At 39.6% G+C, this 72089-nt stretch overlaps 2 protein-coding genes across 2 annotated transcripts; one reads left to right on the forward strand and one right to left on the reverse strand.

Moving 5' to 3' along the window:
• Positions 1-12656: 12656 nt before the first annotated feature.
• On the reverse strand, positions 12657-39879 carry LOC104094909 (cullin-4). The gene is made up of 17 exons (XM_009600932.4): positions 39401-39879; positions 32023-32138; positions 31606-31952; positions 25723-25903; positions 25271-25393; positions 24889-25176; positions 22457-22582; positions 22210-22311; positions 22077-22130; positions 16945-17051; positions 16769-16829; positions 16544-16675; positions 16298-16435; positions 16113-16193; positions 15819-15899; positions 15337-15417; positions 12657-12929 (listed from the first exon to the last, which is right to left on the reverse strand). Exons 1-17 carry the CDS (start codon positions 39732-39734, stop codon positions 12816-12818), a joined length of 2466 nt encoding a protein of 821 aa, XP_009599227.1. The 5' UTR covers positions 39735-39879; the 3' UTR covers positions 12657-12815.
• Positions 39880-49961: 10082 nt separating this feature from the next.
• Positions 49962-50780, forward strand: LOC138905979 (uncharacterized). The gene has a single exon (XM_070194493.1). The coding sequence runs from the start codon at positions 49962-49964 to the stop codon at positions 50778-50780; it is 819 nt and encodes a 272-aa protein (XP_070050594.1).
• The last annotated feature ends 21309 nt before the right edge of the window (positions 50781-72089 follow it).

The raw sequence follows: 72089 nt of genomic DNA on the forward strand, positions 1-72089 counted from the left end.
CACAAGTTACATTCATAAGTTTTACTAAAACTTTGGGTCAAATGTAACTGCAATTTTCTCCCAATATACTTAGAGTTATGGTGTGTTCCACACATCAAATTAAAGATCTATGAGTCTATTTTCCAACGCATTAAACCATTTGTCAATACGACATCGGAGTAGAGAGATATGTGCATTTTTGCGATACTGCGCAAGCTGCTAGGTGACAAGTAGGTGTGTCACCTACTTGCTTAAATGAAAGCCCAAAAATGGGCCATTTCGGGTCGTCCAAAGAGGCCTTTTAAGGGCCTATTTTCTTCATATATTAGACTTAAAATAGAGCATAATAACCAGACATAAGCTCTGCAAAGAATCCTCCCAAAAATTTCCCACAAACCCTAATTGATTTTCTCTCCCTTTCAAGTTCTAATTGGAGGTAAAACCTAGAGTTTGAAGAACCAAGATAGGAGCTGAGTTATCCAAAAAATAAGGTGAGTTTACTGCTCTCTTTCATCCAGTTTTTCTTCTGTAAATTCATGGTAAGTCGTTCTATACTTGTAAGAACTCACGGGACGGTGATCGGAAGCCGTGAGTTCGAGTTATTCACTTGTAGCGCACTGTTTTGTGGACTGTTTTGTGTTGCTATTGGGCTGCGTGTTTTACTACTATTTTGTGGAGTTTTGGAGGAGGAAGGGGGTTTATAAACACCATATAAATGTAGGGTGGTTGGCTGGTCGTTCGTCATAACATTTTCGGGTCGTTTGACACTACTACGGTGGTCGTTTTGTGTACGAAGAGATTGGGGTGTGTTGGGCTGTTTTGTAGTATTTGATGGTGTATATAGGGCTGGAAAATGATGTATATATGTTGTTATTGTTCTGTCCTTGTATTGTTGGTGTTATCTTGAAGTTGGAGGAAGGGCATATTATAGGGGAGATGCTGCCCGTTTTAATACAAAATAGGTTTGTCGTTCGTTGTGCGATAGTTGTACCTTTCGTAACTTAACGATAGTATTATTATCATTCTTGTAGATTAAGGTGCGAAGAGGTGAGTTCAACTTGGTGATTGAAAAGATTGTGATAAGGTATGTTAAGGCTAAGCCTTCCTTCATTTTGGCATGATCTCGTAGCTACATGTGTTAGTAATGAGACAAAAAGAGAAGTTCATATTCATGAATTTATTCACACTATTCTAGTCTCATAAGTTACAATATTATTCCTTATCGAGACTCTATATTCAATTTTAGTATTGTCTTCTTTCAGTCAAGAGAGCAGCAAGCCTATATATACAGTATTACAGTATTTTCATTACCATCGAGCTATAATCGATGGGCAGGCCCCTATTGGGCAACCTCTGATCAGATGGAAAGTTATATACCGAGCCTACTGTGGCCGAGCGCCTATGAGCGAGCCCAGCATGGTCGAGATACATAGCCTAGTATGGCCGAGCGCCTATAAGCGAGCCTACTATGGCAGAGCAGTTATATATACCGAGCCTTATAAGGCCGTACAATTATTTTACTTACTATATTGAAGGAGTTGAGTCAGTATCAGCAGGTAAGTATATCTCCAGATCATCTTTGACTCCCAGTTAATTTCAGTTATCATATTATCAGTTCAGTTTCAGATTTCAGTTATTTTATTGCCTTACATACTCGGTACATTATTTCGTACTGACGTCCCTTTTTTGGGGGCGCTGCATTTTATGCGTGCAGGTTCAGACAGACAGACGGGTAGACCTCCTCAGTAGGTGTTTCCCGAGTTCCGCCTGATCGGTAAGCTCCACGTCTTTCGGAGTTGCCAGGACTAGAGTTTTGTGTACATCTTATGTATATCTGTATATATGTTATGGGTAGGTCGGGGCCCTGTTCCGATCACAGTACATCTATCAGTAGAGGCTTGTAGGCATATCCTGTTGGTTAGTGCAGTATGTTGGGTTTGTATAAATTGGTGGTTTGTCAGCTGTAGTAGCTATGACGGCCTTGTCGGCCTAGCTTTATATTGATATTTAGTTAGTGCTAGTTTCCATTCAGTTTTATATTTTGCTTCGCAAATTGTCTTGCAAGGTGGCCCCATGGCCAAAGTATGACATTATGTGTTCAGAGTCCCTTAGTCGCAATTTGGTACGCCAGGTTAGGTGAGGCACGGGGTGCTTGTCTCGCTCCTAGGTTCGGGGCGTGACAAATATGAAGATATGCTTACCTGTTGATGCTGACTCAACTCTCTCAATATAGTAAGTGAAATAGTTGTTCGGCCTTATAAGGCTCGGTATATATAACTGCTCTGCCATAGTAGGCTCGCTCATAGGCGCTCGGACATACTAGGCTTTGTATCTCGGCCAACTGGGCTCGCTCATAGGCGATCGGCCACAGTAAGTTCTGTATATAACTTACCATCCGATTAGAGGTTGCCCAATAGGGGCATGCCCATCGATTATAGCTCAATGGTAATGAAAATACTGTAATATTATATATATAGGCTCTCTGCTCTCTTGACTGGAAGAAGTCAATACTCAATTAAATATGAAGTCCTGATAAGGAGAATACTGTAATTTATGAGACTAGGATAATGTATATAAATTCGGGATTATGAACTTCTCTTTATGCCTCGTTATCAATCACATGTAATTACGAGATCATTCCAAAATGAAGGAAAGGCTTAGCCTTATCTTACTTGAACCGATTCTCTTGTCAATTCCTCTAACACACGTCTTTTACAAAAATACGTGACGACAGATCGAAATAGAAAAAAATCTGTATGATATTCTTGAGAAAGATTGTACCGTGCTCCCTTTGAATTTGCGAACCCACGCTGCCATTACATAATAACCTCTTCGTATGAATTATTGAAGTGACTCACGTTACTATTGCAACCTTATCCTTACTGAAGCTCTCTTTGAATTGTAGAGATTCAAAAATGAGATTAAGAGCTCTCTTTGGTCTTTTGGGTGTAGGGCCCACTTTAGGGAATGATTTGGCCACCAAACATCCTTTAATTTTTGCCACCTTATTAAGTGATTTAAGAGTCATTATTCAAGACCTCTTTGGCTGCCACATTCCCGTAATCTCACGTGACTTGCCCCCTAATACTTATCCAAGATCTTACATAAATAATTATCCTCAAACTTTTAATTAATTTGTTAACTTCCACTCAAATCAATAATTAACCAAATATCCACATAGTTAAGAATTATCTCAATTTACTTAAATACTACTCACTTTTAATACACTTTATATACCTTACTATCATGGCCATGTGGTACCTTGTATGGTACTAGTCCATAAATATCGGGTATTTTATCTCGGGTCGTATTTTATCCAAAATGCCAAACTTCGACGAAATTTATTTTCTTCGATTTGCTTACCCTCTAACCTTCACGAATTTACTTATCCCTTATTTGAAATAGCATAATACTTATAATCCCAAAATAATCTCAATCCCGAGCTTACGTTGATTAACTTACGATAAAACTTTAACGTACAAAAATACGGGATATAACATCTCATTTTTGAGCTTTCATCAATTTATTTATGGCATACTTTATCGTACAAAATATATGGGGCGTAACATTATTCCCCCATTTGGAATATTCGTCGTCGAATGTTGACTGATGCACTTACCATTCTCATAACCCATAGCTCTTGCAAATACTTTAATATTCTTCTTGCCATTTAGGCAACTGTTCTTTGAATAAATCCAAAGGCCAGGGCATTCCCCCCTTTACTCCTCTTTCTCATACCATGACTTTCCTCCAGCTCTTAGCCAATCTCTAGGCCTCACTTTGTGAACATATACAAAATTACGTCAAGTTGTCCCTTTGGGCGTCATTAGCTTTACTACATCTAAGTAGGCCATACTATACCATAACTCTTACTTCGATTTATTGTTACTGAGGTCTATGACCAAACTTCAGGTTACTCTCGTTGCTTATCCTATATGCATAAAGCTAAGTCTTTTAATGCTTCCTCATTACTGTTCATCTTAAGAATGACGACCTAATCTCCGCTCATACTTTGTGACTTTTATCCATCCATTATGATTCACCTCAATATTGATCTACCATATACCACTGATAACTTGAAACTTCTTACATAATATATTTCCACTAGGGCTTATGTTGCATCGAGGAATATTTGAAGTGATTTTTCTGATCCATTTAGGGGCGATATTGTACTTCAATAATCGTATTTTATAGCATCCCAATGTGATTCACCTTACATGGGTATTTTAATTCTGTACAATTTATGAAATTCTCTTCAAATCATTACTCAATCGAAGGCCTAAACGTCATCCTTCATCTAACACAATTACACCTTCATTCTACTACCAGGCCAGCATTCCATCTCTTCTAAATGCTACTAGTCTTAGATTTCTTTGAGTTCATTCAGGCTATACTAAGCTTTCTATGACTTAGAGAAGCCATCAGCTCTCTTGTTTTCATGGGCTTAATCCCGAGGACTCATCCGTTTCTCGTTACCTTCTCATTTGCCCTTTCTTGTCCTTACTCCTATCTTCCTAAAATCTTGTCGCTCTATCATACTTTAGCTTGTAATCTACATATATCCATTTATACTACTCGCAACATTCCTTCAACTTACTTGTACCATAGATTTCCTTATGTTATTCTGAAACATCAAGCGAGACATCACATCATCTCTAACTCTTATTTACTCTCTTGACTAGGTCTCTCGGTACCTAAAAACCATAGGTTGGAAGATATGCCATCAATGACACCGCTATCATTCCCGGATACTGAATTCTAGTGCCTCTATCCTTTTGTCCGAAGTACGGACTATTCACAACCTTCTGTATTTGAGTATCTCGTATGTTGTTCACCTTTACTTTACTTACCTTAAAATCTCGCCTCACATCTTCTATCTCTTTTATGACCTCCCTTCCACATAGGTATAATTCACATCCATGACTTGAAGCTCTATTATAATTATTGCACCTCTGGTGCATACACAATCCGGTGGGAGCTTCATACTGACTTCTTATGAGGCTGGTACTCTTCTAACTGGCTTTCTCGTAGAGCCATTATGGAATACGATTGTTGTACTATCTCTCTTGTACCTCTGATATTAAGGGTGATTCTGCAATGTTTTTAATCACGATTTCTATAATTTTCTGGGTCCAATAATCAGACTCTTGATTTACTTGGTTGATGTAACTCTTTAGTTTCCTCTTCCTTCTGATCAGCCCTTATGTAGGCTTAAGCTATCTTCCGATTTATGGATCCTGGTATTAGTTATTACTTTAGCCTTTCATGGGCGCTATGGAATATCCATGATACAATCTTCTGGCCATTCAATCCTTTATCTATGCCTTAAGCTCAATTCCTTCTTTTAACTTATACCAAAGTCTTCTACGACTGTATGAATGTCAACATATATGTTGCATGGATATCACTCTGAAGTCTTAAGTGCATAATCTCTTTTGTTCCTTTTGAGCTTCCTTTAAACGTAAACTATGACTTTTCCTAGTCTTTCTGCCCCTCTGTTGCGTGTATACTTAGCTTATCTTAGTTCCCACGCATGCCGGAATTTTTGTGCAACTCACATGGTCTCGAATATTACTTTTGGTTTCATTTCCAGCTCATTAGATCCGATAGGTGCCACTTTCTTATGGAGTGCATAAAATGTTATAGTGAGACTGCTATTACAAGACCATTTCTTCTTCAAGTTACTATGCTTAGGTTAAATCCTTCTTCCTTATTTCTTCAACTAGTCTTTCATTGTCGTACTTAGGGAGGACCCTCTGACTCTTGTAAAGCTGCGAGCTTATTACATCGTATACTTGACGAAATTTTGGATGCTCTTCCTCACCTATAATTATCCGTAGTTACTTATTTCAACGCACTTGTGCTTGTAGGGTTGTTATGAACTAAAGTTTTGGTTGTCTTCCCAGTGAGACTATCTTGTATTTCCATAACATTCATACGGTACCTTTAACTACCCCAACTCTTGTCTAAATATTTCCCAAGGGTCACGATGTCGTATCTATGAGACTGAATTCTCCATGTTAGGGTTCACTATGTTCGTCTTGTACAATCTGGTATCCTCTTGTTTAGCCATAACTAGGCTCTTCCTGAATCAACTACTAACTACTCGTTGGCCCATTCTCATATCAATATTTCGCGTAATCTTTCTTGGGTTATTTCCTTTGTCTTAACTTACGTTTCACACTGGTTCCTTATTTATCAATAACATCTCGGGTAGGAACCCTTACTTCCTCTCCTTGACATCGTGCTTGCATAATATTCTAGAATCATAGCATATATGTAGGATTTGAATGAGTGCAATCTCATCCTTTTCTCATTTTTTTATCGCATTCTTCCTTTACCATTCCATAGTTACTAGAACCACTTAATTCTGACTTAATGCCACATCACACCATATCCTCCCCCCCCCCCCCCCAAACCCTTAGGGGAGAACTAAGATTTAGTGCTACGATGATCTACGTATAGATGTTTTACCTTTTCATCTTTGGCATCTTTTCACATCATCGATGATCCTTACTCGCCTCGCGGTAATCCTTCTGTACCAAGGATAATGAAATTCCTCACTCGCGAGGGTGACACTTAGTGTAACCGGCACATACAGTCCCTTAAGCTAAACTTTGCTTACCTTGCTTGCTTTAGGGAAGCGTCTTCCTGAATGACCTTTAAAGGGTATTCTTCTTTCCTCCATTCTATTATCGCCGGGACGCAATCTCTGAAATTTTCATGATGCCGACTATTACTCAGTCCCTAGTTCATGTTTAGTTTACCTTGTTCATCAATCTATACTGATTTCTATTACTCTAGGGTCTAACTTTTCCTTCTGGTAGTCATATTGGAGTCACAAACTTATTTCTTGAAATGAGGATATGACTTTATGGCCTATACTCTTTTATTGTCTCAAGGCCTGTCACCTCTCGTCTTTTCTTTCACTTGACTATAGACTCTGTAATACTGTTATCTTTTGATCTACCGTTGTCATTCATGTATCATATCTTACTCGTAATGCTTCATTAACTCTTTTCTTATTTCCCGCTAATATTTATGTCTATCACTTTATTCTAAAAACTCGAACAAGACATTATTTTGTTCTTAGCTCCCCTTTGCTCCATCCAGTGGCTCTTCGAGTTGCTTAACGTTCTCGCTCTACTAGGGACGCGAGACACAATAAGGTAATATTTATCCCTTCCAGGCTTTCAGTGCCTATCTTTTGAGAAAAAAAAATTTAATCATGCTAGTATTCACATCTAATTGTAATATTTTATAGTGCACCATCTGGGTGCCTCACAGGGAGATCTATCAGCACCTTTGTAATATCTTTCAGAAATGTCAACTAACACAAACAATCTATTCACCATTTTGGGTTACTCTAACCCAGTCGGATCCTGATATCCTGTCCTTTTCTTAAACTACACCCGTTAGCCCTCAATAGGGTATAATTGATGGGTATGGCCAATTATACATACCTCTGTTATTGTTGAAGGTAACTCAAAAGGCTTATATTTCTCTTCATGAATGGTAAATAATGATAATCTTCACTAGCTGGGTACCTCGTACCCTCCTTCATCTTGATTCTTTTACTTGTTGAAACTTGTATTTATCTTCTGAATCTCTCATTGCCTTTCACCATAGAGGTAGATAGATATTCCTGCCTTAAGGCTCCTTATCAAAAGGCTTACACATCTTAGTACACCCATGATCTGCTGAAGACCTTACATTTATCCATCATAAGCATCATGCAAAATCGAGTTCCTCTTACTCAACTCTTTCACATCCACATGCAATCTCTTACCAACAGTCTTTCTAGATGTAGGCATCGTCGTATTATGAATAAGATGGAGTTTAGAAAATTGAGTTCCTACAACTGAGCTCTACCACACGATCTAGAGTAAGAAGAAAGAGTGACAGTCCTAAATGACCTGTAGCCTCCTGCTTATAAGTGTGGTGCACAACACACCCATAAATAAGACTCTACTAGACACGGCTTGTAGACTCCCTAGGACATAACTGCTCTAATATAACTTTTGTCACGACCCAAACCGATGGGCCGCGATGGGCACCCGGTACCTTACTCAACCGAGTACCAACATAACGTATCTTTTCGTATCATACTATCATAGATAACTGAGCCGGAGAGGCTGCCGTGAGATAGATAGAATACAACATGTAACACCAACTTATACATAAGACCTATGGGCTTATAAGACCAAAATAACCACTCGTACACTGAACATAGGCCGACAAGGCCATACAATCCTTTACGTACATGACATCTGTCTACAAGCCTCTAAGAATACATAATTGTCATAAAGGTAGAGATAGAGCCCCGCCATACCAAACAATACACATCTAAATCATACTGACCAAACAAGCAACTCCGGAGCAAATGGAGTGCATCAACATCTTCCGTTGAGCTGATCGCCTACTTGGAGGACTCTCGACCTATCTATCGAGACCTGCGAGAATGAAACGCAGCGTCCCCAGGCAAAAGGGACGTCAGTACAAATAATGTACCGAGTATGTAAGGCAATATACTGAAAGCTGAAACTGAACTGATAATATAATAACTGAAAGTAAGTGGGAGTCAAAGATAATATGAATATATGCTCACCTGCTGATACTGGCTCAACTCTCTCAATATAGTAAGTGAAATATTTTTTCGGCCTTATAAGGCTCGGTATATATAACTGCTCTACCATAGTAGGCTCGCTCATAGGCTCTCGGCCATACTAGGCTTTGTATCTCGGCCAACTGGGCTCGCTCATAGATGCTCGGTAGCAGTAGGCTCGGTATATAACTTACCATCTGATCAGAGGTTGCCCAATAAGGGCTTGCTCATCGATTATAGCTCGATGGTAATGAAAATACTGTAATACTGTATATATAGGCTCTCTGCTCTCTTGACTGGAAGAAGACAACACTCAATTAAATATGAAGTCCCGATAAGGAGAATACTGTAATTTATGAGACTAAGATAATGTATATAAATTCGGGAGTATGAACTTCTCTTTATGTCTCATTATCAAACACATGTAATTACGAGATTATGCCAAAATGAAGGAAGGGCTTAGCCTTAACATACCTGAATCAATTCTCTTGACAATTTCTCTAACACACGTCTTTTGCGAAAACACGTGACGGCGGATCAAAGTAGAAAAAATCTGTATGATATTTTTGAGAAATATTATACCGTGCTCCCTTGGAATTTGCAAACTCACATTGTCATTACATAATAACCTCTTCGTATGAATTATTGAAGTGACTCACGTTACTATCGCAACCTTATCCTTACTGAAGCTCTCTTTGAATTGTAGAGATTCAAAAATAAGATTAAGAGCTCTCTTTGGTCTTTTGGGTGTGGGCCCCACTTTAGGGAATGATTTGGCCACCAAACATCCTTCAATTTTTGCTACCTTATTAAGTGATTTAAGAGTCATTATTCAAGACCTCTTTGGCTGCCACATTCCCATAATCTCAAGTGATTGTGCCCTAATACTTATCAAAGATCTTACATAAATAATTATCCTCAAACTTTTTATTAATTTGTTAACTTCCCACTCAAATCAATAATTAACCAAATATCCACATAATTAAAAATTATCTCAATTTACTTAAATACTATTCACTTTTAATACACTTTATACACCTTACTATTATGGTCATGTGGTACCTTGTATGGTACTAGTCCATAAATACTGGGTATTTTAACTCGGGTCGTATTTTATCCAAAATGCCAAACTTCGACGAAATTTATTTTCTTCGATTTGCTTACCCTCTAACCTTCATGAATTTACTTATCCCTTGTTTGAAATAGTATAATACTTATAATCCCAAAATAATCTCATTCCCGAGCTTACGTCGATTAACTTACGACGAAATCTTAACGTACAAAAATGCAGGATGTAACATCTCATTTCCGAGCTTTCATCAATTTATTTATGGCGTACTTTCTCGTACAAAAACTATGGGCGTAACAGGTCTCTGGGTCTTCGAGCTCGATCTTGGCCAACCTCGATCTCGATCCTGGCCGATCTCGATCTTGGCCGATATCGACCTTGATCGATCTCTGGGTCTTCGAGTTCGATCTTGGTCGACCTCGATCTTGATCGGTTTTTGGGTCTCGATCTCAACAACATATACTTCGCACCATGGCTTGATATTATAAAGATGAACCTTGGACCATCGTGTTCCAATTTCGATTAATCATACGAAGTTGCAAAACTCGATTTTGACCGTATACAAGTAGGAACACCATGAGTTAGTTTTTCTATGCACATCATGTGTTCTCTATTTATGTAGGCACACATATGTTGATTTTCTTGGATCGTATTCTTTGTTGAAGAGATTTTTTCTTGTAATACTATGGATTTTGCTAAATTTGAATTAGTTTAATCTAATCATCTAGAGAAACTTTTTGTAGTTCATTTTTTTTTACCAGTTATATATTGTTATTGTTTTATATATGTCAACATTAACCCTACTTTTCTTATTTAGTATAAGAGATAGAAAAAATTATTTCAGCTAAATGAATATAATTATTATTAGTTAAAAAAATTCCAACATAATAATTTGGAAAACATTGTCACCATTGCAACATAACTTATTGGAGAAAATATTGTATGCATCAAGTATTACTTGTTGGGATCGAAATAACAAGACGTCATGCTGGAAGCTAACAAAGTAAACATTGGCGACGATAAATCAGATGACAAATTACACTAAAAGTGACATAATATACTTCAATATGGTTGGTCAAATGACCTACATCAATCTACTAATATGAAAAGAGTGAAAAAAAATCGATAGAATAAATTCTCCCCTGGACAACATTGTAGATGCTATTATATTGTGTATCAAGGAAGGATCTTCAATTTATAGAGGTCCACAACTTTTTCCTCCAACAAATGGATTTGTCAAATATGAAAGAGATCTATATTATTTTTTAGGAAAAGTAAAATCAATTATAGTAAATATTTTACTCCTCCTTTAAGTAACAGGCAAATCCAAATATTTAAAAACAAATCAGGATAAACCCTAACATTACTTAATCATTATTTGTAATTGAGTAATTAAACAAGTCACAAATCTAGGTAATTATAAAATGAATGAGAAGGAGAAGCAATGTAGATAATTGGATATTACGAAGATTATGCATTTCCTTTTAATTTATATATGTTACACAAGATTGACATTATATTTTTATTTTAAAAAAAAAACAATCAACAATGGTTGCTAATATGAATTACATCAGCATTTGTACGAGAATTTGGAGGCATATTAGGTAAAGAAGATAAAATGAAGAAAGCTAGTTCCTGTAATATGTAGTTCATTTATATCAATATGCATCGAACTACCTTTTATAGACACAGTCAAATTAATTGTTTAATTGCTTATTGTTTCTTTATGTATTAATATTTATATACTTATTTTATAAATTTTTCTAACACGTTAATCTGGAAGGAATATGAAGAGGTATAGTGTATCGTAATGAAGTTTCAAATATCATTGGTGGAAATCAAGATATAAAAAGAAAAATAAACAATTGAATAAACTTGAAACTTGATGTTCTAGTTATGCTTTTCATGACTTTATATATATATATATATATATATATATATATATATATATATATATATATATATATATATATATATATATAGTGGCCAATTATAAAAAAGAAAACTCTTCCTAAGGGAGTATTTATAATAATGTACTTACGTACATTCATACATACATGCATGCATACTCATATACATACATAAATACATATCTACACGCACGAACACACATACACGCACGCGTAGTTATTTTGCATATTATGAATCAAGATCAAAGTAGCGGTTTAATTGAATCTATTGAACACGCTCCAAATCTATCTTACGTGCCCCTCTCAACCCCAACCCCAATTAGGACCAATCCGAAGAGTCCGATTCCGCTTCTTCCGTTTGATTGTAATCTTTTGATCAGCGCTTTCAATTGCCATTTTCTTGTTGTCTTACCACTTCGAAACTTGCTTAATTACGCTAATAGGAACATTTATTGCTCTGATGGTAAGCGCCCTCCACTTCCAACCAAGAGGTTGTGAGTTCGAGTCACCCCAAGAGCAAGGTGGGAGTTCTTGGAGGGAAGGATGTCGAGGGTCTATTGGAAACAGCCTCTCTACCCTAGGGTAGGGGTAAGGTCTGCGTACACACTACCCAGAATTCTAAGCTTAATGTATGAGGAAAAGATGGTTTCTTCTGGTCTTTCTAGTGTGCTCCTGTTCCTAAATAAATTTTACCATTTTGTCCATCAGGAAAAAGTTTCTTTGTGTAATTAGATACATTTAAGATAGTTGTTTAGCTTATGAGATAACTTTCATCCGTAAATGCATGAGATATAGTACCTCAAGAAGAGTTGGTTCTCAATTTTGGGAGATGGTACTATCTTCATTTTGAACCCATCCTTCTAATCCAATCAGCGACAGTTTTAAGCATCTAGTCTCCGACATATTGTGTTGTAATTATACTATTAAATCGCTTTACTGCTATAATTAAATGAGGTTGTTTACCACCATTCTGCAAGTGCGAAAAACTAAACAAAATTTCTGTACTATTTGACAGGAGAACAAATCTGCGCAGACGATAAACTTTTTCCTCAAGATGACGTTAAAACAAAGATGCAGAGGGCACTTGTTCATATGCTCAAAAAAACAGTAAATTTACGAAATAAAATCAAATATAAGCTTTACACTGCGTACGACAACAAAATTAATGGTTACAAAGTCAACTGTACAGAACCTGACGAGGAAATCTCCCAAGTCATTTACAAGGGAAAAAAACGCAATCACTTGCAACATTTTAAGCAAGGTAGTTGTATATTTGAGGATTGTTTTTGTCCCGTTCCAGGTACTCCCTATCTATGAGGCTTTCAATCCTTTTCTTCAGATCAGCTGGTTTTATTGGGAATTTAAGCTGCTCCAACAAATATGAAACATGCAATTAGTTAAAAACAGATCAATCCCCCGACCCTTAGGCCCAGTACAAAAAGCTAAGTGCTTTCATGAATCGTTTCTACGATTCAGCCATGGTATAGTACAAATCACTCTGCAAATGACAATAGATGCTTTACTTGTACTCCAACTACTCGAAATGCTTAAAATCTTCTTTCAATTATCAGGAGTTGGTGTCTCTCGTATTGCACTACTTGCATCTGAGCAACTCATATCAAAAGCACCAGTATAGTAACAAAAATATACTTAGATTTCTTGCAATGATTAATACTTCAAAATATTTTACCCACAAACATTAATCAGTTAATAGAAACTTGACTATGGTAAATGGAGTACAAATGATTTGACAAGATTTACTTGAGTAGGAAAGATAAAAGTACAAACTTGAAGATATTAACTATTTAGAGTCAAAAGAATTCATAGTATTGCTGTTTTAAGTGTGCATGCCTAACTAGCAGTCGTTGAATCATATTGACAACAATAAAGTCTTGATAAGCAGAAAGGAAAGTCTTTATCTTCATCAACTTCAGAAAAGGTGCAGACTAACCAGCTAAAGATGAATTGGATCAAATGTAAACTCGCCATTCATAAAGGTGAAAACAGTTGAATCAAAATAGGAAATAAAATAAAGCTTTAATAGACAAAAGTTCTCTACATTATTTGGCAAATAATAAGGTACTACTGATATCGTCCTTTCTTTTTTTGACAATGTACTGATATCGTCCTTTCTTTCTACACCAACTTGGTACAATTGTCTCAAGTGATATTTTCTCACATACATTATCGTATTCCAACATGACAATAACCTTATAAGTCCCAAAGTGATGGCCTTTTAGTGGTTTAGAAGCGGCAGTTAGGTACATCACTAGCTTCATGCTTTCTATTGGTAGTAGATTTTCTCATCCTCAATGTTACCAATTATCTTTTCAGTAATAACTATTTGCCTCCAAGAAACCGTAATTATATTTGCTTTACTGAACAAGATATAGGTAACTGTTTGGACTTGAATAAAATAATTTTAGTTGTTACTTTAAACTTAAGGCTTCAATATTTAAGATCATCAGGAAAATCTTTTAGCTAACTTGTGCACGGATTTCTAATACCTGTCTGTCACCAGAGTACTAAATGGGGTGGTTCCCACCATAGATAAAGAAACCATAGAGATAATAAGTAGGTTTAAACTAGAAGATTCAGTGTTGTTTTCCTATTATGCTTTCATTAAAAAACCTTGTCTTCTCAAAAAAACAGAATGACATTTCCTTTGAGGTGAAAACGGTAGGTAGTTTCTTTTGGATAATAGTGATCCTCGGGCACGCTTACACACACCTCGATAGATTATCTATCGGTTACCTGCTACCTCTTACTGGACAGGTACGCATCACTCTACCACACAAAATTAGGCAAAGGGAAAAATTCCCCTATTGTCATCTCTGTTGCGATTCGATCCTCGGTTCCCAAGATTATTACTTCAATTCCTCGACCCCTAGGCCACACATATACTATATAATTGTACATTAAATTAGTGAAAGACTTAGTTAAAAGCTAAGTTGCTCGGACACGGGTGCAGGTGTCCGACATGGGTGCGGATCTAAAGGTCGGATCCTTCGAGATGTAAATTCTAAGATTCGGGGATACGGATCCTAGTACGGATACGGGTGCGAGGATCCGGCTAAAAATAATTCAAAAAATAAAAATATAAAAAATATCTCTAAATTATGAGAAATTTTGGGGAATACTTATGTATAGCTTGTAAAGCGTAGATTTCTTTTTTATTCTCAAGTTGTAGATAAAACAAGGATTGATTTCCTAGATAAGGTATGCTATTTTCTTCAAATTTACCCTAGTTTTGGTTTTGATTTCGGAAATTAAATTGTATATTGTCTCGAATTTTCCCGTCCGTCGTGGTCAAAGTACCCAAAATTATTTGACCAGATCCGATACGGATCCCATACCCACACCAATACTAGTGTCGTGTCGACACGGGTTCGGCACCTAAACTGCCATACCGGAGCAACTTAGGTTAAAAGATGTGCTCAGCTTTCCAATACCTATCAGTTATCCCCTATTGTGCTCAGCTTTCAAACTCCTATCAGTTATTCCTAAGTCCGAATTCAGACCACATTCAGTATGCTAGTGATAGTTCTCAACCTTGTGCAGAGCCAATATACTTAGAGTTATGGGGTGTTCCACCCATCAAATTAAAGATCTATGAGTCTATTTTCCAATGCATTAAACCGTTTGTCAATACGACATCGGAGTAGTGAGATATGGGCATTTTTGCGAGAGTGGGATTAGGCAGCAGATTCACTCTCCAGCAAAAGAATTAACAAGTACTCAGTTAACATAATCAGGGTCAAAAGTTTCATTACCTGCTGAAAAAGTTCAGTTATCAAAAGGGTATGACTCAGCACTTTTCTGGTCTTCATTATCCTAACTATTGCAGCATCAACCTGCATACAGGAGAAAAGATTGGATAAAATGGACAGCAAAGAAAATAAATCTCAAAATTTCCCTTCAATGTTTCAACAGTCCATGTTGACAATTTTATTTTACTGATTAATTTTGGCCAAGAGCCATGTCAGATAACTTTGTTTTCCTGACTATTTTAGCCTTAGAGATAAATAGCAACGTCGAAATACCAAGAGTATTTAGTGCAGGAAAATGACTAACATATGAAGAATACATTGTTCAACCAAGAAACATTTCAGTGAAAAGACAAATTTGTGAAGCAGTCTATTAAAGACAGCACCAAGCTTGTCAGTTAAAAATGCTACAGCAAGTTCTATTTGACTGACACTAGCTCTGATTGCAGAAATATCAAAGTAGAGAGGGGAGAAATAAACGAGCAAACCTGATATTGTCGGTCCTGAAATACTCTTTCAGTGGTGCTCGTGTTCTCCTCTACTGTTTCCTTCATCTGGATGGCATTTACCTGTATAAATATATTGATTGTTAGCTTTGATGTCTAGCAGGAATAGCAAATGACTTATACCAATCACATCTTTATCTCATATATTTGTCAAGAGCTGCAGAGCGCACTTTTTTTCTTCTCCTTCTGAAGAAAAGACGCACTTTAACACCTCAGGCTTTGAGGTGGGCATCATAATCAATTATCATTTATCTGAAAACACCAAAAAGAATATACCTTTATACGATAAAGCGGAGCAGTAAATTGATCATTGAACACAAAGGTATCGTCATCCTCGACATCTCTTCCTTTTGGAATCTATAAGATCAATTTTATTTTCAGAACCATACGGAAAAACATCTACATATAAGAAAAATAATACCAAAAATAAGAAAAATCTCCACCTAACACTGACCACACACCTTCTGGAGAACACGAACTTTACCACATGCAAGAGACTGTAGAGTCCTCCTCAGCTCTTTATCCTCAATTCCAGTTGCTTCCTTGATATCTTGAAAGCTAAGCTTTTCCGCATCATTAAAAAGCATTAGAGCAACAGTCTGCAGAAAGAACAGACAAAGTCATAAAACGACCAAATAAGATACCCGTAGTGATATGCAAAGGAAGTAAGGAACACTGTTATACTAACAACGCAAGAAAATACCAACCTGAAATAGAGAAACTGCGAGCTCCTTTTTACCTTTTGGAAATTCAGCTTTCAGAACACAGTGGCCCAATGAATTTTGCCACATCAAACGCCTACCACTATACTTGCTCAAGTAGAATTCCTTGAAAATATCCTGCAGCATAGAGCCCAGTATAACACAATGTGAAGTGATAGAAACACTAAATGGTGTCAAGAGGAACTAAATATAAGCAAAATAGTGGCAAACCTGATAGACATTGAGTTCATGGGGAAGCCGAACATCCATAGGCGGATAGGTTGGCCAGTACCTGTAGCACAACCAGCATAAATGAACTTCAAATTTTGTGAAGGCACAGACCACTGATAGCTCAAAATTCCTAGATATAAAAAGTGATGGAATGTTCAGCAGAGTTATCAGCTTACCCCATCGTTAAAACATGGACACTCATCTCGATCCCTGTTGGGAGTTTAGTTCTGGCTTGGGAAGATTGCCTGAAGGATTCATTTATCTCTTTTGACAATTCAATGTCCTGGATAAATGGTTTTGAAGCATTAGAAAAACAAAAATGATGATCTGAATACACGTGATTATGCATGTCTGCCAGCGAATTTCTCCATTGGAAGAGAATTCCGTACACTCATCTCTATTAGAACCTATTGATGCATTTATTCTCAAAACTATTTCAGATATCAGTCAAACTATTGTAGTTAAGCATTGTAAACAGAAAAATCGCAGGGGTATCAGACTAGGACTATGGGGATGAAGTGGAGAAAGGATAATGCTGAAATAGGTTTCCAAGGCCATCAAAAGATCTGTCAGTAACAAAAAAAGGAAAGACGAACAAGACGATCTGATGTTCAGTGAAACCACTTTATGGCAGGCATAAAGTTGGAAAATGTTGTTTGCTAGATAACAAAATTTGGGAAATGTTAAACCTGCTTGCACGTTATTTCTCAATTGATACAACAGTATTTCCCCACTCCAACCTCAAAACGCTGAACAAAAGGTTCATGTATTGGTCATTTTGGAATCAGAAAAGGGTCAAATATACCTTTGTACTATTCGAAATAGTTTAAATATACCCTTCATTTGAGTATCCGTTCAATTAAAACCCTACTGTTATACTATTGCACAAATTTACCCCTGATTTGAACGGCGGGACACGTGGCAAGCTCGGATGCAAATAACCCACCCCCAATTTTAATACCCGATTTTTACGGAACCCACCCCTTTTTGTAAACTCATTACCCAACCCATTCCCCTTCAAACTTCAATTTCGTTTTCATTTCCTCATTGAAGAAGAAACACACCAACCCCACCACCACCCTCAGTCATGTTGCTCTCCTTAGGATTTCCTTTGTAAATTTTCATTCATATAAGTGAATAAGTAGAGGAAAACGTCTCATAAGGTTGCAGTTCACATGTTTACCCCAGTAATCAGAACAAGAATTTCTCTTCTCTGTCTCTTTCTACTCTCACCCTTTTCCACTTTCAACTCATTTTCTGTTTCTGCACAGCTATAGAGGGAGAAAATTAAAAGTGAGGAATGTGAGAAAGCACGGGAGAAAAATATATTATTGATATTCTATTCAATTATAATACAATGAGCCCTATTTATACAATACATATCCTACTCCTATTATATGTGGGACTAGGACTAACTCACGTTATTTACATAACTATCTAACACTCCCCCTCAAGCCAGTGCATACAAATCATATGTACCGAGCTTGTTACATATGTAATTAATATGAGGACTAGTGAAGGACTTGGTGAAAATATCTGCAAGCTGATCATTCGACTTCACAAACTTTGTAGTAATATCTCCTCAGAGTATCTTTTCTCCAACAAAGTGACGGTCAATCTCAAAGTGTTTAGTTCTCTCATGGAATACCGGATTCGATGCAATATGAAAGGCAGCTTGATTATCACACACAAGTTCCATCTTGCTGATCTCACCAAATTTCAATTCCTTGAGCAACTGTTTGATCCAAACTAGCTCACATGTTGCCATAGTCATTGCTCGATACTCTGCTTCTGCACTAGATCGAGCAACCACATTTTGTTTCTTGCTCTTCCAAGATACCAAATTACCTCCTACTAAAACACAATATCCAGACATAGAACGTCCATTAGAAGGTGATCCTGCACAATCAGCATCTGAGTATCCAACGATCTGCTCATGGCCTCGATCTTCGAACAATAATCCTTTGCCCGGAACTGATTTTATATACCCAAGAATGCGGACAACTGCATCCCAATGACTATCACAGGGAGAATCCATAAACTGACTCACAACACTCACAGGAAAGGAAATGGCAGGTCTGGTCACTGTGAGGTAATTTAATTTACCAAACTGCCTATATCATGCAGGATCACTAAGCGGTTTCCCCTGTACTGGTAGAAGTTTAGAATTCGGATCCATAGGAGTGTCAACAGGTCTACAACCTATCATTCTTGTCTCCTCAAGAATGTTCAAGGCATACTTCCGTTGTGAGCACACAATACCTGAGCTAGACTGAGCGACCTCAATACCCAGAAAATACTTTAATCTGCCCAGATCCTTAGTCTGAAAGTGCGGAAAGAAATGGTTTTTCAACAATATCATCAACATAAACAACCAGATAAATACAGAGATTTGGAGCAGCATGCCGATAAAATACAGAGTGATCAGCTTCACTACAAGTCATGCCAAACTCCTGAATTACTGTGTTGAACTTACCAAACCAAGCTCGAGGAGATTGCTTTAGACCATAGAGGGACCGACGCAACCGATATAAGGTTTCAAAGAAGGTAACATCAGCGGACATAAGGTACCGTTGGAGGTCAGGTGAATAGCATCGATATCCCTTTTGCGTTCTCGAGTAACCCAGAAATATGTACTTAAGAGTTGAGGAGCTAACTTATCTTTTCCTGGAGTAAGGTTATGAACAAAACACATGCTCCCAAAGATACGGAGTGGAAGAGAGAACAAAGGTAAGTGGGGAAACAAGACAGGGAATGGAGCTTGATTCTGGATAGCTGAGGATGGCATACGATTAATAAGATAACAAGATGTGAGAACTGCATCCCCAAAAAACGTAACGGAAGATGAGATTGTATGAGTAGGGTACAAACAGTTTCAATGAGATGTCTATTCTTTCTTTCAGCTATACCCCATTTTGTTGAGATGCGTACGGACAAGATGTTTGATGAATGACTCTATGAGAGTTCATAAACCGCTGAAATGGGGAAGACAAATATTCTAAGGCATTATCACTACAAAATGTGCGGATAGAAACCCCGAAATGATTTTGAATTTCAGCGTAAAAGATCTGGAAAATAGAAAATAACTCAGATCGATTTTTCATAAAAAAATATCCAAGTGCATCGGGAATAATCATCACTGAAATTAACAAAATAGCGGAATCCTAAGGTAGAACTGACCCGACTAGGACCCCAAACATATAAATGGACTAAAATGAAAGGTGACTCTGTTCAATTATCAAGACGTCGAGAGAAATGGGAGCAAGTATGCTTACTGAGCTTACATGACTCACACTCTAGAGTGGACAAGTGAGATAATTCAGATTTTTTGAAGTTTTGACAAACTGGGATGTCCCAACCGTTTATGTAATAAATCTGGTGAATCAAACAAGACAAGTTGTTGAAGAAAGACAAGTTGTGAGTTCATGTGATATAGCAAGGATAAGGTAATAAAGTCTATTTGATTCACGTCCGGTACAAATGATCCATTCTGTACTGTGTTCCTGTATAAAAACAAGGTCATCAAGAAATAAAACAGAGCATTTAAGTGATTTGGCTAAGTGACTAACGGCTATGAGATTAAAAGGACTACTGGGAACATTGAACTGAATCTAAAGGCAGGGAAGGAAGTGGACTTGCTTGACATATTCTAGTTGCCATGGTTTGAAACCCGTTGGCCATTGTGACTGTGGGGAGAGATTGGGAACATGAAATAGTAGTGAAAAGAGATTTGCTACCAAAAATGTGATCAGATGCACCTGAATCAATGACCCAAGACTCGTAGGATAAAGATTGGGAGACACAAGTCATGCTATTACCTGTTTGAACAACGGAAGCTATCTCTGAAGATGTATGTTTATATGCTTTGTACTGAAGGAACTCAATATGATCCGGTGGAGAAACCATCCAACTATTCATAGTATTGGATCACATTTTCCTACAACTAATTTCTCAAATTCTTGACTAAAAGTTGTATGGCTAACCTTGGAATCCCAAATCAGAACACTTTTTTTTTTCTCTTAGTTAGATGGAGTTGAAAATCAAGGTCTTCACTTGAAATAGTTTGAATCAATAACTCCTGCGGGAAAACTGAAGAAATAGCTGGGAAAACACTGTTTACGACAGGAAATAAACATTGTTCACGCCGGAAAATTCCAAAGTTGTCGGATTAGAAAGAAAATTGCATGGACAAGCTCGGAATCACCTCCTGAGAAAGTTGTCCTGAAGTTGGGCCAAAAAGTGGCCGGAACAGTCTACACGCGCCGGCGAGTGGGTCGGAGATGTCGCCGGTCAGCGGCGCGTGAGGGCGCATGACAGGTATTTTGGCAGAGATTTTTTTCGAGGCTGGTCACCAGAGGGTGGTGATCTACCTCGATGTGGTGTTGGTTTTTGCACAACACCAACAAAAAAGAACTTTTAAACCGGACTGATTTCTTCTTCCCGGAGTCGCTGGTATTTTTGCACAGCGATGAATCTCTCACCTTAGCTCTGATACCATGTAAGAAAGCACGGGAGAAAAATATATAATTGATATTCTATTCAATTATAATAGAATGAGCCATATTTATACAATACATATCCTACTCCTATTCTATATGGGACTAGGACTAATTCACGTTATTTACATAAATATCTAACAAGGAAACTGAAAAAAAATGTAAGATTATTTGTTCTCTATATGCTCGTTTGAACTCAAGTATTTATAAAGAAAATTGGAAAAGTTGTCTCTTTTGAAAGAGCTTGGTATCATATGATGTCCGAGAATTAAATATTTTATGGGGAATAGACTGTTTTTGAAATTTCTGCTATTATTTTTGTTAACTGAAGCAAAGTTTTGGCTGGAGTTAGTGCTATGAAACTTTGAAGGTTAACTGTAAGAAATGGGTTGAAGAATTAAGGAAATAAATTAAAATAGAAAAAAGGAAAGAAAAGAGAAAAGATAAATAAAAAAATAAATGAAAGATTTTTTCCGATGACGATGCCAACGGGCGATGTGGGGTTCTGAACGAATTTAACCCATCCCTCATTCCCCTTAATCACTCATAACTCTTTAACAATTCTTCTGTCATTTGGGTCGGGAAATGGTCATGGGTGGGTTTAGGATGGGTTATTTGCATCTGAGTTGCCATGTGTCCCTCCGTTTAGATCAAGGGTAAATTTGTGCAATAGTATAACGGTGGGGTTTTAATTGAACGAATACTCAAACGGAGGGTATATTTAAACTATTTCGAATAGTATATGGGTATATTATATTTGACCCTTTTCCGTTTTGGAATTTGGTTCAATAAGATAGCACAGCCGAACATACCTTGAACATTCCCTCCAATTTGTTAGTGAACTGGCTACCACACTCGGTCTTCAACTGTAACAATAATGGTAAAATTCAGTAACTGCCACCATAGAAAACCAGAAACAGTGGAAGTTCAAAATCAAAGGCTTGCCTTAGAAATCATAGACTTCTCAGCATCAATTGAAGCACTCTTTCCCAACAACAGTCTTTTCGCAAGATCTTTCTTGTAGAATGCTTCAAATACATCCTTACCCTGCACAAAAATGAAATAGCAGACAAGTCTCAGCATACTTTCAGGTGAAAAACATAAAAGAACTATCCGTGAACAACAGAAATAAACTTATCCAGCTATAGATTACATAAGTTATCTTCTGCTACTGCTGATCGTGTTCTCATACCTGTATAAACCTGAATAACACCAGGACTTTATCTAATGTCCCCTCCAATTCCTCCTCTGATGTACCTTTGTTCCCAGCACGAAGCTTCTCGTCCAAAAACTTAGCAATTAGCTCGGCAGGTCGATTCTATTTCACAGCAAAATATGACCCAATCAGTTCTGAGAATAAAGTAAATACTACATCAAAAGGGAAACTTAGATGAATTCGCATTCAGAATATGATCATCAACTACAATCAGCCGGTCAGCTACCTGGAAAGTACAGAGAAAGACTGCAGAGACAAGAATTACAAGGGAGTGAAACCAGTGTAACGAGCCCAAATTATATCCAGGATATAGCACAGCCTAGTAGGACGATCTAGAGGTCCTTATGACTCTTGAATGATTTTCTACGAACCAATAGATTACATGTCATAAAGAAAATTTAGAGACAAAACAAAGGAAGTTAAATAACCAACTCCTAGACAAGGATAAGGCAAGCTTGACTTTGCAATGTAGCCTAAATAACTGGATGACCATGCACATGCACATGCTCACAAGGACAGCTCTTAGAAGAGAATTTTTTATGACCATGCAATTTTCTTCTTCCAATCGGGGTTTTTTGTGGCTAAGGTATCTGTTTACCGCACAAAAAACAGCCTTTGCATGCAAATGCCAGGGGCGCGAAGCAAGAAGAATGCCATATAACTTGTGAGATAGGTTCAGATAAATTTGGAGGTTAAATCCATACACAGAAAGATTAGGAGGAGCCTCTGTCAAGGAAATAACATAAGACTGGCAGGAAAAATCAGTAGATGATACTTTTGAAGTAGTGCTTTTCTCTGAATCTTAGAAGGTCATGCATAGTGGTAGCAGGCGGAGGAAGAGAAATACAAGCTAGAAAAGTGCATACTTGTGTGATTTCGAAGAGACTGAAGGTTGTTGATCATCAGAATCAGAAACAATTTTGATTTTAGGCGCACGTGATATGTGTGTGTTAGGCGCTCGTAACGGGTTAGAATGCCTTCCACAAACTCACTCCATAAGAATCCACACCTTCACCTAAGATCCATTAATTTCTACTATTCCATATTTAGCACATATTAACCTTTTCTATAAACTGTTATCTTCTAGAGCAAATTTCCACTACCACTCTTCAAAAATGCTATGCTGAAAGCGGGAAACCTCCGGATTTGTAACTTCCAACCTCAAGCAGGAAAAGATTCATTCTATTAAAAAAATTCTCCTGCTTTTTTCTCTCTCAAAAAGTATCTCACCATCTGTTTACAAACTACTTGCAACTTTTGCCAGCTACAAAGCAAAATTCCATAATAAGTGGGTATATTGAAGAGCGTCGACTTCATTAAATAATATTCCTTCCCTTAGATAGGTATTATATTTTCCTCTGAGTCAAAGTTTTCTTAGATCTTTCAACCACCGGCTGCTACAGCTCTTTATTTTTTTAATTTCCTTCGAAGCAGTAAGCCCAAATGTATTGTTGGTAATGCAACCTTGCACCCCACATCCATGCCAACGATGGATCTTCTGTGCACACACACACACACACCCCACCCCCAAAAAAAAGGGTACCAACTGCAATTTATATATATTACTCCCTCTGTTCCCGTTTATGTGAACCTATTTCCTTTTAGTCTGTTCCAAAAAGAATGAACCCTTTCTAAATTTGAAAATAATTTAACTTAAACTTCCTACTATACCCTTAATGAGAGGCTTTTAAAGCCACACAAATATTATGACATGTTTAAGACCACAAGTTTTAAAAGAATTATATTCACATAAATGTTATGGCTAGTTTAGGACCACATGTTTCAAAAGTTTTCATTTCTTTCTTAAACTTCGTGCCCAGTCAAATAGGTTCACACAAATTGGAACAAAGGGAGTAATACATAATCCTGGCATGCTTTCAAACCACAGTAACATTCCAAATAGACATTGAAATTGTTTGATATGTGGCCCAACAAAGGATTAACGTTGTAGCAGTAAATAGTAGGCGAAATACAATTGTAATTCCTCTTCTATCATCACCTAACTTGAGTTTCTTAATCGTAGCAAACATGAACCTCTTTTCAATGCAGCTAAAACTTAATCCCAACTTGTATTTCCTATGTGGATTCGTTGTTTCCATTACAATCTATTCTTAGCTATGGTATAATTCTCAGAGCATACAAGTCTTTTGAGTTTTGATATAACTCCCTCTATGTGATTTTAGATTGACCTAATACACTTTTATCATCTTCAATCATTGTAGCATCTCACATAGGCCATCATGTTATAATCTAGTGTAATATGCTAGTTGCACCCTATTCCAAATATGATCATCTCTAATTTACTAGTTAAATGACATTTGACCATATCAACATTCCATATATATGGCAGACACTGCTAGTGAGTAGTAACTATACTTGGTGTATGCATTCTAAAAAAAAAACTATACCTGGCGTATGTTTATGAGATGCTCAAATGCATCCTTGATAGTGTTACTAAAAGCTTCATTCTTAGAAAAGCTTTCTTCCCATATTATATCAAGGGATGCCTTAAATTCCAAGAGGCTGGAAACCATATCTTTGTCTTTCTCTTCATCTAGCACAATGCTCTGACCAGTTCTTCGGATGTATGAACTAAGGGCTTGCCTTAATGATTCGAGGGCATTCACCCTGCAAAATAGCACATACATCCTCTGGAGATCCTCAATACGATTACCATCCATCAACAACGTGAATCCCTGGAAAGATAGTTGAAGGAATCATTAAAGAAATTGTAGACATGCTAGCAAGAGATAAACAGACAGGACGTCAGGAAGTTCTCAGAAGAAACACCTTATCAAGAATGGCAGAAATGTGTCGCTCTAGAAGTTGCCTCTCTGCAGTTGCTATCAGTGGTTTTCTTGTACCTGCATCCAGGTAGAGTAAGCACCTTTCATGTTCTTCATGCAGCCTCACCTGTAGCAAAGAAGGAACTTCAGTTGTTGACTAAACAAGGGATGCTTGTGAAAAGCAATATCCCCATCCTAGAAAAATAGTCTGATTTTGGAATTGACCAGCTTTTAGTTTGATTTTAGATTCAGTTATTTTCTCGATACTAAATTTATTTAAAAATTACAAAAAGTATAATAACCACAAACTTCTAGAGTAAAAAAATCTTTGTGAAAATAATTACAAGGTGAAGTTCTGGTTGGAGGAAGTATTATTAACAAAGGGGACGGCAAAACAATGTCATTATTAACATTAATTGCTTAAAACAGCAGGTTACAGGGAGAGGAGAAGCATACCTCCACATGCTTCAAGTAATCTGGAACATCTGACTGTTGCATGTATTTGACACCTTCAGCAGCATAAAACTCGGAAGTACGCTCAAGAAATGGCTTCTCGAAGCTTTCCGCGTAAATCCCCAAGGCAGTGAACATCTTCAGAAGATGGTTGAGCAGTGTCCTTTCAACTGCCTCACCTAATCTGTAACCAGAATGAAATATGTTAAACATAAGAGAACCAGACGGCTAACATTACAATTGTTGAAGCATGTGACTATCTCATCAAAAAGCTTAAGCCGTTAGAAAGAACACACTTTTATTTACTTATGTTAGGTACTTAGTTGTTCTGTAAATAAGCATAGTCCTACATGGAATAGGAGTAGCATAAGTATTGTGTATTGTTATAAATAGGGGTACTTGTATTATAGATAGGGTACATCAATAACATAATATTTTCCCGTGTATTATTTCTCACATGGTATCAGAGCCGTGGTGGTGAGACACATCCGGGAACCAGAATACAGCAGAAAGTCACCGTGCCTCAACTTTCCGGTGACTTTTCACGGCTGTCTTGCGTCATCTCTCTCTCCGTCAGTGTTGTGCAAAATCCAACACTACCACAAGATCCGTCATCGTCCGGCGACCAAACCCCACTCAACCTCTCCGGCAAAAGTAGCCTCAAGCGCCCTCACGCACCGTCAGAAGCTAGGGTTCCGATCGAGCTGTGAGCCCACGCGCCGGCGAGTACGACCTTTTCCGGCCATTTTTTGGAGAAGTTCCTTGAGGACAGTTTGCTCGCCTACTAATTCCGACTCCATACATTCAAGGTTCATCATATTCCGACAACTTTTTTATTTTCCGGCGACTATTGGCAGATTCCGGGGGCTATAGTGTTTTTTCTGCTGCTTGTTAACTGTTTCTGTGACCTAACACAATTTTGGACCAACTTTGCCACCAATTTTGTGACTTCGTAATTATTTGATCCAATCATGTCTCTCTGATTTGATGCTTTTGGTTCAAGAACGGTGGAGTTGGAAATTCAGCCTTTATGATTACTTCTGAATCCCTACTTGGAAGTTCAAATTATTTATCTTGGGCTTCGTCTGTGAAGTTGTGGTGTAAAGGTCAAGGTGTTCAAGATCACTTAACCAAAAAGGCTAGTGAGGGAGATGAAAAGGCCAAAGCACAATGGGAAAAGATCGATGCCCAGTTATGTAGTATCTAGTGGCGATCTATTGATTCCAAATTGATGTATTTGTTTCGTCTATTCCACGCATGTCATTTAGTTTGGGGAAAGGCTCGTACTTTATACACTAATGACATATCTCGTTTCTATGATGTGATATCGCGGATGACGAATTGAAGAAACAGGAATTGGATATGTCAACTTACTTGGGACAAGTAGAGGCAATCATGCAGGAATTTGAGATGTTAATGCCAATTTCTGCTAATGTTGAAAAGCAACAAGAGCAACGACAAAAGATGTTCTAGTCTTACGCTCGCTGGACTTCCTAATGACCTTGATTCAGTGCGTGACTAGATTTTGGCTAGTCCGACTGTCCCTACAGTTGATGAATTGTTCTCTCGATTACTTCGTCTTGCTGCAGCACCAAGTCACCCAATGATCTCCTCACAGACACTTGACTCCTCTGTTCTCGCATCCCAGACAGTGGAAAATCGGGCATCTCAAACTATGGAGAATAGACGAGGAAGAGGTCGTTTTGGAAGATCTAGACCCAAGTATTCTTATTGTCATAAACTTGGACACACTCGTGAAGTGTGCTATTCTTACATGGTCGACCACCTAAAAATGCTTATGTTGCTCAAACCGAGACTACAGGTAACCAGGGATTTTCTTTATCTGGAGGGGAATATAATGAGTTCCTTCAGTATCGAGCAAGTAAGCAGACATCTCCACAAGTAGCCTCGATTGCTCAGACTGATACTTCTATTGCTAGTAATTCTTTTGCTTGTGTTTCCCAGTCCAGTACTCTTGGACCATGAGTCATGGACTCAGGCGCTTTTGATCATATCTCTGGTAATAAATCACTTTTGTCGAATATTGTGTATTCACAGTCTCTTCCCACTAGTCTCTTCCCACTGTTACTTTCAAACTAAAGCAAAAGGAGTTGGACAAGATAATCCCCTATCTTCTGTCACTCTAGTTTCCGTTCTTTATGTCCCTGGTTGTCCTTTTAGTCTTGCATCTGTTAGTCGTTTGACTTGTGCCTTCCGTTGTGGTATATTTTTATTTTTTTTTAAAAGGTAAAGATTTTATTGATAAAAGCACCAAGATGGTACATAAGATTACACCAAAATCAGACAACACCTATAACAGCATACTTCTAGTTACAAGTTGCTTAACATATCCAAAAACTCCCTATATTGATCTAAACTTTCAACTAAACATTTTATTGATGATTCTTTTAAACTCCAATCAAACTCCGTTGTGGTATATATTTTATTGATGATTCTTTTATTATGCAAGACCGCAATACGGGACAGACTATTAGCACAGGGCGTGAATCAAAAGGCCTTTACTACCTTGACTCACTAAATCGCTCTACAGCATGTTTAGTTAAAGATCCTCCAGACCTAATTCACAGACGTTTAGGACATCCGAGTTTATTCAAGCTTCAGAAGATGGTGCCTAGTTTGTCTAGTTTGTCTATACATTAGATTGTGAGTCGTGTCAGCTTGGGAAACATACCCGAGCCTCCTTTCCGCGTAGTGTTGAGAGTCGTGCAGAGTCTGTTTTCTCTTTAGTTCATTCTGATATATGGGTCCTAGTAGAGTCAGTTCAACCTTAGAATTTTGTTATTTTGTTAGTTTCGTTGATGATTATTCAATTCTTAATGAAAGATCGTTCTGAGTTGTTTTCTATATCCCAGAATTTTTGTGCTGAAATCAAAAATCAATTTGGTGTTTCTATTCGCACTTTTCATAGTGATAATGCCTTAAAATATTTATCCTCTCAGTTTCAGCAGTTTATGACTTCTCAAGGAATTATTCATCAATCATCTTTTCCTTATAACCCTCAGCAAAATGGGGTTGCAGAGAGAGAATAGGAACCTCATTGAGACTGCTCGCACGCTTCTCATTGAATCTCATGTTCCGTTGCGTTTTTGGGGTGATGCAGTTCTCACATAATGTTACTTGATTAATCGAATGCCTTCATCTCCCATCCAAAATCAGATTCCGTATTCAGTATTGTTTCCCCCGTCACCCTTATACTCTCTTCCCCTCGTGTTTTTGGGAGCACATGTTTCGTTCATAGCTTAGCCTCTGGGAAAGATAAGTTAGCTCCTCGTGCTCTTAAGTGTGTCTTCCTTGGTTATTATCGTGTTTAGAAGGGATATCGTTGTTACTCACCTGATCTTTATAGGTAGGTACCTTATGTCACCTAACGTCACTTTTTTTAGTCTAAACATTTCTTTACCTCTTCTGACCACCTTGATATATCTGAGGTCTTACCTATACCGACCTTTGAGGAGTTTACTATAGCTCCTCCTCCACCTTCAACCACAAAAGTCTTACCCATACCAACCGTTAAAAGTCTAGTATTGCTCCTCCTAGATCCCCAATCACAGGAACACCACTCTTGACTTATAGTCGTCGTCCGCGCCCAGCATGAGGCCTAGCTGGTTCACGTCTTGCACTCGACTCAGCTCCTACTGCGGACTTGTCTCTTCCTAGTACACCGATTACACTTCAGAAAGGTATACGGACCACACTTAATCCTAATCCCCATTATGTCGGTTTAAGTTATCATCGTCTGGCATCACCCCATTATACTTTTATATCTTCTTTGTCCTCTGTTTCCATCCCTAAGTCTACAGGTGAAGCATTGTCTCATCCAGGATTGCGACAGGTTATGGTTGAAGAGATGTCTGCTTTACATACGAGTGGTACTTGGGAGCTTGTTCATCTTCTTGCAGGTAAATCTACTGTTGGTTGTCGTTGGGTTTATGCAGTCAAAGTTGGTCTGGATGGCCAGGTTGATCGACTTAAGGCCCGTCTTGTTACCAAAGGATATACTAGATATTTGGGCTCGATTATAATGATATTTTCTCCCGTGGCTAAAATAGCATCAGATCGCTTTTTTCTATCCATGGATGTTGTTCTCCATTGGCCTCTCTAACAGCTGGACATTAAGAATGTTTTTCTACACGGTGACCTTGAGGATGAAGTTTATATGGAGCAACCACCTGGTTTTGTTGCTCAGGGGGAGTCTCATGGCCTTATATGTCGCTTGTACGTAGTCTCCTCGAGCCTGGTTTGGTAAGTTCAGCACAGTTATCCAGGAGTTTGGCATGACTCGGAGTAAAGCTGATCACTCCGTGTTTTATTGGCATTCCACTTCAAGTCTCAGTGTTTATCTGGTGGTCTATGTTGACGATATTGTTATTATCGGCAATAATCAGGATGGTATTACTAAATTGAAGCAACATCTTTTTCAACACTTTCAGACTAAGGATCTGGGCAGATTAAAGTATTTTCTAGGTATTAAGGTCGCACAGTCTAGCTCAGGTATTGTGATCTCACAACGAAAGTATGCCTTAGACATTCTTGGGGAAACAGGAATGACAGGATGTAGACTTGTTGACACTCCGATGGATCCAAATTCTAAACTTCTGCCAAGACGGGGGAGCCGCTTAGCGATCCTGCAAGATATAGGCGCCTGGTTGGTAAATTAAATTATCTCACAGTGACTAGACCTGACATTTCCTTTCTTGTGAGTGTTGTAAGTCAATTTATGGATTCTCCCTGTGATAGTCATTGGGATGCAGTTGTCCGCATTCGTCGATATATAAAATCGACTCCAGGAAAAGGGTTATTGTTTGAGGATCAAGGCCATGAGCAGATCGTTGGATACTCAGATGTTGATTGGGTAGGATCACCTTCAGAGACATTCTACGTCTGGATAGTGTTTTAGTAGGAGGCAATTTGGTATCTTGAAAAAGCAAGAAACAGAATGTAGTTGCTCGGTTTAGTGCAGAAGCAGAATATCAAGCAATGGTTATGGCAACATGTGAGCTAGTTTGGATCAAACAATTGCTCAAGGAGTTAAAATTTGGTGAAATCAGCCAGATGAAACTTGTGTGCGATAATCAAGCTGCCCTTCATGTTGCATCAAATCCGGTGTTCCATGAGAGAACTAAACACATTGAGATTGACTGTCACTTCGTCAGAGAAAAGATACTCTCAGGAGATATTGCTACAAAGTTTGTGAAGTGAATGATCAGCTTGCAGATATTTTCACCAAGTTACTCACTGGTCCTCATATTAGTTATATATGTAATAAGCTCGGTACATATGATTTGTATGCACCGGCTTGAGGGGGAGTGTTAGTTATTTAGTTGTTATGTAAATAAGCAGTCATACATGGAATAGGAGTAGCACAGGTATTGTGTATTGTTATAAATAGGGGTACTTGTATTATAGTTAGGGTACATCAATAACATAATATTTTCCCGTGTATTATTTCTCACAACTTAATTATGTCTCGAACAGTAATTACTAAAGCTACCTTCCCATATAGACCCAAAAGAAAGGAAAAGAGAAGAAAGATAAGCTATCTTCTTTTCATTCTCTCCCAAATGAAAGAGAGAAGCTCCAATACTGTCAAACATGGCATTGAAGAGGCAAAATAACCTGTTAATGCATGGCAGGTCAAACCCTGCTCATTCCCCACCTCTGCAAAAGAACCTCTTTGTTTTCATAATAGATAGAAGGTTTTATGTACTTAAGACCTCATTCTTCTACTACTTTACATATGAGGAGCAATCACTTGAACTAGTTAAGCAAAAAACATTCCCCATCCAATAAAAGCATATATACAAACAACCAAAGATGAACCGACCAATCTCAAAATCATTAAGATCAATAAGAAAACTTAATTACCTCTCAGACTCAATCATCTGTAGGAGGCCAAATACAGTTTTGTATTCTACTTCTGAGGCAAGAGAGAGATGTTTGCGGAAAAGCTGCAAGCCCATATCCCACAGTGAACGCACATTTGGGGTTTGTTTCACATATGTTCTATCAAGATACAAAGCTATTCCACGAATCATCAGCATCTGGTCACAAAAATCCTGCCAGCGCCTCTCAACAAGTGATAAGAAAACGACAAGATCTTCACTTTGGCCAGCTAAAGACCGTAGAGCTGCAGCTATGTGTGATTCACACTCTTTTTCAATTCGTTGATATAGACTTCCACCCATTTTGTGTAGACAAAGGTCATTCACAGCCTACAACAGAAAACTCAATCAGTGAACTTTCATAAGCTACAGTATTAGAAAGTAATGTTGCAACATCCACCTGATAAAGTGCCTCTAATTCACACGGATTACGCTGCTTCAAGAATATTGCACTAATAGCTGACTTTAGAGTTGCCCAAGTATTTTCTTCAAAATTTGTCGGCAATGTAGGTTTTGCTTCAAGGAGAAAAAAACAAATGGAACGTTAAGCTTATACATTGTTGCCTGCAAAATATTGACACCTCATCTACAATAATCCATAGCAGCTTAATGTCATGAAAGAATAGAATCAATAATAACTTATAAAAAATGCTACTACTAATAATATTAATAACTTATTGGTCCAGATTCCAACTAAAGAGATATCAAGTTATACTTATCCAAAGTAAAATAAAATAAAAGAGATATGACTTAATATAGAAAATAAATTATGTTAATCTGACGAATCCCTTCAAGTTAGTACGTATCATCAACACAGAGAGATATCAGTCTCCAACTTCTAATTGGTTATATTCTTACAGTATGTTATTAATGAACAAGCTTTCCAATTGAAATCTTTTTCTTTCTGAAAGAGCTATAATGAAAGCCCTGTTTATTCACAGGGTTTCTATAGCTACTTCTTTTCCTTCTTTTTTTCTGACAGAGCTATAATGAAAGCCCTGTTATCACTACTTCTTCTTAACCTACTTCTTTTTCTTTTTTTTTTCCGGGGAAGAGCCAATAACTAGGTGTTAGCAATATGATGACGACGAGCATATGAATCAATAAACACCAAAAAAAAAAAGAATATATGGCAAGATAAATTAGATATTTATATAGGAATTATCAACAATGACACTGCTGTAAACCAATCGAAAGAGATATACTGCAGTTTATTAGCATCTTTTTTGTAGGTTTAATGAAAAGTGGCTCCAGAAGACAATTACCAAAAGGAAAGTCCCAATTCTTGAGTTCCTAAAATGGCCAAGCGAATTCACCATTTTTTCAATTGACTAACAAATCTTCCCATTTCTAGAATTTAAGCATAGTTATTCAAAGTTTCTTTTAATAGTTTCGAGTCCTCTCTTCAATAATTATCTCAAAAATTTCATGTACTCTTAACCATCATAAGTTCGCCTTTACCAAATAGCTTTATAAAGTACATAATTTTACGGATGCTGGGAAAATCTGCAACCATAAGCAGTAACCAAGAGATAGAGAACATCAAGAAAAAATGGTTCTCCATAAAGGTCACTCAAACATCTGTACAAACCAGAATCTCATGGGTGCACCAAAAGGAAACTAGAGACAAAAGGCTATTCCTTAAATATACAAAACTATTCTCAACCCCCTCAAATGCAATTCTATTTCCCCCTTCCATATAACCCAAACCAGAGCTAGGGGACAACATCACATGTTGTGGATCTTAGTTTCCTTATTTTGAAAGCCAACTAAACAGTACATCCCTCACCACTAAGTTGCTCGGACACGGGTACAGATCTAGAGGTCGAATCCTTCAAGATGTAAATTCTAAGATTCGGGGACACGGATCCTAGTACGGATACGGCGCGGGGAATGGATCCGACTTAAAATAATTCAAAAAAATAAAAATATAAAAATATTTTTAAATTATGAGAAATTTTGTGGAATACTTACGTACAGCTTGCAAAGTGTGAATTTCTTTTTTATTCTCAAGTTGTAGATAAGTAAAGCATTGATTTCCTAGAAAAGTTATGCTATTTTCTTCAAATGTATCCTAGTTTTGATTCTGATTTCGGGAATCAAATTGTATCTCCTCTCGAATTTTTTCGTCCGTCGTGGTCAAAGTACCCAAAATTATTTGACCAGATCTGTACCAGATCTCATGCCCACACACATACTAGTGTCGTGTCGACATGGGTGCGGCATCTAAACTCCCGTGTCAGAGCAACATAGCTTTACCATGCTTGACATCACCCACAACTCCAAACCAATTCAAGAACCCCCACCACAAAAGCATTGCTACCTGACAATGTACATGAGCTGATCTACACCTTCTCTCACGCATCTAAACATATCACACCAGCTTACATATATGATCCTCCTCTTCCTCAAATTTCCGGCAGTTAGTATTGCTCACCTAGCCCTGGCTGCCAAACACGCAAAGAAGCATATTTTTCTAGGCGCAAATGGCATCCAAATCAAAAGATGCGGGATATCCATCTTTCCCTCACCAACAATTTCTAATAATATAATTTAACTGAGTTGCCCCTAGAGCTTAAGTTCAGTAGCAAGAACGTTGAACGTGATGTGTGGATTAGGCAGACGTCAATAATACAATACTTGTCGGGGACAAAGCCTGATTTTCAATTGGGATGAGGGTAGTGCCCCTCAAAGTCTAGAACATGTGAGCCAACTTGAATCGGGCCAAAAGCCCACGGGGATTTTTCTGATATAAAACAAAAAGATAGTATGATTTAACTGAAACATGTTGTCTCTCCCAATTTTCCAACTCCACGAGTCCTGCATAGCATTCGATAAATTTTGTTTGTAATGTAACTCTACTAGACATTTCTTTTTTATGACGTTGTTGTTCGGGCCCCGCTAGTGCAACTCTACATAACTCCACTAAACTTTGGAATTCACTGATCTTCCTCATGTACTAGAACCTAAGGTTCCGCTGAACACCCTAATCTTGTACCCATTAGAACTATTGCACTGCCATGTTTGTTTAGCCTCGACACTTTGTATATGTTCCTCGGCACGTTCTCTCCAGACAACTAGTGTCTCCAAAAGTTAATCTTGATCTGATCACATAATTTAAAAGTAATGTGACATTGAAGCTTGCCCATGCCTTCATAATGCTCCTAAATAATCCACACCTAAACGGCAATTTAAGTTCCTAGTCCTCTATCCCATCCACAATACCGTACTTTTCAACAATGAGCTCCCACCAAGAAGCTCGCTCCTCCATCTGAAACTCCATATCCTCTTCCCAAGCAAAGAAATACTAAAAACTCTGAGATCTTTTACTCTAATGAGATCTTTTACTCTAAGTCCTCATTCCCTCAAGATCATGATGACCTCCCAACTCACAAAGTAGTATTTCCTAGTTCCATTTATAGCCACTAAAAGAAAAATTCCTCTTAAGTCTCCTCAACTTTGGTCACTCTAATTGGTGCCTATATCAATTTTCTTGATAAGTAATATGTGGAAATGATTGACAAAGCGCTCTTGGTTAGTATTTGCTTCCCCTCTTCCGACATGTACCTCTTGCCACCCTTCTAATCTCTTCTCAATTCTCAATCACCCAGTGTTTTGTTTGAAGCACCCAACGACAAACCAAGGTAGGTAGCAAGGAGAGGCCTAATGCTACAACTAAACACTTGTGTTAGTTATTCTATTTTTATTTTATTTTTATAGAAGTGTTAGATACTCAATGTTGTTCACCTCACCACATGTAAGATCTCCAAGAAAATTGCATTTTCTGAGGGTTGATCCTGGGACTCACAACAACTTGAAACCATATAAGAATCTACTAAAAGTATGTGTCGACCAAAGCACTTTTGCATCATAGAAAGTAAAGTGTTGTTTGCAAACACAAGATGGTTTTTGATCCTTATGTCGCTCTATTCCCCCGATCGATGTAATAAAGGCCCTCAAAAGACCCCTTCCCACAACCTCATTTTACTCAGCACTCCCATTACCAAAATGAATAGCATGGGGATAACGGGTCTTCCTATCTTAACCCTTGAGCTGCCAACGAATCATGAACTCATATTCACCGGAACAGAAAATTTGACTGAAATATGCAGAATCCAGTCACTTCGAAATAGATGGACCTAAAACATTTAAACAATTCAGGCAGCATCCAGCCACTTTAAAATAAATGTATTTCGACTAAATCAAATGGTATTAAAGTTTTAGGAAGCAAATCAAATATACTTAGATAATGGTTAGTTTAGAGGTCTTCAAAATTTGTAGTTTAAATTCGAGCTTATGTCCCTGAAACTTATTCAAGTTAACAGATCAAGTGTAAACATTTAAATTTGGAAAAACTAGTTTAAGTAAGAATTGTTCATAAGAGTTAAACAATATTCATTTGGTTGAAGTCTAAATTGCATCCGCCAGAGTATTTTGTTTGAACCCGGGGAGTGGTCCATTTCGGCACAGAACAAACTACAGAATAATAGTTCTGAGGCCCATGCGGCAATCCAAAAGTGAAACTAATCACTTTTTGAAGGCCAAACCATCCAAAAGTCATCTTTGTGTTTAAAAAAGTTGTTCAAGCCCAAAATGTTTTTGGACCTTGACCCATTTGGTAGCCATAAACTAACTCAATGAGAATTGGCCCATTTTGAGTCAAATTGTTTTGGGTTTTAAATTAGGTCATGTTAGGCCAAAGTTGCCTTCATCTTTAGGAAGTAATAATCAGTTGATCACTGTCGTTAATTAATTCAAACCCTAGCTAATACTTAGTTAATAATCTTTTTCCTTAACGTCTTTCCTGTGTCACAGTTAGTAACTCTTTTAATCACTTAGAACCGTAAATACTTTTTTTATGAGCTAAACTCTTAAGTCTTTAGCAACAACAACAACAACAACATACTCGGTATTATCCCACACCGTGGACTCTTAGGTCTTTAGATCTGTAAAAATATTAATACTTAGACTTAAGCACTTAATGACGCCTTAGTTAATTAATTTAATCCAGAAGGTAACCGCTTTTTATGTGGATTTTGAAGGGGTGCCTCACACTCCTCCCTTAAAATAATCGAGTTTCTTACCTTAGAGTCATTTTTGTTATGGGTATTTAGGAGTCAAACTATACAACACTTAGATAATGCATTAGGTGCCTTAAACCTAGTAATTGTAGGTGATGACTCTAATTAATTAATCAAAATCCCGTTACGAAACTGTTGCACTTCAACTTAAGCCCATTTTCAAAAAGCGTGCAACAACATAGAGACTCTACTGCATTGTAGTAGGTTCAAGACAACACCCCAGATGAAGTTAATAGATTTTAACTAGAGCATCTTTCATTTAAAGTATGATCTTTCCTTAACTTTCCTTTATCCTGTTTGATAAGTTGCTGATGTGTTATTCGTTTTTCCTAAAATTATAATGATGTGCTACCGTACTTCTTTCAAAACTAGCATTATGCGTGGATTAGACGGCTGGCGGTATCATCAAGCGCTCCCGTGCTTTCCCCTCTAAAGTTGTCAACTTGGGAGCAGCTTTACATCTTATGCAGCCAAACGTAGTAAGCCTAGGATAGAGTTAACCAACCACCCTATTTATGTCATGCATCTATTCAAGCCTAGCCGACTTAATACCCTTAAAGTATGAAGCCCATTAGTCGACCTTGTCGAAATGTCAAAGGGTCTCCGACTCAAAGTGTCCAAAATCCATAGAACATGACAATAGATCTCAGCTCTAATGAGTTCAGTATCATAGCTGCCTAAAATAGATGTTTTTCAGGAATGGTAAGAGAGTTGCCTCAATAAATGTTAGCTGGAGCAAATGAAAGGTTTGTCTGACTATGGTGCTTGGAGAAAGGGGATCTTTCAGAAGCCAAAAGATTTGGGTGACTCATCATTAAGCAGTGTTGTCAAAGGCGCGCTTAAACCCTAAAGCGAGGCTCAAAACATGTTGAGCGCTTCGCCTCACTTTGCGGGTGCTTCAATGTCACATCAAGGCTCTAAGACATACTTTTCCTTTCCAATGAGTGTAAACATGAAAAGGCGACACCGAACAATTGATATTTCACTTTATCGTAAATGTTTTGTCCATATATTTGTCATTCATGCTTATAATTATTGGTCTTGGACTACATATACATATTTTTACTTTTTCTCCATTTTCGCCTTTTTTCATTAAAGCCCACGTTTTATTTGCGCTTTTCGCTTTTGATAACACTGTCGTTAAGATGGTTGTTCTGAAGTGCGAAGAAATTGCAGATGCAACTTCTTTTCTTCATATTTTACTTCTCATATACTAGTTTTGAAAGTTACTTGTAACTTCTCTAACAAAACTTCAACCCCTTCCTAACCAACAAAAAGAAATTCTTTGAGGGAACCAAAGCATTTCATACATAATATCTTTTTTCCTTCGATAAAGTAACAAATACATTGATATGGTGGGTAAAAAGCCCTTGTATCCAAACTATTATAAAAAATATTTGTGGTTCATACACAAGATTTTGTTATTTTTAATAGTAATATATATCAAATTATTGCTTCCTTTCCAAACTCTAGCGGCCTAAGTAGCATGACCTTCGATCCAACGCTATCAAGCCTATACTTTAAAGGTTGTGTTTTCTTTCCAAACTCTAGCGGCCTAAGTAGCATGACCTTCGATCCAACGCTATCAAGCCTATACTTTAAAGGTTGTGTTTTCTTTCCCTCAAATTGGAGAAATCCATACGCAGATTTTCTTTTGTTAAGATTTTGATCCACTATGCCTATCAACGCAAAGAACAAACACAGAAAGTTTCGCGATTCTTCTGCTATAATTGTAATAAATAACATGTGGCACTTAGTTCTGCGGAAGCTTCGAAAAGCAGTGAGTAAAAAAACCAAAAACAAAAAACTAGATGATAATTGACCAACTATTGTAGCACCGGAGACTTAAGACAATGTAAGAAACATAGATTTTGTCGCCGGCTTATGGCTATTAAGCATATGCACCAGTAAAGACAATTAAGTCCTTGTCCAAACTCTAGAGAGTGGAGAAGATAATACACGGTAAAATGCTATGTTAATAAGAATCAGAAACTGCACATGCTTATCCATGTAAATTAAGATAGCATTCATAATCCCATGAAGGACTCTATTATTTAGAAAACATTACTATAATTATTTTGCCAACTAATGTGCACATGATTTTCCTAAGAAATTCTAAAAGATCGCTCATTAGCACACTATCCAACAAAATTTATCATACGATAAAATGATAAATTGAACCCTAACTTCACTAGATGTGCCAGGGAACAAAACTCAATGACAGGTGATTTTTTCCCATCTGCCTAAGCCTTGATGGGCCGAGTTACCCTATACTTGTGTTGATGGGAAGTAGTATAGGTGCGCGCAAGCCAGCCTAGACACCACCGACATTTTAACAAAAAAAGATCATGTATTTACCATAGTTTTTCTGCATCACACCAATTATCATGACTAGGATACCCCATGATACCACAGTCTAGCTAAATTTTATCTCTTATCAAGCTAAATGCATAACTAATTAATCTTGATAACTTTGTATTTGGAAAAAATACATACCGCCTTAGGAAGTACAACCCTAATTGCACATAGCTTGGCAATCAATCATTCATTTAAGGTAAAATGTCTCATTTTTTTCTAAAAACCCATTTGTGCTTAGACCCTAAGAACCCTAATATGACCAAGGAGCAGCAATAGTTACGAAATTCAAATCTTTATAAAATTGAATTATGCAAAATAAAATAGAGAGCTAAATCAAACCTTTGACGAGCTTAATGACGAGTTTCTTAGCAGGCTGAGGAGGGGTAGCTTTCTTGCGAGACAAATTGGCAGTAACCCCACCACCAACTGAGACGCGTGAAGGCGCGTCCATGTTCGAATCCTCCATCATGGATGAGTTACTAGAAGGGTCTTCAAGGTTATCGAAGTGAACGTGCTGGCCGTTTACAGCTTGTGACTTAGCCTTCTTCATCAAAGAATAGGCTGGGGTTCCGCTGCCAACGTTGCCGCTGCCGGTGGTCGGAGTGGAGGAGGAGGTATTTGTGGAGATGAAGATTGATGAGCGCTTCTTGGGGTTGGTGGTGGGTTGAGACATAGACGAGAAAGAGAAAGGTTTTTAAGAGCTCATTTTGTTGTTAAAAAGAGAAGAAGAAAGAAAGAAAGAAAGAAAGAAAGAAACGCTCGATAAGCTAAAAGCCTAAAATGTCTATTCTATCTCTAAGCAAGAAGAAATGTTTAGGTAAGAAAGGGAAAATAGGATTTTAGGTAGAAATGTTTTTCCTTCCGATTCAATTTCATTTTTAAGCCAATCCTAGAAAAGGGATGTTAATACTTTCATTTTGGGTACAAGAGGAAGGATGTTAATGGAAATGGCAAAGGCGTGATACAACTGGTTTTGGGTTCAAGTTCAAAGTTAAAGATTCAAGGGGATCGGTGAAAACCCACTTGTCCTATATCCGACGAGTATTTGATAAATGAGTAATGACGGGGGTAAATCTCAATGTATATTTACAATTTAACGAGTAATTAAAATTTGAGTTTAGAGACCGTAACGAATCGATCGGTCGTTTTGTGTAATTGCGCCATGTTTCCCCTTTTCATGCTTTGCACATGTGTGTTTATGGTTTTATGACTTGCGTGGCCGGTTAGTTTCGTTCCAGGGAGCTTTCGAATTGATTTGGATCTTTGATTCTTGACTTAGAAGTTTAAATTAGAAAATGTTGACAAACTTTGACTTTTGTGAAAACGACCCCGTTACTGTGTTTTGATGACTCGGATAGCTTTATATTGTGATTTCAGACTTAGGCGTATGGCCGAAATTGATTTTGGAAGTCCGTAGGTTGATTTGCCGAAATTTAGCAATTTAAAGTTGAAAAGTTTTGCCGTAGGGTGACTTTTAGCTATCGAGCTCGGAATTTGATTTTGGGACTTTGAATAGGAACTTGTCTGCAAAATTTAGTGTCGTTTGGAGTTGATTTGATAGGATTCGGACGTTTAGTTGTAACTTTAGAAATTCTTGAACTTTACTTTAAAATTCATGCGTTTTAGTGTTCGATTCGTAGTTTAGATGTTATTTTTGTGTTTTGATCGCGTGGCGTTCGTATGATGTTTTTAGACTTGTGTGGAGGTTTGGTTTGGAGCCCTGAGGGCTCGGATAAGTTTCGAACGTGTTCCGGAGTGATTTGGACTGAAATTGCAGAAATCTGGTGTCTGGTGCTCTGGTGTCGCAATTGCGAACACCAGAGTCGCATTTGCCAAGGTGTCAAAAATGGGGCAGTTGTCGCAAATACGACTATCCCTTCGCATTTGCGAAGGCAACAGATTTTAGACTAAGTTCGCAATTGCAAACATTTGTTCGCTTTTGCGAAGTTCCCAGCTTCGCAATTGCGAAGCCTTTATCGCAAATACGATGTTGACTTAGGCTGTCAGGGTTTGCAAATGCGAGCCCTGGTCCGCAAGTGCGAGGGTTCGCAAATGCGAACCCTGTATCGCTAATACGACATCTGCAGCTCGTTAAAGGGCTGGGAGACAGGATTTTTGAACTTATTCTCTCATTTTTGAACCCTGGACTCGGTAGGAGTCAATTTGGAAAGGAGATTTTCACCTACAAACCTTGGGTAGGTGATTCTAATATATTTCTAATCATATTCCATCAACATATCTTAGATTTTAACATCAAAATCATGTGAATCAAAGTGAAAATTTGTGAAACTTTGTCAAGTTTTTGGAAAATAATTTGAGTTTTGAGAGTCGATTTGGACTCGGATTTTAAAACTAATCACATATATGAACGTGTGGGGTCATGCGCAGTCGGAATCTACCATTGGACCCTGGTTTTGATCGGGCGCCCCCGGGTTGACTTTTGTTGACTTTTTGGGAAAAGTGTAAAAAACTTAGCTTTATCTATTGCAATTGATTTCACTATTATTGTTTGATGATATTAAGTCGATTTTTGTTAGATTTGAGCCGTGTGGAGGCGAATTTTAAGGGAAAAGCTATTTTCAAGTGTTGAACTGGTCTAGTTGAGGTAAGTGTCTTGCCTAACTTTGTGTGGAAGAACTACCCTTTAGGATTGGTATTGATTGATTCATTTGTGCTATGTGAAAGCCATGTACACAAGGTGACGAGTGGGTACACGGGTTGCACGTGCTATTCGACCTGTTTAAGCTACTTAAACTATTCCCATGCTTTAATTGAAATGACATACCATGTTCTAAATTCTCATAGTCAATCTATCCTTATTTATGTTAGTATATCCTTACATGCCTTAATTGGCTTGTTTAACACTTGTTCTACATCCTACTTGATAAATTGCTCTCATGTTTTAGTTGAACTTGTTGCCTCTTTTATTGTTACATGCTACCTCTTTATTGTTAATTATCATTATTTGAAGTTATTGTTCGTGTTATCTCCTACATTCTTGATTATCATTACTTGAAGTTATTGTTCATGTTATCTCTTTTCTTGTTGATTCCATTATTTGAAGTCATTATTATACATTATCTTTTCCATTGTGAGTTATTATTATTTAATATCGTGGTTATACATTATCTCATTGTTGAGTTGTTGGTGTTGAGGTTGTGAAAGCCGTTATCACATTGAGGCAAAATTGGTATTGTTGAAACATCTTCCTTGTTGGGCATTTTACATTCATTATTGTTGTTGATTTTCTTGTACTGTTGTGGTGGAGCCATGGGCTATTGTTGTGGAAATATTGATATTGTTGATCGTTGGCAAGTTGTGAAATATGGGCACTTGTGGTGCGAGTTGTTATTGTGATGTGATATTTACGTGCATGCGTCAGTATAAGGCTTGGGGTTAATGTGCATGCGGCGATATAAGATGGGACTTATGTGTGTGTTGCTTGTAGGGAAACTACGTGAAGCCACGCGACGTCATAAGGTGGGCTAAAATATGTGTAGATATTTCGGGAAAACTGTTTTCAAAACCTATTTTAAATGTAAGGCTCACGCGGCGGTATAAGGAAAGATTGTGATTGAAATTGAGAAATGTGAATATGAGGCGGTACCTCGTTGTGATTCTTGATTTATACGAGGCGGTACCTCGGCGGTGATTCTTATTGTACATGAGGCGGTACCTCGTTGTGATTCTTGTTGTTTATCTCATTTTGCAAGTAGTTTTGGTGAGAACGTTTCATGTTGCTGTTCTTCCTTGTGTTAGCAGTTGTTGTCCATTTATGATCATTTTGGTTCTCTTTAGCTGCTTCTTTTATGTTACTTCTATGTCTAATATCAGGTATTAGTTCATGCTATTGTCACGATCCCAATTTCTCTCCGTAAAATATCGTGACGGCATCTAGTCTCTAAGACTAGGTAAGCCTAACAAGCATGCGGAATAATTGAAATAATAATCTAAAAGCTCAAAACGTTAGCAACTATATAAAGTAAAAATTGTAACTCAAAGTGTATACCACTCCCAAAACCGGGTAGATATAAGTCATAAGCTCTAGATACAATGTTGCAAATATCCTAAACATCACTCTCTATCAAAACATAAAGAAATAAGGAAAAGACGGGATAGAAGGGGACTCCGAGGCCTGCGGACGCGGGCAGGTATACCTTGAAGTTGCCAAGCAGCAGCACAAGAATCTAATAACGAGGCTGATAGGATATACCTGTATCTGCACAAAAACATGTGCAAAAGCATAGTATGAGTACACCATAACGGTACCTAGTAAGTGTCAAGCCTAACCTCGGTAGAGTAGTGACGTGGTCAGGTGAGGGCCCTACTGAGAATAATAAGAAACAAGGCAGAAGATATAATAATATGTTAAAATGACAGGGAAGTGTAACAATAAAAATTTACAAAAGGTAACAACACGAAATCAAATAAGACGAATACAACACGTACGGAAGCAAAAATCTTACAAGTTAAGGAAAAACAACAACAAACAATATAGCAAATAGAGGAAATCAACAGGGGCACTCCCGAGGTACCACCTCGGAGTCCTAAAAGTAAATATCTCACAATTTTTCTTATACCACCCATGTGTATCAATAATCACAACGACACGGCAGAAACCTCGTGCAAACAATAACAACTGCACGGTAGAAATATCGTGCCACAATAACAATCTGTACGGCAGAAACCTCGTGCCATAATAACAATCCGCACGGCAAAAACCTCGTGCCACAACCAAACATTTACCTCAACAATAATCACGAAAACCAAAACATAACAATTGAAACAATGGTATTTCAAGCAAAGAATCCCACAGTTAAATAATGAATATGGAATCAAGGAAGCAAGTAATTCAACTAAGCATGTTGTACAAGTTACAAATAAGAGATAAGACACATAAACATGTGAAATTAGGCTAAACATGATGACTACACATGCTAAAGTAACTCAATTAAGGAAATAAAAGAAAACTACTTAGCAAAATCGGATTTTCAACATTTAGCCCGTGTACGCACTCGTCACCTCGCGTACACGGCCTTCACATATTGCAAATTACCATCACAGTACCAAAACCTAAGGGGAATTTCTCCCACACAAGGTTAGACACGTCACTTACCTCAAACTTCGCTCAACCAATCAATAAGAAGGCCTTTCCCTCGACTTTCCGACTCCGAATGACTCAAATCTAGCCAAAAACAATTACATACTATAAATATAACTATGAAAACTAATCTAAATAATGAAATTATGATTTTAGCAAGAATTGAAAAAATCGCCCCAAAAAGTTGACTCAGGCCCACGTCTTGGAACTCGACCAAAATTATAAAATACTAACACCCATTCGATATCGAGTCCAACCATACAAAAATTATTCAAATTCGATCCCATTTCGCCTTTCCAAACTCAAGAATTCGGTCTAAGAACTCTACACCTTTTTCTCCAAATTTTTTAACCCAAATCCTTAATTAAATAAAAAAAATCGAAGATAGATTAGTGAAAATTAATCAAAAACGAGTTAGGAACTCTTACCCCAACAATACCTCTGAAAATCCCTCAAAATATCGCCTTAATGCGAGCTTGGAATATTCAAAAATGAAGAAAAATCGCGGAACCCTCGAATTTAAGGTTCTGTCTAGCCTTTTCTCTCTTGTGAAAACTTAACCGCATATGCGGTTCCGTTTTTGCGAAAAATCCTCCGCTTCTGCGGATATGACTCAAGGCTTCCTTCACTACTGCGATCCTACCTCCACATCTGCGCAATCGCAGGTGCGGAATTTCCATCGCTCCTGCACAAACTCCCCCACTGGCCAACTCCGCTTCTGTGCCCATCACGCCGCATCTGTGACTACGCATGTGCGGAAATTTCCTCGCACCTACGACCACTGCACACCCCCATCCTAGGTCGCTTCTACGCTCCAGTGCTCGCTTCTGCGAGCTCGCACCTGCGATCAAAATTACGCAGGTGCAGTTTCACCAGAACTTGTGCACTTCAGCAATTTTAAACTCCCAACCTTCATCAGATAATCGTCCGAACTTCACACGAGGCCCCCGGGACCTGAACCAAATATACCAACAAGTCTTAAAACATGATACGAACTTAGTCAAGTCTTCAAATCATATCAAACAATGCTAAAACCATGAATCACGCATCGATTTAAGCCTAATGAACTTGAACTTCTAATTTCCACATTCGATGCCGAAACCTATCAAATCACGTCCGATTGACCTCAAATTTTGCACACAAGTCACAAATGACACCACGGACCTAATCCAACTCCTTAAACCCCAATCCGAGCTCGGTATCCATAAAATCCACTCCCGGTCAAACTTCTAAAATTCCAACTTTCGCCATTTCAAGCCTAATTCAACTACGGACCTCCAATTCACAATCTGGATCCGCATAACTCTTATGTCTGGATTGGGCTGTACGAAGTCGATCCTGAATCAATTTAACCTTTTCCAAAGCATCCTGAACCAAGTATGTACCAATAGTCTTACCTCACGGCTTAAGCCAACCCACTGGGGACCGGCACCGCCTACCATACAAAGCCTTGTACGGGCCATGTGAATGCTCGACTGATAACTCTTGTTGTAGGCAAACTCCGCAAGTGGCAAGAACTGATCCAAAGAACCCCCAAACTCCATCACATATACACAGAGCATATCCTCCAATATCTGAATAGTGTGCTCGGGCTCTCCGCCCGTCTGAGGGTGAAATGCTAAACTTAACTCCACCCGAGTACCCAACTCATGCTATACAACTCTCTAGAATTGCGATGTAAATTGCGTACCCCAGTCAGAGATGATAGATACCGGCACGCCATGAAGCCTGACAATCTCGCGAATATAAACCTGAGCCAGCTGCTCTGAAGAGTAAGTAGTCACCACTGGAATGAAATGAGCTGACTTGGTCAATCTATCCACAATCAACCAAACTGCATCAAACTTCCTCTGAGTCCGTGGGAGCCCAATAACAAAATCCATAGTGATCCACTCCCATTTCCACTCCGGAATCTCTAGCTTCTGAAGCAATCCACCTGGCTGCTGATGCTCATACTTCACCTGCTAAAACTTTAGGCACTGAGCTATAAACTCCACTATGTCCTTCTTCATTCTTCTCCACCAATAATGCTTCCTCAGGTCCTTATACGTCTTCGCGGCACCTGGATGAATGGAGTACCGCGAACTGTGAGCCTCCTGGAGAATCAACTTACGCAAACCATCTACATTGGGCACACATAGCCTACCCTGCATCCATAATACACCGTCATCTCCAATAGTGACCACCTTGGCATCACCGTGTTGAACCGTGTCTTTAAGGACAAGCAGATGGGGGTCATTATACTAACGTTCTCTGATACGATCATAAATAAAAGACTGAGAAACCATACAAGCCAAAACTCGACTCAGCTCGGAAACATCCAATCTAACAAACTGGTTGTCCAAGGCCTAAACATCCAATACTGAGCAACAGTAAATCGGCTCTGGTCTCAAAACCACAAAGAACAACCAAACACGACCGATACACACAGTCAACAACAATAGAATCTCCCACGGGTGTAGAGACATAGACAGGAGAACTCAAAGAATCATAGGATACACCAAAATACAGAGCAAAATAAGATGACACATAGGAATAAGTGGAGCCTGGATCAAATAAGACCGATGCATCTCTGCGACAGACCAGAACAATACTTGTGATGATAGAGTCGAATGCAACTACCTCCATCCTAGCAGGAATGGCATAATATCTGGCATGGCCTCTCCCTCTAGGGCGACCTCTACTTGCTCGACCTCCACCTTGAGCTAGCTGTACAAGTGGAGTGGTAGCTGGTGTTGTAACCATAGCCTGAGGACCCGGTGGAGCACGTGGTGCCTGAGTGGTCTATGGAGGTGCACCCGCCTGAGTCTGGGGCAATCCCTCACCATATAACGAGTGTCACCATGTAAGGCCCCGTATAATTTTACCTAAAACCCGAGGTTTTGTAATGCCTGGGTAGACTTATGCGCTATTGATTGTTGAAATAGTTCGGACTTTTTGGGTTGAATAGTGTGTTGGGGAGTTAAAGTAATCTTTTTAGAAATACAGGGCAATTCTACGGTCTATTCTGCGGTCGTAGAACTGGTCTGCGGACCGCATATTGACCGCAGACTGAAGTAGAGAACTAGGCAAAAATTTTCGACCATTATGCAGTCCATTATGCGGCCGCACAATCGTTTTGAGGGCCACATAACTCATCGCAGACCTAGCATGAAAATTTTCGGAGGGAAGTTCTGCGGCGCATTATACGACCGCAGACGGGTCACAGAGTGGGGCAGACTTGCCCAGTTTTGGAGGGCCAATATGCGTCCCATTTTACAGATTGCAGAAGCGTTATGCGGTCGCATATACGATCATAGATCTGCATCGGGGCTTCATTTTTTCTAATTTATGGACCCGACCCCATTCTTATAAAACAACCTTGGGGGATCATTTTAAAGATTAAAAACATACATTCTATAGAGAGGGAGTACCAAGGAGTGAGAGGGAAAGTTCCTAAGCTCATCATCCACCAATTATTGCTCAAAGTTGAAGAAATTTCAAGAAGAATTCATTAGGTCTTCATCCTTAAGGTAAGTTTCTACTCCATAGTCCTCAATTTCGTGATTCTAATAGAAAATAGGTAATAAGCCAAGCAATTCTTGGGCTTGAGAGTTATTTATTTTCACATGTATGTACTATCAAGGGTAGTGGGAGGATTGTTGAACTCTTTTGGGTGAACTTTGGATAGAGGGGGTGAAAGAATCCACCATAGAAGGACCTTGAAACCTTAATGCACACCTAGTGTTTGATAAAATGCTCAAGAGAGCTGGAACAATGAACTTTTTCCTAATTTGTGTTCAATTTTGCTATATCTCTAAATAGATCAAAGTGGCTAAGATTTTCGGAATATTGTAGTAATTTAAAAAGCTCGAGGCAAGGTATGTTGGCTAAACTTCTCTCTTATAATTGAATTCCCACGATGTTCTTGTAAGTCTCGAGTTGTCCATTATGAATTGACTTTTATGAATAAGTTTGGTGTCGAACGAGGTATTTATATGAATATGCTCAAAATATGTTCCGGAGTATTATTATCATGTTATGTTATTTTTCGGGAGCGTGTTCAACGTATGAAAATGTATTAAAATGTTGAGGCTTCAAGTCAAGCCCAAATGAATGTAATCATATCAAATTGTGTAAGAAATCACATGTGCTTAAGACCCTAAATTGCTCAAATGTGTGCTTAAAGTCTTGAATAGAAATGTTTGTTGTTGACAATCCGTGTTAATGTTTGAAAGTGGAATAGTGAGCATGAATTATGAAGTACGGCCAATGTGGCAAGAATATTATTGCGTTATGTCCAATGGTGAAAATAAAATGAATGACATGTAAAAGAATATGAATGGAGTGGTAAACACTTTTAATAATAAATGCCTTAGGAGTATTGTTTATCCACCGAGGAAGGGTAGGTCGGAACAACCTAACCCCGAAACTACACGTGTCGGTGTAGGAGTGATTCAAGGGTAAATCCCTGTGTTAATGTGATGAGATTGTTCCCCCTTGTATAGGATGAGATTGGAGTGTTGAGAAATTTTCTCTTAAATAGGATTAGATTGTTGCTAGTGAGATGTGATATGATGTCGACCCACACGACATTGTGGTGAGACGACTTAGTCGATCGGGCTGAGATCGGACGCCATGCCGCATACATGGTGGTATTGTGAGTATATGTCTCGGGGTGAGATCGGACTCCATGCTAAAACACGGTGGTGTATCAGTGCTAAGATCTCCCAACTTAAATTACTAAGATTTACTTGAAATTTACCTTTCCCCTAACTTGACACCTTGTTACCGTCTGTGTTTATTATTGATTTCATGTTTTATTCTCCGTTTACTGCTACTCATCCTATTAAGAGGGTGTTTAGTTTTACATACTAGTACTATTGCATATGTACTAACGTCCCTTTTTGAAGGGGCGCTGCTTCTTTAATGGATGCAGGTGGTTCCATAGCAGGTGGTATTGATCAGTGATAGCAGCAAACCCTCTCCTCAGTTGATTTGGTGAGCCCCACTTCATTTAAGGGTCCTGTATCTCTTATTCTTTGTACATAGCATTTTGGGGTATAGCCGGGGCCTTATTGCCGGCACTGTCTGAGCCATCTTTAGGTCCTGTTAGAGGCTCCGTAGTTATAGTGTGGGTTGTATCTATGTTTTTGGAAGGTTAACTAAAAATGTTGTAATTGTATTATCTATTCCACTTTAACTATGATTGTTTAATGTACTGTTTTGAAGACTTGTTAATGACGTAACTAATGGAAATGAACTGGTGTTATTAACATGACCTCTTAATGTCTAATTAATGAAATGTATTCTTCTCTTTATTCATGGGTGAGTTGGGTAGATGGCACTGTGCAGGCTTGCTTGACCGGGGTAACTCTGTTGAGCGCCGGTCGCGCTCCTTGAGGCCGGGATGTGACAAACTTGGTATCAGAGCCTAAGGTTTTAAAGTATCCTAGGATGTCTCGGAGCCGTGTCTAGTAGAGTCCTTCTTATCGGTGTGTTGTCGACCACATCTATAATTAGGAGGCTACTTGGGAATTTAGGAATTCCCTTCTTTGATGATCTAGATCGTGCGATAAAGCTGATTGTAAGATTGTTCCTCCTTTAACTCGCGCATTGCTCTAGTTTTCAATATATGGCGCCCAGGAAAAAAGCAAGAACTTGCCAAGGAGCCAATCCCACCCAGGAGTGGCAGTTGATACTTTACTCTATGATGCGGGGGAGCACCCGAGGGGTGAGAATATTCCCCCGACTACTACACTGCCTGATTCCACTAAACCTGAGTAGACCGTACCAGTTCCTGCACCTACTGAGGGTGTAATGATCCCTCCAATTGATATTCCAGTTCCACCATTATCCCCAGCTTCTGGTCATTGTGTATCTGATAGGGATCTTAGGGAAGCCATACAGATATTGGCTCAGATAGTGGCTTCCCAGGCCCAGAGATCAGATGTTGCACCCACTTCTTCTAGTCAGCTAGGGGATTCCACTAGTTCCAGGGTGAATAGATTTCTCCAGTTGGACCCTCCAGTGTTCACAAGTATTGATCCTCAGGAGGACCCCCGGGAGTTTATTGACGAGATGCACAAGACCCTCCGAGTTATGCGGGCTACTGAGACGGGGGGAGCAGAGTTGGCCTCCTACCGCCTGAAAGGGGTGGCCTATTCTTGGTTTGAGATATGGGAGGATTCTCGTGAGGAGGGGAGCCCTCCGGCGAGGTGGAGTGAGTTTGCCGATGTATTTATTGATCATTTTTTTCCTGCCGAGACTAAGGCATCCCATGCCACTAAGTTTGAGAACCTGAAACAAGGTAGCATGAGTGTGTGGGAGTATCATATGAGATTCACACGCATGTCCAAATATTCCATCTACATGTTGCCTACTGTGGAGGCTAGAGTGCGCCGGTTTGTGCAGGGCCTTAGCCCCTTGGTTATTAATGAGGCCGCTACAACTGCCTTGAATTTTGATATGAACTATGGTAAGATGGTGGCATTTGCTCAAACCATAGAGACCCGCAAACTGAAGAATAAAATGGAGCAAGAGAGTAACAACAAGGCCCGGTCAGCGGGCAACTTCAATGGTACTTCTGGTGGTGGTGGTAGGACAACTTTCAGGGGAGGTTCATCAGGGCCATCCTAGTCTTTTGCTCAGTATTCAATTAGTTCACTGCCATCAGGGCCCAGTTAGCAACATGGGAACCATTTTAGGCCCAGCCAGGGCAACAGGGGATCCTACCAGCAGGGTCGGTCTGGTAGGAGATTTCAGCAGCAGCGGAGGCCCCCATGCCCTAGGTGCGGGAAGATGCGTTTTGGGATCTGCTATATGGACCAGCCCATATGCCAAGGGTGTGGAATGAGGGGTCACATTCAAAGGGATTGTTGTTCGTCTCACCAGAGCATAGGCAGGGGTGTAGCTCAGCCAACTAGTTCTACAACTACTACATCCATAACACCTCCTCCAGATCGAGGCACCCCAGCAATCGCAAGGCGTGGTACAGCTAGGGGTGGCACACAGAGTTCGGGAGGACCTAGCCATTTCTATCTTATGAGGGGTTGCTAGAGTTCAGAGGCTTCTCTAGATGTTGTCACATGTATATTGACTGTCCAATCTCATGATGTGTATGCTCTTATTGATCCCGGTTCCACTTTGACCTATGTTACTCCTTATGTTGCTATGGAATTTGGGATAGAACCAGAACAACTCCATGAGTCATTCTTTGTATCTACTCCGGTTGGTGAGTCTATTGTGTCCGCACAGGTTTATAGGGATTGTGTTGTCATGATGCGTGGTCGGGACACCATGGCCGATCTCATTGAATTGGGGATGGTTGATTTTGATGTAATAATGGGGATGGATTGGGTTTATTCATGTTTCGCAAAGCTTGACTGTCGAACCAGAACCGTTAGGTTTGAATTTCCAACTGAGTCATTGATTGAATGGAAGGGGGATGATGTGGTGCCGAAGGGTATGTTTATTTCTTACCTTAAGGCCACAAAGATGATTAATAAGGGGTGTATCTTCCATTTGGTTCGGGTTACGGACACTGATGCGAGGCACCTATACTTGAGTCTGTGCCTATTGTGAATTAATTTTTGGAGGTATTTTCGGATGATCTCCCTGGTATCCCGCCAGATAGGGAGATTGATTTTGGGATTGATATGATGCCAGGCACACAACCTATATCTATTCTACCCTACAGAATGGCACTAGCAGAATTGAAGGAGCTAAAAGAACAATTGAAAGATTTATTAGAGAAGGGTTTCATCCGGCCGAGTGTGTCGCCTTGGGGCGCACCAGTTCTGTTTGTAAGAAAGAATGATGGGTCACTAAGAATGCGTATTGACTATCGGTTGCTCAACAAGGTTACAATAAAAAATAGGTACCCACTGCTAAGGATGTATGACTTATTTGATCAATTGCAGGGTGCTAAGTACTTCTCCAAGATCGATTTGAGATCGGGGTATCACCAATTGAAGATCATGGAGCAGGATATTCCGAAAACAGCTTTCAGGACCCGGTATGGGCACTTTGAATTTCTGGTAATGTCTTTTGGGCTAACAAATGCTCCCGCAACTTACATGGATCTTATGAATTGGGTCTTCAAACCTTTCTTCGACTCCTTCGTAATAGTGTTTATTGATGATATTCTTGTTTATTCGTGGGGTCAGGAGGACTATGCCGATCATCTCAGGGCAGTTTTGCAAACTCTATATCAGCACCAGTTATATGCAAAATTTTCAAAATGTGAATTTTGGCTTGGATCTATCACGTTCTTGGGTCATGTTGTCTTTAGAGAAAGAATTGAGGTTGACCCGCAGAAAATTTCAGCTGTGAAGAATTGGCCTAGACCTACTACCACAACAGAGATTCACAGTTTCTTGGGCTTAGCTGGATGTTACAGGAAGTTTGTGGAGGGATCCTCCACTCTTGCCTCTCCGTTGACTAAATTGACGCAGAAGGCGGTTAAGTTCCAATGGTCAGATGCTTGTGAAAGGAGCTTCCAAGAGTTAAAATCAAAATTAACTACATCATCGGTGTTGACTCTACCAGAGGGTACAGATGGATTTGTGGTATATTGTGATGCTTCAAAGATCGGTCTTGGGTGTGTATTAATGCAACATGGCAAGGTGATAGCTTATGATTCTAGACAACTCAAGAATCATGAAAAGAACTATCTGACATATGACTTAGAGCTTGCGGCGGTGGTATTTGTATTGAAGATTTGGCGTCATTATCTGTATGGGGTCCATGTAGATATATTCATGGACCATAAGAGCCTACAATACATTTTCAAATAGAAGGAATTGAATTTGAGGCAGAGGAGATGGCTTGAGTTACTCAAGGATTACGACATCGATATTCTGTATCATCCGGGGAAGGCCAATGTTGTGGCGGATGCTCTTAGCCAGAAATATATGGGTAGTTTGGCTCACTTGGAGGCATATCAAAGGCCGTTGGCCAAGGAGGTTCATCGGTTAGCTAGTTTGGGAGTTTGTCTTGCGGACTCTAGTGAAGGAGGGGTGATTATGCAAAATAGGGCTGAATCGTCGCTTGTGGTGAAAGTCAAGGAGAAGCAATTCAACGATCCATTGTTGGTACAACTAAATGAGGGGATTCATAAACATAAGACCATGGCCTTTTCTCTTGGCGTGGATGAGGGTACCCTAAGGTACCAAGGGCGTCTATGTATTCCAAATGTGGATAGTCTCCGGGAAAGAATCATGACCGAGGCTCACACTTCTAGGTATTCCGTGCACCCGAGCTTTATAAAAATATATCATGATCTTAGGGAAGTCTATTGGCGGAACGATATGAAGATGAATGTAGCAGATTTTAAGGCAAGATGTCCAAATTGTCAACAAGTGAAGGCCGAACACCAAAGGCCCGATGGGTTGGCACAAAACATAGAGATTCCAATGTGGAAGTGGGAGATGATCAATATGGACTTTGTGGTAGGGCTACCTCGCACTCCTCGCAAATTCGACTCGATTTAGGTGATTGTGGATTGACTCACGAAATCAGCACACTTCTTACCTATTAAGGCTACTGATACAACAGAACAATATGCTCAGTTTTACATCAAGGAAATAGCCAGGTTACATGGCACTCCAGTTTCTATTATCTCAGATCGGGGGGCACAGTTCACGGCTAATTTTTGCAAGAAATTTCAACAAGGTTTGTGTTACGTCTCGCATTTTCGTACGTTAAAGTTTCATCTTCAGTTAATTGACGTAGACTCGGGGATGAGATTTTCTTGAGATTATAAGCATTTATGCTATTTATAACAAGCAATAAGTAAGTGTCGTGAAAGAAAAAAGGGTAAACGAATCAAAGAAAATGAGTTTCGTTGAAGGTTGTCGATTTGGGATAAAATACGGTCCAATCTATAATACCCGATATTTATGGACTAGTACCATACAAAGTACCATATGACCATGATAGTATGATGTATAAAGTGTATTAAAAATGAGTAGCATTTTAAGTAATTTGAGATAATTTTTAATTATGTGGGTAATTGGTTAATTATTGATTTAACGGGAGATTAACCATGTAATTAAGGATTTCTGGATAATTGTAGGTGGGGACAAAGCCCCCCCACGTGGCAGCAAGTGGAGGAAGATTTAAGTGACTCTTGCCTTTAGACAATTAAATTAGGAGGCATATGGACAACATTCTTAAGCCATCCCTTGCCAACATGTAAGAAGTGGAGTTTATATTAGTCATCTCTAACTTTTCTTCAATGGATATCAAATTCATTTTGGTGAGGGAATTATACAGAAAGGCAAAACAAGGAACGAATGTGAGGGAATTTTGCAATTTATATGAAACTTCGTATTACAATAGCAACGACAATTCTTGGATTAGTAAAGGAATTCATACTAAATTGCACTATGCAATAACAAAGAGATTTTGCAATTCTAAGGGAGTACGGTGCAATCCTTCTCAAGAATATCATACGGATTTTTCCCTACTCCAGGTATGTTAAGGCTAAGCCCTTCCTTCATGTTGGCACGATCTCCTAATTACATGTGTTTGATAATGAGGCATAAAGAGAAGTTCATACTCCCGAATTTATATACATTATCCTAGTCTCATAAATTACAGTATTTCCCTTATCGGGACTTCATATTTAATTGAGTATTGTCTTCTTCCAGTCAAGAGAGCAGAGAGCCTATATATATAGTATTACAGTATTTTCATTACCATCGAGCTATAATCGATGGGTAAGCCCTTATTGGGCAACCTCTGATCAGATGGTAAGTTATATACCGAGCCTGCTGTGGCCGAGCACCTATGAGCGAGCCTAGTTGGCCGAGATACAGAACCTAGTATGGCCGAGCTTCTATGAGTGAGCCTACTTTGACAGATCAGTTTTATATATATATATATAACTATATATATCGAGCCTTATAGGGACAGACAACTATTTTACTTATTATATTGAGAGAGTTGAGTCAGTATCAGCAGGTAAGCATATCTTCAGATTATCTTTGACTCCCAGTTACTTCAGTATTATATTATCAGTTCAGTTTAAGCTTTCAGTTATTTTATTGCCTTGCATACTCGGTACATCATTTCGTACTGACGTCCCTTTTTCTGGGGATGCTGCATTTCATGCATGCAGGTTCAGACAGACAGACGGGTAGACCTCCTTATTAGGTGTTGCCCGAGTTCAGCTTTATCGGTAAGCTCCATGTCCTTCGGAGTTGCCGGGTCTAGAGTTTTGTGTACATCCTGTATATATATGTATATAGGTTATGGGTAGTTTGGGGCCCTATTCCGATCACAGTATATCCAGCGGTAGAGGCTTGTAGACATATCCTATCAGTTAGTGCAGTATGTTGGGCTTGTAGGCTTTGTATGTATATTTTGTTGGTTTTTCAGCCGTAGTAGCTATAACGACCTTGTCGGCCTAGCTTTATATTGATGTTTAGTCAGCAGTAGTTTCCGTTCGGTTATATATTTTACTTCGCAAATTGTCTTGCAATGTGGCCCCATGGCCAAAGTATGACATTATATGTTCAGAGTCCCTTAGTCGCACGCAAGGATAAATGAGGCACCGGGTGCCGGTCTTGCCCCCCCAGGTTTGGAGCATGACAAAAGTGGTATCAGAGCAGTTCTATCCAAGGGAGTCTACAAGCCGTGTCTAGTAGGGTCTTGTTTATAGAAGTGTTGTACACCACATTATATAAGCAGGGGACACAGGGCATTTAGGAGTTGGTTACTTTTCTTTCAAATCTAAATCGTGCTGTAGAACTGAGTTATACGAAATTTGAGTTAAACTTACGTGTTGGCATTTGCATGCACAGATGATGGTGACTAGGAAGACTACGACTAGTCAGAGGAGAGATATAGCAGTAGGTGAGGGGCCCAGCAGGGTACCCCTAGTAGATGAGGCCCAATCTGAGGCCCAAAGAGAGACCCCTACTCAACCATTACCGGCTCCTCCACCACCTGAGGAGATTCCTAGGGAGACCGCACAATCCAGTTCTCCCTCTGCTTCCATCAGATCAGGACTTGAGGAGTGCGGTGTATTTGTTGACACAATTGGTAGCTACCCAGCAACAAGCTAGGGCACCCGCTAGTGCAGGATCTTCTGAGGGGTCTGGGAGTTCAACGGTCTGAGAGTTTATTGCTTTGAGTCCCCCAGAGTTCACGGGGACAGATCAGAGGGAGGACCCGCAAGATTTCATAGATTAACTTCACAAGATCTTTCGGATTATGCATGCCACGGAGAAAGAGGCAGTTGAGCTAACAGTTTTTTGACTATGAGATATAGCCATTCTTTGGTACGAGGGATGGGAGAGGTCTAGGCGACGTGATGCATCTCCAGCTATTTGGGAGAATTTTTTAGATGCCTTCATTGACCAGTACTTACCGCGAGAGATTCGACAGGCTCGAGTCGATTAGTTTCTAGCCCTCAAAAAGGGCAATATTAGTGTTTGAGAGTATAGTCTCCGTTTTGACTCATTGGCTGGATAGGCACCATCCATAGTTGCTACTATGCGGGACAGGATCCATAGGTTTATAGTAGGGTTGGCCCTAGAGCTGATTGAGGCATGTGCCACCGCTGCACTACAGGATAGTATGGATATCTCCCGGATTCAGGCATTCGCCCAAAATATAGAAAGAGGTAGGCATCGATAGCAGGGTACAGAGAGGACTAAGTCAGGGCAGCGTAAGAGGATGAGATTTGCTAGGTCTGAGAAGCAGTTTTAGGGTAGTTATAGGCCTCAGTATTGACGGCCACCTAGTCCTCCGCCACCTTAGTTACATGGTTACAAGTATGACCATTATACTCAGTCAGGACTAGGTGACAGCTCACGAGCATCGGGTTTGCAGCAACGTCGAGGTTTAGGGCAGACATGGTCATTTCTGCCGCGATGTGACATCTGTGGTAGAGGACACTTGGGCCAATGCCGAGCCGATGCTTGTTATACATGTGGACATCCGGGGCATATGAAGCGAGATTGCCCAAATAGAGATTTTGGGGTATGGCACAACCAATGATTTCAGCAACAGGATCATATATGTCTGTGCATCCTTCGGGGCGCGAGTCTTAGTCTTTGGGTGGTCGAAGTTGAGGTAGAGGTAGAGGTTCCAGTTCAGGTGTTAACCAGAATTGTAGCTATACTTTAGCGGGTTGACAGGACCAGGAGTCTTCACCAGACGTTATGACATGTATGTTGACCATTTGCTCTCACGATGCTTACGCCTTGATATACCCAGGATCTACTTTTTCATGTATTACCCCCTTTGTCGCGAGGAAGTTTGGTATAGTGCCTGAAATACTAAATGATCCTTTTGCGGTATCTACACCGGTCAGAGAATCTATTATTTCTAGACAGGTTTACCAAGGTTATATGGTGACAGTTTGTAGTTGTCAGAACTCAGTCGACCTAGTTGAGCTAGAGATATTGGATTTTGATGCTATCATAAGCATGGACTGGTTGGCAGCTTGTTATGCCATAGTTGATTGTCGAGCAAAGACAGCCAGATTTCATTTTTTGGGTGAGCCAGTCCTTGAATGGGTAGGTAATACAGCGACACCGAGAGGTAGGTTTATTTCCTATTTGAAGGCGAGGAAAATGATCGCAAAAGGGTGCATTTATCATATTGTGCGAGTTAGAGATGTAGATGTTGAGATACCTACACTTCAGTATATTCCAGTAGTCAAAGAGTACGCAGATGTATTTCCAGATGAACTTCCAGGTATTCCTCCAGAGCGAGAGATTGATTTTGGCATCAATTTGCTTCCGGAAACTCAACCAATATCTATCCCTCTGTATAGAATGGCACCTGCCGAATTGAAGGAGTTGAAGGAGCAGTTAAAAGATTTACTGGAGAAAGGTTTTATCCGGCCCAGTACCTCACCTTTGGGTGCACCGGTATTGTTTGTACGGAAGAAAGACGGCTCGCTGAGGATGTGTATCGATTATAGGCAACTGAATAAGGTAACTATTAAGAATAAGTATCCACTTCCAAGGATAGATGACTTGTTTGATCAGTTGTAGGGAGCTAGATACTTTTCAAAGATAGATTTGAGGTCGGGGTACCACCAGGTTAGAGTTCGGGAGAAAGATATTCCCAAGACAGCCTTCAGGACTCGATATGGCCACTTCGAGTTCCTTGTCATGTCCTTCGGGTTGACGAATGCACCTGCCGTGTTCATGGACTTGATGAATAGTCTATTCTGGCCATCTTTAGATCTGTTCGTGCTAATATTTATTGATGATATTCTAGTTTATTCATGTTTCGAGGATGAGCATGCGGACCACCTGCGAGCGGTGCTCCAAACCCTCCGTGATAGTAAATTATATGCTAAGTTTTCTAAATGTGAGTTCTGGTTGAAGTCTGTAGTATTCTTGGGGCACATTGTATCCGATAGAGGTATAAAGGTAGTCAATCAGAAGATTGAGGCTGTGAAATCCTGGCCTAGACCTACCACTTCGATAGAGGTTCGTAGCTTTCTAGGCTTAATAGGATACTACCGGAGGTTTGTAGAGGGTTTTTCTTCCCTTTTGGCACCATTGACAAAGTTGACACAGAAAGAAACTAAGTTTCAGTGGACAGAGGCTTGCGAGCAGAGTTTCCAAGAGCTTAAGAACAGGTTGACCTCAGCGCCAGTTCTAGCACTTCCAGAGGGTCCAGATGATTATGCCATGTATTGTGATGCCTCAGGTGTCGGGTTAGGATGTGTCCTGATGCAACATGGGAAGGTAATTGCATATGCTTCAAGTTAGTTAAGGAAGCACAGGTGGAATTATCCGACCCACAACCTCGAATTAGCTGCAGTTGTCCGTGCACTTAAGATATGGCGGCATTATTTATATGGCGTTCATGTTGATATATTAACAAATCATAAAAGCATGCAATATATCTTCAAGAAGAAAGAATTGAATTTGTGACAGAGGCGATGGCTTGAGTTATTGAAAGATTACAATGTTAACATTCTCTACCATCCAGACAAAGTTAATATGGTAGCAGATGCCTTAAGTCGCCGATATATGGGTAGCTTAGCACATCTAGAGGCCTAAAAAAGACAATTAACTAGAGAGATTAATCAATTGGCTTGTTTGGGGGTTTGGTTAGTAGACTCTGGAGATGGTGGAGTTGTACTCCAAAATACTGCAAAATCATCTCTCACAACTGGAGTAAAGGAGAGGCAGTACGAGGACCCAGAGTTGGTCGAGTTGAGAGAGCTAGTTTCGCAGCAGAAGAAGCCGTTGTTAGAGCTCAAGGGAGATGGAGTTCTCAGATATAGGGGTCGTCTGTGTGTTACAGATGTAGCATGGCTACAAGACAGGATTATGTCAGAGGCACATTATTCGTGGTACTCCATTCATCCTGGGTCGACGAAGATGTACCATGACATTAAGGATGTGTACTGGTGGAGCGATATGAAGAAGAACATTGCCGAGTTTGTCGCTCAGTGTCCTAGTTGCCAGCAGGTGAAGGTAGAGCACCAGAAGCCCGGAGGGCTAATGCAGACTATAGAGATCTCGACGTGGAAATGGGAGGCGATAAACATGGACTTTATCACGGGTTTACCTCATTCTCATCATAAGTTCGATTCCATATGGGTGATAGTTGATAGGCTCACGAAATCAGCTCATTTCCTATCGGTCAGATCTACATATACAGCAGAAGACTATGAAAAGTTATATATTAAGGAGATAGTGCGGCTACACGGGGTACCAGTATCTATTATATCTGACCGTAGGGCCCAGTTTACAACACATTTTTGAAGGTCATTTCAGAGAGGTCTAGGGACTCAGGTTAATCTCAGCACAACTTTTCATCCACAGACTGATGGACAAGCCGAGCGCACAATTCAGACGCTCGAGGATATGTTACGAGCATGCGTGTTGGATTTTAACAGAAGTTGGGATGAACATCTACCTCTTATCGACTTTGCATATAATAACAGTTACCATTCCAGTATCCAGATGGCTCTGTACGAGGCTTTGAATAGGCGTAAGTGCAGATCTCCTATAGGGTGGTTTGATGTTGGAGAATCTGGGTTACATGGGCCAGACCTGGTTCAGCAGGCTATAGAAAAAGTAAAGCTTATCCGGGAGCGACTGTTGACAGCTCAGAGTCGTCAGAAGTCATATTTTGACGTGCGATGACGAGACTTAGAGTTCGGGGTTAATGACTGGGTATTCTTAAAGGTGTCACCTATGAAGGGCGTGATGAGGTTTGGCAAGAAAGGCAAGCTTAGCCCAACGTATATTGGGCCTTATAGGATCATTCGAAGAGTGGTCCAAGTAGCTTATGAGTTAGAATTGCCGTCGGAATTGGAGTCCGTCCATCCGATTGTTTACGTATCTATGCTACGAAAGTGCATTGGCGATCCTACCCGAGTGGTGCCCACGGATGATGTACATATTATGGAGGACTTGTCATACGAGGAAATTCTGGTTGCCATCCTAGACCGACAAATCTGCAAGCTACGAAATAAGGAGATAGCCTCCGTGAAGGTTTTATGGAGAAGCAAGAAGGTGGAAGAGATGACGTGGGAAGCGGAGGAAGAAATGAACTCTAAATATCCCCACCTATTTCAAACTGAAGATATGGCTCGAGGTGGGATACCTCAACACCGCTCTATTCAGTCCAGTAGGTCATTAGGTAAACTCTTATTTTTGACTTTCAGAATTTATAATGGACAATTGTGTGAGGCCAAGTGTTACTATTTGTAGACATTGGCCAGGTGTGGCATGTATAGTATGTTTTCTGGCTGCGTATAGGTTGGTTTTAATCTAGTGTACGGAGGAGACTCTGGCAAAATTTTCCCAAAGTCTCTAAGAATAAACATTCGAGGACGAATGTTTCTAAGGGGGGAAGGATGTTACATCTCACGTTTTCGTACGTTAAAGTTTCATCTTCAGTTAATTGACGTAGACTTAGGGATGAGATTTTCTTGAGATTATAAGCATTTATGCTATTTATAACAAGCAATAAGTAAGTGCCGTGAAATAAAAAAAGGGTAAATGAATAAAAGAAAATGAGTTTCGTTGAAGGTTGTCGATTTGGGATAAAATACGGTCCGAGCTATAATACCCGATATTTATAGACTAGTACCATACAAAGTACCACATGACCATGATAGTATGCTGTATAAAGTGTAAAAATGAGTAGTATTTTAAGTAATTTGAGATAATTCTTAATTATGCGGGTAATTGGTTAATTATTGGTTTAACAGGAGATTAACCATGTAATTAAGGATTTATGGATAGTTGTAGGCGGGGACAAAGCCCCTGATGTGGCAGCAAGTGGAGGAAGATTTAAGTGACTCTTGCCTTTAGACAATTAAATTAGGAGGCACATGGACAACATTCTTAAGCCATCCCTTGCCAACACATAAGAAGTGGAGTTTATATTAGTCATCTCTAACTTATCTTCAATGGATATCAAATTCATTTTGGTGAGGGAATTATACAGAAAGGCAAAATAAGGAAGGAATATGAGGGAATTTTGAAATTTATATGAAACTTCGTATTACAATAGCAACGACAGTTCTTGGATTAGTAAAGGAATTCATACGAAATTGCAATGCGTAATAACAATGAAATTTTGCAATTCTAAGGGAGTACGGTGCAATCCTTCTCAAGAATATCATACGGATTTTCCCCTACTCCAGGTATGTTAAGGCTAAGCCCTTACTTCATGTTGGCATGATCTCGTAATTACATGTGTTTATAACGACGCATAAAGAGATGTTCATACTCCTGAATTATATACATTATCCTAGTCTCATAAATTACAGTATTCTCCTTATCGAGACTTCATATTTAATTGAGTATTGTCTTCTTCCAATCAAGAGAACAAAGAGCCTATATATAGAGTATTACAATATTTTCATTACCATCGAGCTATAATCGATGGGCAGGCCCCTACTGGGCAACCTCTGATCAGATGGTAAGTTATATACCGAGCCTGCTGTGGCCGAGCGCCTATGAGCGAGCCCAGTTGGCCGAGATACAAAGCCTAATATGGCTGAGTGCCTATGAGCGAGCCTACTACGGCAGAGCAGTTATATATATATATATACCAAGCCTTATAGGACCAGACATCTATTTTACTTACTATATTGAGAGAGTTGAGTCAGTATCAACATGTAAGCATATATTCAGATTATTTTTGACTACTAGTTACTTCAGTATCATATTATCAGTTCAGTTTTCAAATGTTTTATTGCCTTGCATACTCGGTACATCATTTCGTACTAACGTCCCTTTTTATGGGGACGCTGCATTTCATGCTTGCAGGTTCAGACAGACAGACGGGTAGACCTCCTCATTATGTGTTGCCTGAGTTCAGCTTTATCGGTAAGCTCCAGGTCCTTCAAAGTTGCCGGGTCTAGAGTTTTGTGTACATCTTATATATACATGTATATAGGTTATGGGTAGTTCGGGGCCCTGTTCCGATCATAGTATATCCAGTAGTAGAGGCTTGTAGACATATCCTGTCAATTAGTGCAGTATGTTGGGCTTGTAGGCCTTGTATGTATATTTTGTTGGTTTGTTAGCCGTAGTATCTATGACGGCCTTCTCGGCCCAGCTTTATATTGATGTTTAGTTAGTGGTAGTTTCCATTCGGTTTTATATTTTGCTTCGCAAATTGTCTTGCAATGTGGCCCCATGGCCAAAGTATGACATTATATGTTCAGAGTCCCTTAGTCGCAAGTTGGTACGCAAAGATAGACGAGGCACTGGGTTCCGGTCTCGCCCCCGGGTTCGGGGTGTGACAGTTTGGGTACCCAGGTGAATCTTAGTTCAACCTTTCACCCGCAGACTAATGGGCAGACAAAGCGGACTATTCAGACGCTTAAGGATATATTGCGCGCTTGTGTTCTTGACCTCAGAGGTAGCTGGGATGATCATTTACCGCTTATAGAGTTTGCCTACAATAACAGTTATCATACCAACATTCAGATGGCACCGTTCGAGGCTTTATATGGTAGGAGATGTAGATCTCCCATTGGATGGTTCGAGATTTGGGAGGCGGAGTTGATAGGGCCATACCTCGTGCATCATGCTATGGAAAAGGTCAAGATCATTAAGGAGCGGTTGAAAACTGCTTAGAGTTGTCAGAAGTCCTATTTAGATGTTCGTCGTAGGGATTGGGAGTTTAATTAAGATGATTGGATATTCTCAAAGTTTTCCCCTATGAAGGATATAATGCGGTTCGATAAGAAATGGAAATTGAGTCTGAGGTATGTCAGACCGTATAAAATCATTTAGAGGATTGGTCAGGTGGCTTACAGGCTAGAACTACCTCTAGAAATATCTTTAATGCACCCGGTGTTCCACGTGTCCATGTTGAAGAAGGTGGTTGGAGATCCGTCGCTTATTGTTTCGGTTGAGACCATTGAGGTTAATGAAGAATTGACTTATGGAGAAATTCCAGTTGCCATCCTTGATAGGCAAGTCCAAAAGTTGAGGAACAAAGAGATTGCCTCTGTGGAAGTACTATGGCGAAACTAGCAAGTTAAAGAGGCCACCTGGGAGGCCGAGGAAGAATTGAAGAAGAAGTACCCTTATTTGTTTGAATATACATGTATTCATAACGTTGTGTTCTATGAAAATGCTAAGAGTTACCTTCTATGAATTATGTATCATTTGTACAATTGATGTTAAAGGTGTTCCTTTTTGGTAGTATATGGCTCGTGAGGCCACGGTTGACATTGTTTTAATATTATGTTGCGTCATTGGTTCCTGTATATGTTGTTAAGACTGGTTTTGGGATTCTCTGGCAGGTGGATATGACCAATTACAGGGGAGACTCCGGCGAAACTTTTAAAAATTTAGGGAGTTAGTCAAAATTTAGAACTGCTGGTGTGTGTTATAGCAACTAAGTCACATTGAGTGCTAATGGTGAATTTCGACCTTCATTCGAGGATGAATGATCTTAAGCGAGGGAGGATGTAAGGCCTCGTAAAATTTTACATAAAACCCGGGGTTTCGTAATGCTGGGGTAGATTTATGCGTTGTTGATTGTTGAATGGTTTGGACTTTTTGGGTTGAACAGTGCATTGGGGAGTTGAAGAAATTGTTTTTAGAAATACAGGGCATTTTTACGGTACTTATAAAAATAAAACTGATTCTTGAACCCACATTCTGAGGTCGCAAAACTGGTCTACGGACTGCATATTGGCCGCAGACTGAAGCAGAGAACTGGGCAAATATTTTGGACCATTATGGGGCCGCACCATTGCTTTGCGGGCTGCATAACTCATCGTAGACCCAGCATGAACATTTCCAGAGGGATGTTCTGCGGCGCATTATGCAACCGCAGAACATGTCTGCAGACCGCAGACGGGTCGCAGAGTAGGGCAACGTTGCCCAATTTTGGAGGGACATTATGCGGCCCATTTTGCGGACCACAGAAACGTTATGCGGTCACATACCTGTGTCGGGGCTTCATTTTTTCTAATTTGTGGACCCGACCCCATTCTTATAAAAGAGACTTGGGGATCATTTTAGAAGATGAAAAACATACATTCTAGGGTGAGGGAGTGCCAAGGAGTGATAGGGGAAGTTCCTAATCTCATCATCCACCAATTCTTTCTCAAAGTTGAAGAAATTGCAAGAAGAATTCACTAGGTCTTCATCCTATAGGTAAGTTTCTACCCCATAACCCTCCATTTCGTGATTCTAATTGAAAATAGGTAATAAGCCAAGCAATTCTTGGATGTGGGAGTTGTTTATTTTAACATGCATGTACCATAAAGGGTAGTGGGAGGATTGTTGAACTCTTTTGGGTGAACTTTGGGTAGTGGGGTGAAAGAATTCACCATAGGAGGATCTTGAAACCTTAATGCGCACCTAGTGTTTGATAAAATGCTCAAGTGAGCTGGAACTATGAACTTCTTCCTAATTTGTGTTCAATTTTGCTATATCTCTAAATAGATCAAAGTGGCTAAGATTTTCGGAACATTGTAGTAATTTAAAAAGCTTGAGATTATTATCATGTTATGTTATTCTCCGGGAGCGTGTTCAACGTATGAGAATGTATTAAAATGTTGAGGCTTCAAGTCAAGCCCAAATGAAAGTAATCATATCAAATCGTGTAGAAATCACATGTGCTTAAGACCCTAAATTGCCTAAATGTGTGCTTATAGTCTTGAATAGAAATGTTTGTTGTTGACAATCCATGTTAATGTTTGAAAGTGGAATAGTGTGCATGAATTATGATGTACGTCCAATGTGGCAAGAATAATATTGCGTTATGACCAATGGTGCCAATAAAATGAATGACATGTAAAAGAATATGAATGGAGTGGTAAATACTTTTAATAATAAATGCCTTGGGAGTATCATTTAGCCACCGAGGAAGGGTAGGTCGGAACAACCTAACCCTGAAACTACACATGCCGGTGTAGGAGTGATTGAGGGGTAAATCCCGTGCTAATGTGATGAGACTGTTCCCCCCTTATATGGGATGAGATTGGAATGTTGAGATATTTCTCCTTAAATGGGATGAGATTGTTGCTAGCGAGATGTGATGTCGACCCACACGACATTGTGGTGAGATGGCTTAGCCGATCTGGCTTCGATCGGACGCCATGCCATGCACTTGGTGGTATTGTGAGTATATGTCTCGCGGTGAGATGGCTTAGCCGGTCGGACTGAGATCGTACTCCGTGCTAAAACACGGTGGTGTATCAGTGGTAAGATCTCCCAACTTAAATTACTAAGATTTACTTGAAATTTTCCTTTCCCTTAACTTGACACCTTGTTACTGTCTGAGTTTGTTATTGATTTCATGTTTTATTCTCTGTTTACTGTTACTCATCCTATTGAGAAGGTGTTTAGTTTTACATACTAGTACTATTCCATATGTACTAACGTCCCTTTTTACCGGGGCACTGTATGTTTAATAGATGCAGGTGGTTCCATAGCAAGTGGTAATGATCACTGATAGAAGAACACCCTCTCCTCAGCTGATTTGGTGAGCCCCACTTCATTTCGGAGTCCTGTATCTCTTATCCTTTGTACATAGCGTTTTGGGGTATAGTTGGGGCCTTATTGCCGGCACTGTCTTAACACTCTTTAGGTCCTGTTAGAGGCTCCGTAGACATAGTGTGGGCTGTTTCTATTTTTTTGGAAGGTTAACTAAAAATGTTGTAATTGTATCATCTATTCCACTTTAACTATGATTGTACAATGTACTGTTTTGAAGACTTTTTAATGACGTAACTAATGGAAATGAACTGGTGTTATTCACATGACCTCTTAATGTCTAATTAATGAAATGTATTCTTCTCTTTATTCATGGGTGAGTTGGGTAGATGGCACTGTGTAGGCTTGCTCGACCGGGGTAACTCTGTTGAGCGCCGGTCGTGCTCACCGAGGTCGGGGCATGACGCACCACATTCAAAACAAGCTCTCAGAGGATGTGGCTGCTGTGGCTGGCTCGGACCTAATCGACCGGACTGACCACTGAAAGCACCTCGTGCAGGATGTGCACTAGACAATGGCGGTGCATAATAGGGAGCCTGGGGCCTAGGAGTGGCCAGAATACCGTTGGAAACTGGAAGTGCTGAATGAACAAGCAACTCACATAGCCCATACCCTAATGAGCTGCAGCTGGGGCACGAGTACCACTATAAGTGCCAGACTCTCGAGACTTCTTGGCCTCTCTCTCCTCTCTCTCCCGAGTCAGCATGCCATCCAATATCCTGGCAATCCCCACTACCTACTGGTATGCAATGCCCATCTCCAACTATCGGGCCATGCTAAATCCGATACTGGGGTTGAGCCCCTCGATAAATCGACGGACCCATTCTCTAAAAGTAGCAACGAAGGCTGGTGCATGTCTAGACAAATCACTGAACCGGACCGCATACTCCGACACTATCATAGAACCCTGGCGTAACTGCTCAAACTCTGCGCGCCATGCATCTCTGAGACTCCGGGGAACATACTGCCTCAAGAACATATCTGAGAACTGAGCTAAAGTGAGTGAAACTGCCTCGGCCGAACTATCCAACTCATATGCTTGCCACCACCGATAAGCCTCTCCCCTAAGCTGGAATATAGTGAACGCAACCCCACTGGACTCCGCGACACCCATAGTATGGAGGATACTGTGGCACTCTTCAAGAAAACCTTAGTCATCCTCTAACTCCAAGCCACTGAAAGTAGGAGGGTGGTACTTCTTGTACCTCTCGAGCCTGAGCTGCTCCTCCTAAAAAACTGCTGCCTTAGCCTCGGGCTGAACTAGTATGACCTCTGGAACCTAGTCGACCTGGAACCGCTGCTCTAGGGTACGGGCGACGGGAGTCTGTGCTCCTCCCCCGACCTGAGATGTGGCAGGAGCAAATGGTATCAACCCTGCCTGAGCCAAAGTGCGCAACATGCTCAAAAACTGTGCGAGAGTCTCCTGGAGGGCTGGTGTAGTAACATGTATTTCAGGTGCCTGCCCTCTAACTGGAGCTACTGGTGGCTCCTTTGAAGCAGCTTGTGCGATTGCTCTGGCTGCACCTCGTGGACGTCCTTGGCCTCTACCCAGGCCCCGGCTTCTTGCGGCTCTAAAAGGGGGCGCTGGTGTCTGGTCATCCGATCCAGCTGTGCGTGTCCTCACCATCTGTGAGTGAATAAAATTTCAAAAATTTAGAATTCGAAGTCAAAGATTTTGCATGATAAGGAATCAAAGAAGTGAAGCTTTTCCTAACAGTTCCATCGTCTCCTAAAGATAAGTACAAACGTCTCCATACCGATCCGCGAGACTCTACTAAACCTGCTTGTGACTCATAACACCTATGAACCTAGAGCTCTGATACCAACTTGTCACGACCCCAATTTCCCTTCGTAAGATGTCGTGACAACACCTAGTCTCTAAGACTAGGTAAGACTAACAAGTATGCGGAATAGTTGAAATAATAAAAGCTCAAAACGTCAGCAACTGGATAAAGTAAAAACTGTAACTCAAAGTGTATACCACTCCCACAACCCGGTAGATATAATTCACAAGATCTAGATATAATGTTGCAACTATCCTAAACATCACTCTTTATCAAAACATAAAGAAACATGGAAAATACGGGATAGAAGGGGACTCCGAGGCCTGCGGACGTGGGCAGGTGTACCTTGAAGTCTCTAAGCAGCATCACAACACTCTAATAACGAGGCTGATAGGATATACCTGGATCTGCACAAAAACAAGTGCAGAAGTGTAGTATGAGTACACCATAATAGTATCTAGTTAGTGCCAAGCCTAACCTCGGTATAGTAGTGACAAGGTCAGGTCAAGGCCTTACTGAAAATAATAAGAAACAAGGCAGAAGATATAATGATATAATAAAATGACATGGAAGTGTAATAATAACAATTTACGGAAGGTAACAACACGGAATCAAAGAAGACAAATACAACACGTACGGAGGTAAGAATCTTACAAGTTAAGGAACAACAACAACAAACAATTCAACAAATAGAGGAAATAAATAGGGGCACTTCCGAGGTACCACCTCATAGTCCCAAAAGTAAATATCTCACAATCTTTCCTTATACCACCCATATGTATTAATAATCACAATGACACGGCAGAAACCTCGTGCAAACAATATCAACAGCACATCAAAAACCTCATGCTACAATAACAATCTGCATGGCAGAAACCTCGTTCCACAATAACAATCCGCACGTCAGAAACCTCGTGCCACAACCAAACAATCACCTCAACAATAATCACGAAAGCCAAAACATAACAATTGAAACAATGATATTTCAAGCAAAGAATTTCACAGTTAAATAATGAATACAGAATCAAGGAAGCAAGTAATTCAACTAAGCATGTTGTACAAATTGCAAATAAGAGATAAGACACGTAAGCATGTGAAATTAGGCTAAGCATGATGACTACACATGCTAAAGTAACTCAATTAAGGAAATAAAAGGAAACTACTTAGCAAAATCGGATTTTCAGCATTTAGTCCGTATACGCACTCGTCACCTTGCGTACACAACCTTCACATATTGCAAATTACCATCACAGTACCAAAACCTAAGGGGAATTCGCCCCCCCACAAGGTTAGACAAGTCACTTACCTCAAACTTCGCTCAATCAATCAATAAAAAGGCCTTTCCCTCGACTTTGCGACTCCGAACAACTCAAATCTAGACAAAAACAATTACATACAATAAGTATAACTATGGAAACTAATCTAAATAATGAAATTATGATTTTAGCAAGAATTGGAATAATCGACCCAAAAAGTCGACCCGAGCCCACGTCTTGGAACCCGACCAAAATTATAAAGTCCGAACACCCATTCGATATCGAGTCCAACCATACAAAAATTATTCAAATCCAATCCAATTTCGCCTTTCAAAACTCAAGAATTCGGTCTAAGAACTCTACACCTTTTCCCCCAAATTCTTCAACCCAAATCCTTAATTAAATGAAAAATCGAAGATAGATTAATGGAAATTAATCAAAAATGAGTTAGGAACTCTTACCCCACCAATCCCTCTGAAAATCTCTCAAATTATCGCCTTAATCCGAGCTTGGAATGTTCAAAAATGAAGAAATATCACCGAACCCTCAAATTTAAGGTTCTATCCAGCCTTTTCGCTCCTGCGAAGACTTAACCGCACCTGCGGTTCCGCTTTTGCGGAAAATCTCTGCTTCTGCGGACATTCCTCAAAGCTTCCTTCACTACTGCGGTCCTACCTTCGCATCGGTGCAATCGCAGGTGCGGAATTTCCATTCCACCTGCTCAAACTCCCCTACTGGCCAACTCCGCTTCTGCGCCCATCATTCTGCATCTGCGACCACGCAGGTGCGGATATTTCCTCGCACCTACGACCATTGCACGCCCCCGTCCTAGGTCGCTTCTACGCTCTGGTTCTTGCTTCTGCGAGCTCACACCTGTGATCAAAATTCCGCAAGTGCGGTTGCACCAGAACTGGTGCACTTCAGCAATTCTAAACTCCCAACCTTCATCCGATAATCGTCCGAACTTCACACAAGCCCCACGGGACCTGAACCAAATATACCAATGTCACACCCCAGACCTGAAGGGGTGTGGCCGGCACCCAGTACCATACTCGGCCCGAGCGTACCACTCTGTAACTGTGAACTCTAGAGGAATAACCCTCAACCTAGGCCGATGAGGCCATATTCTGAATCATCTGAAAATATCGTCTGTCTCATCTAAGGGGTAAACATACCCAAAAACTCATATAGTGTTATACAAACTATACAGAACTTGTCTACAAGCCTCTAGAGATAGTTGAACTGTATCATGGTCGGGACAGGGCCTCGACCTACCCATCAAACCTGTATATATATAAAACGGACTCCAAGGTCTAGACCTGGTAACTCCAGGGAAGTGGAGCTTACCAACCAAGCTGATATTTGGCTCTGTCTATTGGGAAGATCTATCCAGCTGTCTATCAGGACCTGCATGCATGAAATGCAGCGTCCCCAGCAAAGGGACGTCAGTACAAATAATGTACTGAGTATGTAAGGCAACAGAATAACTGAAAGCTAAAACTGAACTGATGATATAATAACTGAATGTAACTGGGAGTCAAAAATAATATGAAGATATGCTTACCTGTTGATACTGACTCAACTCTCTCCATATAGTATGTAAAATAGTTGTTCGGCCCTATAAGGCTCGGTATGTGTAACTGCCCTGCCGTAGTAGGCTCGCTCATAGGCGCTCGGCCATACTAGGCTCTGTATCTCGGCCATTCTGGGCTCGCTCATAGGCTCTCCGCCACAATAGGCTCTGTATATAACTTACCATCTGATCAGAGGTTGCCCAATAGGGGCCTGCCCACCGATTATAGCTCGATGGTGGTAAAACAAATACTATAACACTGTATATATATATACTCTCTGCTCTCTTAGCTGAAATAAGACAATACTAAACTGAATATGAAGTCCCGATATGGGAGAATACTGTAACTCTGAGACTAGGATAATGTGAATAAATTCAAGAATACGAACTTCTCTTTATGCCTCGTTATCAAACTCATGTAGTTACGAGATCATGCCAAAATGAAGAAAGGTTTAGCCTTAACATACCTTATCACAATATTTTCAATCACCAACTTGAACTCGCCTCTTCTCACCTTAATCTAAAACAACGATAATAATACTATCATTAAGTTACGAAAGGTACAACTAACGCACAACGAACGATAAGCTTATTTTGTATTAAAACGGACAGCATCTCCCCTATAGTCCTTACTTCCTCAAAATTCAAGATAACACCAACAACACCAAAAATAACAATAACAACGTATATATATATATATATATATATATATATATATATATATATATATATATTATATTTTCCAACCTTATGTACATCACACAATACTACAAAACAGCCCAACATAACCCAATCTCTTCATACACAAAACGACCACTGTAATAGTGTCAACAACCCAAAATTGTTATGATGAACCACCAGCCCAACATCTTGAATTTATGTGGTGTTTCTCCACACCCTTTCTCCTCCAAAACTCCACAAAATAGTAGTAAAATACGCTGCCCAACAGCACCACAAAACAGTCCGCTACAAGTGAATAACTCAAACTCACGGCTTCCGATCACTGTCCCGTGAGTTCTTACAAGTATAGAATGACTTACCATGAATTTACAGTAGAAAAAATGGATGAAAGAGAGCAGTAAACTCACCTTATTTGTTGGATAACTCAGCTCCTATCTTGGTTCTTCAAACTCTAGGTTTTACCTCCAATTAGAACTTGAAATGGAGAGAAAATCAATTAGGGTTTGTGGGAAGGTTTTGGGAGGAATTTTGCAGAGCTTATGTTTGGTTATTATGCTCTATTTTAAGTCTAATATATGAATAAAATAGGCCTTTAAAAGGCCTCTTTGGACGACCCGAAATGGCCCATTTTTGGGCTCTCATATAAGCAAGTAGGTGACACACCTACTTGTCACCTAGCAGCTTGC

The sequence above is a fragment of the Nicotiana tomentosiformis genome, chromosome 2 (genome assembly GCF_000390325.3).
Source record: "Nicotiana tomentosiformis chromosome 2, ASM39032v3, whole genome shotgun sequence".
NCBI classification, from domain to species: Eukaryota; Viridiplantae; Streptophyta; class Magnoliopsida; order Solanales; family Solanaceae; genus Nicotiana; species Nicotiana tomentosiformis.

Excerpts from the sequence above, each read along its gene's own strand:
- LOC138905979 (XM_070194493.1), top strand. The coding sequence starts at position 49,962 with ATGATCCCTCCAATTGATATTCCAGTTCCACCATTATCCCCAGCTTCT.
- LOC104094909 (XM_009600932.4), bottom strand. The coding sequence starts at position 39,734 with ATGTCTCAACCCACCACCAACCCCAAGAAGCGCTCATCAATCTTCATC. Across the intron at positions 22,131-22,209 it reads AGAAGTCTATGATTTCTAAG|TTGAAGACCGAGTGTGGTAG; the intron begins GCAAGCCTTTGA and ends TTATTGTTACAG. Across the intron at positions 17,052-22,076 it reads AATTGGAGGGAATGTTCAAG|GACATTGAATTGTCAAAAGA; the intron begins GTATGTTCGGCT and ends CCATTTATCCAG.